We start from the raw sequence: 60948 nt of genomic DNA, 5'->3' as shown, positions 1-60948 counted from the left end.
TTGAATGACTACCTCATCTCTGTACCCCACACACAATTATCTGTAAGGTCCCTAAGTCAAGGAGTGAATTTCAAACAAAGACTCAGCCACAAAGACCAGGGAGGTTTTGTAATGCCTCGCAAAGGGCACCTATTGGTGGATGGGTAAAACATTTAAAAGCCACTATTTATTGTTGAACTCAGAGGGTTTTGTCTGGCTAATAGCCTACATACAGTGAGGGAAACAAGTATTTGATCCCCTGCTGATTTTGTACGTTTGCCCACTGACAAAGAAATGATCAGTCTATAATTTTAATTTTAGTTTTATTCGAACAGTGAGAGACAGAATAACAACAACAAAAATCCAGAAAAACGCATGTCAAAAATGTTATGAATTGATTTGCATTTTAATGAGGGAAATAAGTATTTGACCCCCTCTCAATCAGAAAGATTTCTGGCTCCCAGGTTTCTTTTATACAGGTAACGAGCTGAGATTAGGAGCACACTCTTAAAGAGAGTGTTCCTAATCTCAGCTTGTTACCTGTATAAAATACACCTGTCCACAGAAGCAATCAATCAATCAGATTCCAAACTCTCCACCATTGCCAAGACCAAAGAGCTCTCCAAGGATGTCAGGAACAAGATTGTAGACCTACACAAGGCTGGAATGGGCTACAAGACCATCGCCAAGCAGCTTGGTGAGAAGGTGACAACAGTTGGTGCGATTATTCGCAAATGGAAGAAACACAAAAGTACTGTCTATCTCCCTCGGCCTGGGGCTCCATGCAAGATCTCACCTCGTGGAGTTGCAATGATCATGAGAACGGTGAGGAATCAGCCCAGAACTACACGGGAGGATCTTGTCAATGATCTCAAGGCAGCTGGGACCATAGTCACCAAGAAAACAATTGGTAACACACTACGCCGTGAAGGACTGAAATCCTGCAGCGCCCGCAATGTCCCCCTGCTCAAGAAAGCACATATACAGGCCGTCTGAAGTTTGCCAATGAACATCTGAATGATTCAGAGGAGAACAGGGTGAAAGTGTTGTGGTCAGATGAGACCAAAATCGAGCTCTTTGGCATCAACTCAACTCGCCGTGTTTGGAGGAGGAGGAATGCTGCCTATGACCCCAAGAACACCATCCCCACCGTCAAACATGGAGGTGGAAACATTATGCTATGGGGATATTTTTCTGCTAAGGGGACAGGACAACTTCACCGCATCAAAGGGACGATTGACGGGGCCATGTACCGTCAAATCTTGGATGAGAACCTCCTTCCCTCAGCCAGGGCATTGAAAATGGGTAGTGGATGGGTATTCCAGCATGACAATGACCCAAAACACACGGCCAAGGCAACAAAGGAGTGGCTCAAGAAGAAGCACATTAAGGTCCTGGAGTGGCCTAGCAAGTCTCCAGACCTTAATCCCATAGAAAATCTGTGGAGGGAGCTGAAGGTTCGAGTTGCCAAACGTCAGCTTCGAAACCTTAATGACTTGGAGAAGATCTGCAAAGAGGAGTGGAACAAAATCCCTCCTGAGATGTGTGCAAACCTGGTGGCCAACTACAACAAACGTCTGACCACTGTGATTGCCAACAAGGGTTTTGCCAACATGTACTAAGTCATGTTTTGCAGAGGGGTCAAATACTTATTTCCCTCATTAAAATGCAAATCAATTTATAACATTTTTGACATGCGTTTTTCTGGATTTTTTTGTTGTTATTCTGTCTCTCACTGCTCAAATAAACCTACCACTAAAAATATAGACTGATCATGTCTTTGTCAGTGGGCAAACGTACAAAATCAGCAGGGGATCAAATACTTTTTTCCCTCACTGTAAATGGGCTGCAATATTCAAGGTAAATTAAATCAAATTAAATGCAACTTGAGAGACTCCCATGGTCTCCTGAAGTCCTCCTTACTGCTTCTCTCTCTGTGTCTGTGAATCTCTTTTTCTCTTTCTTTCTCTTAGATAAAAATCTCTGTCTGTGCTTGTTTCTCTCTTTTTTCTATATAGAGGCCTATAGTAGCTACAGTATGCGTCGCCTATCATTTTTGTGTGCAAATGTTTTCACCACGGCCTGTAGGTTGCGGGCCCGACTGTTTTCTATACTGAATATTGCCAATAGTCCGGGTAGCCATTTGGTTAGCTGTTCAGGAGTCTTATGGCTTGGGGGTAGAAGCTGTTAAGAAGCCTTTTGGACCTAAACTTGGCGCTCCGGTACGGCTTGCTGTGCGGTAGCAGAGAGAACAGTCTATGACTAGGGTGGCTGGAGCTGGTATAGAGGTCCTGGATGGCAGGAAGCTTGGCTCCAGTGATTTACTGGGCCGTACGCACTACACTCTGTAGTGCCTTGCGGTCTGAGGCCGAGCAGTTGCCATACCAGGCAGTGATGCAACCAGTCAGGATGCTCTCGATGGTGCAGCTGTAGAACTTTGTGAGGATCTGAGGACCCATGCCAAATCTTTTCAGTCTCCTGAGGGGGAGTAGGCATTGTCGTGCCCTCTTCACAACTGTCTTGGTGTGTTTGGACCATGACAGTTCGTTGGGGATGTGGAGAGCAAGGAATTTGAAGCTCTCAACCTGCTCCACTACAGCCCCGTCGATGAGAATGGGGGCGTGCTCAGCCCTCCTTTTCCTCTAGTCCACGATCATCTCCTTTGTCTTGATCACGTTGACGGAGAGGTTGTTATCCTGGCACCACACTGCCACGTCTCTGATCTCCTCCCTATAGGCTGTCTCATCATTGTCGGTGACACTGTTTTGTCGTCAGCAAACTTAATGATGGTGTTGGAGTCGTGCTTGGCCATGCATTCATGGGTGAACAGGGAGTACAGGAGGGGACTGCGTACGCATGCCTGAGGGGCCCCTGTGTTGAGGATCAGCGTGGCAGATGTGTTGTTACCTACCCTTACCACCTGGGGTGGCCCGTCAGGAAGACCAGGATCCAGTTGCAGAGGGAGGTGTTTATTCCCAGGGTCCTTAGCTTAGTGATGAGCTTTAAGGGAACTATGGTGTTGAACGCTGAGCTGTCGTCAATTAATAGCATTCTCACGTAGGTGTTCCTTTTGTCCAGGTGGGAAAGGGCAGTGTGGAGTGCAATAGAGATTGCGTCATCTGTAGATCTCTTGGGCGGTATGCAAATTGGAGTGGGTCTAGGGTTTCTGGGATAATGGTGTTGATGTGAGCCATGAACAGCCTTTCAAAGCACTTCATGGCAACAAACGTGAGTGCTACGTGTCGGTAGTCATTTAGGAAGGTTACCTTGGTGTTCTTGGCCACAGGGACTATGGTGGTCGGCTTGAAACATGTTGGTATTACAGAATCGGTCAGGGACAGGTTGAAAATGTCAGTGAAGACACTTGCCAGTTGGCCAGCGCATGCTCGGAGTATACGTCCTGGTAATCCGTCTGGCCCTGTGGCCTTGTAAATGTTGACCTGTTTAAAGGTCTTACTCACATCGGCTACGGAGAGTGTGATCACACAGTCGTCCGGAACAGCTGGTGCTCTCATGCATGCTTCAGTGTTGCTTGCCTCGAAGCGCGCACAGAAGTCATTTAGCTCGTCTGGTAGGCTCGTGTCACTGGGCAGCGGGATTTCTTATAAGCGTCCGGGATAGAGTCCCGCTTCTTGAAAGCGACAGCTCTACCCTTTAGGTCAGTGCGGATGTTGCATGTAATCCATGGCTTCTGGTTGGGGTACGTACGGTCACTGTGGGGACGACGTCATCGATGCACTTATTGATGAAGACAGTGCCTGATGTGGTGTTCTCCTCAATGCCATCGGAAGAATCCCGGAACATATTCCAGTCTGTGCTAGCAAAACAGTCCTGTAGCTTAGCATCTGCGTCATCTGACCACTTCTTTATTGACTGAGTCACTGGTGCTTCCTGCTTTAGTTTTTGCTTGTAAGCAGGAATCAGGAGGATAGAGTTATGGTCAGATTTGCCAAATGGAGGGTGAGAGAGAGCTTTGGACACGTCTCTGTGTGTGGAGTAAAGGTGGTCTAGAGTTTTTTTTCCTCTGGTTGCACATGTAACATGCTGGTAGAAATTAGGTAAAACAGGTTTAAGTTTCCCTGCATTAAAGTCCCCGGCCACTAGGGTGAGCATTTTCTTGTTTGCTTATGGCCTTATACAGCTCGTTGAGTGCGGTCTTAGTGCCAGCATCGGTTTGTGGTGGTAAATAGACAGCTACGAAAAATATAGATGAAAACTCTCTTGGTAAATAGTGTGGTCTACAGCTCATCATGAGATACTCTACCTCAGGTGAGCAAAATCTAGAGAGTTCATTAATATTAGATTTTGTGCACCAGCTGTTATTGACAAATAGACACAGACCGCCACCCCTTATCTTACCGGAGGCAGCTGTTCGATCTTGCCGATGCACGGAAAACCCAGCCAGCTGTATGTTATCCATGTCGTCGTTCAGCCACGACTCTGTGAAACATAAGCTATTTCAGTTTTTAGTGTCCCGTTGGTAGGATAGTTTCGATCAGAGCTCATCCAGTTTATTATCCAATGATTGCACGTTGGCTAATAGGACTGATGGTAGAGGCGGGTTACCCACTCACCGTCGGATTCTTACAAGGCACCCCGACCTACGACCCCTATATCTCCATCTCTTCTTCATGTGAATGACGGGGATTTGGGCCTTGTCTGGTGTCTGAAGTAAATCCTTCACATCCGACTCGTTAAAGAAAATATCTTCGTCCAGTACGAGGTGAGTAATCGCTGTTCTGATATCCAGAAGCTATTTTCAGTCATAAGAGAAGGTGGAGAAACATTATGTACAAAATAAGTTACCAATAACGTGAAATAACACACACACAATAACACAATTGGTTAGGAGCCCGTAAAACGGCAGCCATCTCCTCCGGCGCCATTATCTACGAACAAAATCAAAACGCTTTTTTTCTTCAAGCCCTCAAGACCTCTTTCCGTCACGTGTTGAGGCCGGCAATTAAGGAGAATGAGAGGCTCAATTAAAGATGTTGCAGAACTGCTGTATTTGAAGCGCCATAGCCCAATCTCCCTGATGTTGCTACGGCAATCAATCTGTTTTTACCATACCTGTAACTGTTGCTTCTGCGGAGAGATCGTTTTCTAAACAAAAATCCATGAAGAACTACCTATGAAGCATTAGGATCTTGTTCTGATATGCACTTTTGAACATCTGAGTAAGCTCCACACATTGCACTGGTGCCGTCGTAGCCTTGACCACAACATTTGTTCAACGATATCCCCTTACTTTCAATCAGTTTAATTTGTTATTTTTCAAGAAGTTGGGGACACAACAAAGTTGAGGACAGAACAGTTTATTTGACACAAGACTGAATCCATAAAAATAAATAAAGTCGCACACGCTAATTATGCTCCCAAACATTTAATGGGTATAGCAACCAACGTTTCGGCATGCAGTGCCTTCTGCGTGGTTGCTATAGTGGTTGCTATTAGTGTGCGACTTTCTTTTTATAGTTTACTCTCCATTAGTCAGCACCTCTACAAAACATTTTTGGGTGTGCGTCAACTTATGCCATTTACAAGACTGAATCCAAAACATTACACTGTTGACTTTATACAGTGCATTCCGAAAGTATTCAGACCCCTTGAATTGTCCACATTTTGTTAAATTACAGCCTTATTCTAAAATTGATTAAATCATGTTTTCCCCTCATCAATCTACACACAATACCCCATATTGACAAAGCAAAAACTGGTTTTAAAATGTATACAAAATAAATACAAATGAAATATCAAATTTACATAAGTATTTAGACCCTTTACTCAGTACTTTGTTGAAGCACCTTAGGCAGCGATTACAGCCTAGTCTTCTTGGGTATGATGCTACAAGCTTGGCACACCTATATTTGGGGAGTTTCTCCCATTCTTCTCTGCAGATCCTCTCAAGCTCTGTCAGGTTGGATGGGGAGCATCGCTGCACAGTTATTTTCAGGTCTCTCCAGAGTTGTTCAGTCGGGTTCAAGTCTGGGCTCTGGCTGGGCCACTCAAGGACATTCATAGACTTGTCCCAAAGCCACTCCTGCGTTGTCTTGGCTGTGTGCTTAGGGATGTTGTCCTGTTGGAAGGTAAACCTTCGCCCCAGCCTGTGGTGCTGAGCGCTCTGGAGCAGGTTTTCATCAAGAATCTCTCTATACATTGCTCCGTTCCTCTTTTCCTCTGTCCTGACTAGTCTCCCAGTCCCTGCAGCTGAAAAACATCCCCACAGCATGATGCTGCCACCACCATGCTTCACCGTAGGGATGGTGCCAGGTTTCCTCCAGACGTGACACTTGGCATTCAGGCCAAAGAGTTCAGTCTTGGTTTCATGAGACCAGAGAATCTTGTTTCTCATGGTCTGAGAGTCCTTTAGGTGCCTTTTGGCAAACTCAAAGCGGGCTGTCATGTGCCTTTTACTGAGGAGTGGCTTCCGTCTGGCCACTCTACCATAAAGGCCTGATTGGTGGAGTGCTGCAGAGATGGTTGTCCTTCTGGAAGGTTCTCCCATCTCCACAGAGGAACTCTGGAGCTCTGTCAGATTGACCATCGGGTTCTTGGTCACCTCCTTAACCAACACCCTTCTCCCCCGATTGCTCAGTTTGGCCGGGCGGCTAGCTCTAGGAAGAGTCTTGTTGGTTAGAAACTTCTTCCATTTAAGAATGATGGAGGCCACTGTGTTCTTGGAGACCTTCAATGCTGCAGACATTTGTTGGTACCCTTCCCCAGATCTGTGCCTCGACACAATCCTGTCTCGGAGCTCTACGGACAATTCCTTCGACCTCATGGCTTGGTTTTTGCGCTGACATGCACTGTCAACTGTGGGACCTTATATAGACAGGTGTGTGCCTTTCCAAATCATGTCCAATCAATAGAATTTACCACAGGTGGACTCCAATCACGCAGATAGAAACATCTCAAGGATGATCAATGGAAACAGGATACACCTGAGCTCAATTTCGAGTGAATACTTATGTAAATAAGTTATTTATGTTTTTTATTTTGTATACATTTGCAAAAAAATCTAAAAACCTGTTTTTGCTTCGTCATTATGGGGTATTGTGTGTACATTGATGAGGGAAAACAATAGTTTCCGAATGCACTGTATGTATTTTACATTTACTGTACTTTTCGCCGCATTTGTTGTTAACGAAATCTGAAAATACTCTAGGTGCAACATAAGACAAAAAAATGACAAGGGTTTGAGTGAGAGGAGTAACTGGTGTATCCAAGTGGCCAAACACCTCTCCAAAGTGTTCAGTTTCTAAGTAATTTCAATGCACTTTTATGACTCAAAGAAAAGTCTTCAACTGTAAGGTGCTTTTTTGAGCTCTCCTATGTGTGCCGTTGGAACATAACCCTGCATCCCCGGCATCCCCGGCATCACATAATTACTGTTTGTTTATGCAATCTTAAAACGGCCCATTATAAATCGCGATCTGGGTCAGGTGGGCATCATTTGAAAGATTGTTCTATTGCCAACATGACTAGCTAAGTAATAAAATACGATCTGTAAATTGTAAAGTATTTTGTCTGTAATATATTTTTTCATTTAATGTCGGACCCCAGTAAGACTAGCTGTCGCCATTGGCGTCGGCTAATGGGGATCCTAATAAATCAAATCAAAAAATCTATATCTTACAGTGCTAGGTTTTCACAAGGCAATTCAGAGAAACAGATCGTAATTTTTGGTGCGCATAGAAAGGAGTCATGAGTGCATTCAGGTGCGTGTTCCGCACAAATTTTCTTAACATTAGACAAACATAGGCTAATTCTGTTCAGAACAACCCAGGGTATGACACATGTCATCTTGTAACTGTACATCAAACATAGTGATCATAAACATTGACACTGTATATGACATGAGTTTTATGATATGGAAATGTTAAGTGCATATTTGGACTCATGGGTGTTTGGTTTGCTTGTATGACATTAAATTATTTATTATAATCTCATCTTTAAAAATACACGAGTCCTCTTAAATAACAGCATTTCCCTCACTCAGACACATTTTTTTGTGCAAAAATTGCCCAATTAGTGGGTGGGATGGGGGCAACTTCTTGTCGTTGTCACGATCGTCGGATACAGAGGACCAATGCGCAGCGTTATTTGCGAACATGCTTTTATTTATGATTACACGAACAAAATCAAGACGTGACGTCCAAAGGTGCAAAACACAAACCTACACAGGAACAAGATCCCACAAACACTGTGGGAAAACCACCTGACTAAATATGGTTCCCAATCAGAGACAACCAGCAACAGCTGATACTCGTTGCCTCTGATTGAGAACCACTCTGGCCAACATAGATATACAAAAACTAGACTAGATACAACGAGCACAAAACATAAACTCTACACACCCTGGCTCAACTTAAAAGAGTCCCTAGAGCCAGGGCGTGACAGTCGTGTGCGATGCTCAAGTTCAGACGGGCTGTCAGTCAAAACCCATACAGTGTTTCGAAGCGCAGAGCATGAGCTCTGATGTCATTTATAGCAATATAGTTACTAGCTACTGTGGTCCAATTTAGGCACTTGCCCAAATCTGCAATTTTCCACCCGTATACGGCTACGAGTGTAAAGGACTACCACTCTTCAAGCTCTTAAACCAGTTATAACTTTCTCTTCTCTGCACCAATCAGAACTTCTCTTCTCCAGTTCTACAACCAATCATAGCTCACCTTCCCAGCTCTGCAGTGGTCTGAAGCGAACCTCACTCACACACAGAACATCCATGCCATCCACCTACACCTAGAGACAGGAAGGTCAATATACCAGAGAGACTGTACACTCACTGACTCTATGTGTGTGTGTGTCCTACCTTGATTCCAGGAATATAGTCTCCTCTCTTGAAGTACTCAGCGCTAGCAGAGGACTTCTCTACAGACGTCTCCATGCCTAACTTGTTCTCACAGATGAAGATACACGGCAGCTTCCACAGGGTCGCCATGTAGAAAGACTCCAAGATCTGGCCCTGATTGGATAAGAGGAGGAAAGGGAAAGTCAGTTGTACAACTGAATGCATTCAACTGAAATGTGTCTTCCACATTTAACCCAACCCCTCTGAATCAGAGAGGTGCGGAGGGCTGCCTTAATCTACATCCACGTCGACGATGATGACTTTAATATAACCGTTAGATAGACAGAAGAAGTCTCACCTGGTTGACTTCTCCATCTCTGTACAGGATCACAGATACCTGGTTGTTGGCCTTGTGGTTAGAGTGTCAGCCCTGCGTCTGGAAGGTTGGGGGTTCGATCCCCGGTTGAGTCATACCAAAGACAAAAAAAATGGGATGTAATTCCTCAGCTTGGCACTCATAGGCTCCTGCCCCTATTGGCTGTTCTGGCTCGGACAAGGCTTACTTGTTCAAAGATTATTTACTGACTGGCTAGGGTGTGTGTGACCGTGTGTTACACTATATATACAAAAGTATGTGGACACCCCTTCAAAATAGTGGATTTGGCTTTTTCAGCCACACCCGTTGCTGACAGGTGTATAAAATCGAGCACACAGCCATGCAATCTCCATAGACAAACACTGGCAGTAGAATGGCCTTACTGAAGATCTCAGTGACTTTCAACGTGGCACAGTCATAGGATGCCACCCTTTCCAACAAGTCAGTTTGTAAAGTTTCTGCCCTGCTAGAGCTTCCCCGGTCAACTGTAAGTGCTGTTATTGTGAAGTGGAAACGTCCACAAATTGATAGTACCAATCCCAGATTTTAAAATAGCTTTACACATCATCATAACCACCTACACAAATTCTGTAAACCCGTGTTTTATTGTGACTCTGTAAATGAGTCACAATAGTTGGATAGTCTGCTGACAATTTCTTCACACAAAAGGGGTGTGTTTCGGCACGGCACAGCTTCAGTGATCTGTGCCCAACTTTAGTACGATAACATGCTGCTGAGTGAGGGATGTAACCATTATCACTATACGCACATATCAAAGCACTGTCAGAATACCTTAGTATTTCATAAGTTTAACTTGTAGCGAATATAAAATACAGTCTAATTAGCTACAACTTCATCTAATTAGCTACAGTTGAAACCGGTTTATAAGTTATAGCGTACATCAGCTGACTAACTGGAACTGGCTAGCAACTACTACAGCATCCTGGCATTTGTTATGCTAGCTTGAAAGCTTGTGACTTGAACTCTTCGGGAATGTTCAATGTCAATAGCAATTAGATAGCTAGTTTCTAACATAACAGCTTCCTAGTTATCTGTAGCTATCCGATTATGTTTAAAATTGGGTAGGTAGTGTGTTATTGAACATGTTGAGAATTACCGACATTGTCTAAATCTATTCTGATTGCAGCTTTCTTCTTCGTTGGTAAAAAGACATGTAATTAAAAGAAACGGCCAAGGACCAATGGCGAGCATCAATGGGTGTAACTTGACATCAAGAAATGCCCATTTCAGAAAACGCCCCGAATTGCGGTCTGCAATTACACTCTTCTCGTTTATTGCCCTGTGAGTGTGATTAGTCTCTTTCACCACAAGGTGGCTCGTGTGTAATAAATGGTGTCATAAAAACACTCCCTTAATACCCCGTATGTTATTGTTGTAGGCCAGCTAGTTACAGCGCTTCGTCGCCCGTCAGATTCTGCCGCACCGAGGGATTTTAATCCACTCTGATTCCCCTCAATTAATACTCTGTTCGCCTGTTTACGAGACACTTTGGTTTTATATATTTTACAATGATTAGAAAGTAGATAGTTAGGTCATTAGTTCTGAATTTTAGAGTCATCACTTTGGCGGGACAGGAGCAGCTAACAATAGTCATTCTACACTAACGGTAGCTAGCTAGCTAACGTTAGCTAGTCAACCTAGCTAATATATTTTTTGGTAGATCAAGACGTCGATTGATATCACGGCTGTCATGGAAGACAAATCTTTTACGAAGGAATTAGACCAATGGATCGAACAACTAAATGAGTGCAAACAACTTACTGAGAATCAAGTCAGGAGTCTCTGTGAGAAGGTAACTAAACCCAATTTGTTAGATTAGAGCTGAAATTATTGTTCGAGATTAGTTGGCTAGTTTAACGTTAGCTAACAATAGATAGCTAGCATAGCCAACTAACAGTAGTAGCCAGCTAGCTAGCTTCAAAGCATTCTTGGTAACGATTTAGCTAGCTAACTCGCGTTAGCTAGGTTAGCGTGATTTGGGCCTAACCATTCAGCTAGCCAAACTGAAGCCTACATAGAATGACTAAACGATCCAGATGATTAACACCAAGATGACTAACGACAGCTAACGTACTTATTCAAGACGCCCTTCAAACCAATCAATATTTCTGGCTGCGCAAAGCTAATGTTAGCTATCTGATGAAACGATTTCACTGGTAGGACAGGGCTTTTTGTTAATGATCTAGCTAAATGTACATATTGTCATTTTTTTTCAGGCCAAGGAAATCCTCACCAAGGAATCAAATGTGCAAAAAGTGCGATGTCCAGTCACAGTTTGCGGGGATGTTCATGGGCAGTTCCATGACCTCATGGAACTCTTCAAGATTGGGGGGAAATCTCCTGACACCAACTACCTGTTCATGGGGGATTACGTGGATAGAGGCTACTACTCAGTGGAAACAGTCACTCTTCTCGTCACATTAAAGGTATGCTTTTCACAAAAACTTGCTAACTCACTTTGGTCCACCAAGTTATTATTATGATAATAATGCAATGTTGCTCAAGTAGCTAAGACCTGCATACGATGACAGATGACTTTTGGTGAAATGTTACAGGTCCGGTACCAAGAACGAATCACAATTCTGCGAGGAAACCACGAAAGCAGGCAAATCACACAGGTGTATGGCTTCTATGACGAGTGCTTGAGGAAATACGGCAATGCCAACGTGTGGAAATCCTTCACAGACCTGTTTGACTATCTCCCACTAACTGCACTTGTAGATGAACAGGTATTTTTGGTTTGATTTTCCCTGTTAAACCTGTATTGTATTTGTTCAGTTTCAACAACTCTATATTTGAAAAGTCAATGTTTAATGGAAGTGAGTATGTTCTATTTAAATCCTCCACACTAACTGCTAATTTCTAATCCAAACTGTACTTATATATTGCCAGATCTTCTGCCTACATGGAGGCCTCTCTCCTTCAATAGACACTCTTGATCACATACGGGCTCTGGACCGCTTGCAGGAGGTCCCACACGAGGTAGATATATCCTGTTGCACAGAGAGCATAGGTGTCATTCTAAATGTTAGGCAGAGAGTCTTTCATGTAGCATCAACACTAACTGTGTTCCTTTTTATTTTAGGGTCCAATGTGTGACCTTCTGTGGTCAGACCCAGATGACCGCGGTGGCTGGGGCATCTCCCCAAGAGGTGCTGGCTACACCTTTGGTCAAGACATCTCTGAAACCTTCAACCATGCCAACGGGCTCACCCTTGTGTCCCGTGCCCACCAGTTGGTTATGGAGGTAAAATGTAGTTTGTTCATCTGCTTTTAATTTTTTTAAATCAAAGTTGTATAATACTGAGTCAGTATTCACAATTTCCCCACCTTGGGGGGAAAACACAGGAGTTCTCAGACTGCCAGCAAAAAAGCACCCATTTATATGTTGCTTATGAGTGCATTTTGCACTACTTTGGGATTATGATTGGTTTGTAAGGCTCCTATGAATGTCCTGCGTAATGTTTGTCATCGCAAATCAACTGCATTATACTTCAACCAGAAAGGTTATTTTGCTACAGTCTGCCAATAAGCTTTAGCATTCTAGCTAACAACTGCTGCATTCAAAATAGGTATTTTGCAACGATGACAACCAAATATTATCTTAGCGACCATTCAAGCAATAATCAAAACATTGTAAGCGTATGACAACCCAAAAAAGTATTTGTTTAGAAGTAATGAATCTGCACATATAGGCTAAATTTAATGGGCGCAGATGGCGAACGGCCTTTGTTTTCCCCACGGTGGCCATTGTACTTGTTTATGACGTGAATAGCGACTTGAAAGTATTGCTTTGTCATTGTTATTACCAGGGATGTTTGGAGACCTCCACATCGTTAGGATTGGATATTATACGAGGGTGCAAACAATACCTTACACGACTGGCTTTCTTAATTGTTTTTCTTCAGGGATACAACTGGGGCCATGACAAAAACGTTGTCACCATTTTCAGTGCACCAAACTACTGCTATCGCTGTGGCAACCAGGCAGCCATCATGGAGCTGGATGATACTCTCAAATATTCTTTGTAAGTATGAGAATTTCTAGTGACTTTCCTACTGTTCAAATTGGGTAGATCAGTCATCCAATGTGTCTGGTTTTCTGTTGCTCAACCCTTCTGGGCAATCATCTGACCGTACATTTTCCTCAATCCCCTTCAGCCTACAGTTCGACCCGGCTCCTCGGCGCGGAGAGCCTCATGTGACTAGACGCACCCCTGACTACTTCTTGTAAATGTTTGAAGCCATCCTTCAAGTACTCCACATCTAGATTTGAATATACTGTACAAGAGGGGTTTAATAAATGCATTCTACGGAATATAATGGTATAGGAGACCTACAAAATAAGAGAGCAAGATCCCCTCTGCAGTTTAGAAAATGCTGTCATAATGCTGTGCTGATAAACATTTACAATACATGTTTAAAAAATGTAGTTTGTTTGTTTTAATACATGTTTAAAGTGAATGAAATATGAAAGTACCAACATGGACCAAAATGTGCCATAAAATCTTTTAAGACATGTAAAACTTGACATTTTTTAGAACTGCAGTAGAATACTATTTGACCGACGTAGCTACAGATTGTACGCAAGATGATGTGATATAACCAAATATATTTTTGTTGTCCATTATAGGAAGCCCCATACAAACCGACGCCATAGACTTTTCAACTAACCTGTTCTTTCTACACTTTATTCATTCTCGGTTCGGTGCAAAAAAATGTGTTTATATGAATGTCCGTTTCCAGTTGGTTCTACAAAAACCAGCAAACGCAAAGATATTAAATTCATGTTTTGTACCACGTGAAATGGTTCCTCACCATCTTAACTGCCGCATATCTAGCATTTCCCAGCACCTTTGCAGGAACTAGTTGTTTCTACAGTGTGACCAAAACAAAGCTCTACACACATGCAAGAGGCATCTCACTTGACATAAAATATGAATTTAATATCTTTCTGAATTTTCTATAGTTTTTGTAGAACCACCTGCAACTGGAAACAGACTTTTTAAGAATTTTTTTTAGCCTAATCGAGAACGAAGAAAGTATCGTGAAGAACAGGTTAGTTGAAAAATCTATGGGCCGGTTTGTATTGGGATTTACCGTAATGGACACATTATCTGTACACCAGATAATGTGACATCTGTAGCTACTCAAAATGACTATGGTATTAAGACATTTTTATTTGCTAGATTATAAATTAGATTCCTAAAAGTAATTAAACAGTCATTTAGCTTCTTAGGCCAAGTGGCATTCAAAAAGATGACTTGCGCTGCTGAACATCTCCGCAACCTTATAATTTGAATAAAGATAATGAACACACGATTTAACGGTCCTCGTTATTATTGACAGTTATCACTGTGGTCAGCTTTACAGTTGACTGTTTCAGTCAGTAATGAGGCTGGAATAAGGGTACTTGAGGGCTTTTTACACTACTGAGCCACACTGAGCTGGGGTAAGTTTCCCAAATGATGAAAAGGACAATGTGAAATGAAAATATTGCCTGATTCACACTGAGGCTGACAAACTACTGTGCTGGCCCTATGTTGTTAACTATCAGGTCACCACACTGCTTTTTGGCCATACCCCTTTCTTCATTTGGCGCAATCGAGGATTGTAGGATTTGGCTTTGCTATACGCTTGATTATAATTACCAATCAAGTGCCTCTGGCAAAAGTGGAAATAGAAAAGCCACTAGCAAGCCCTGAGCACAGTTGTGGGAAAATGTCATATCAGACTAGCCCAGCTTGGTTTGGCACAGTTTGCAGGTTTTTGCACCCGCCTGTGGTTCCGGCGGGTCTGATTAGCAGAATACACTATACATATTCATAGAAGCAGTTGTCTTATATTAGGTCTGGAACAAATTAACGCAGTAGGGCTCTCCAGGAGGAGGATTTGATTATGGATTTCTCAGTCAAGTCACTAGCTGGAGGCTGAGCCCCTAGACACTGATCAAATCAAATTTTATTTGTCACGTGCCGAATACAACAGGTGTAGACCTTACCGTGAAATGCTTACTTATAAGCCCTTAACCAACAATGCAGTTTTAAGAGAAATGTGTTAAATAAAAAATACATCATAAAAAAAAGTATTAAAGAGCAGCAGTAAAATAATGGTAGCAAGGCTATATACAAGGGGTACCCGTACAGAGTCAATGTGCGGGGGCACCGGTTAGTCGATGTAATATGTACATGTAGGTAGAGTTGAATAGTGACGATGAATAGATAATAAACAGAGTAGAAGCAGCGTAAAGAGGGTGGGGGGGAACAATGCAAATAGTCTGGGTAGCCATTTGATTAGCTGTTCAGGAGTCTTATGGCTGTTAAAAAGCCTTTTGGACCTAGACTTGGAGCTCCGGTACCGCTTGCCGTGCGGTAGCAGAGAGAACAGTCTATGACTAGGGTGGCTGGAGTCTTTGACAATTTTTAGGGCCTTCCTCTGACACCGCCTGGTACAGTGAGGGAAAAAAAGTATTTGATCCCCTGCTGCTTTTGTACGTTTGCCCACTGACAAAGACATGATCAGTCTATAATTTTAATGGTAGGTTTATTTGAACAGTGAGAAACAGAATAACAACAAAAAAATCCAGAAAAACGCATGTCAAAAATTTTATAAATTGATTTGCATTTTAATGAGGGAAATAAGTATTTGACCCCTCTGCAAAATATGACTTAGTACTTGGTGGCAAAACCCTTGTTGGCAATCACAGAGGTCAGACGTTTCTTGTAGTTGGCCACCAGGTTTGCACACATCTCAGGAGGGATTTAGTCCCACTCCTCTTTGCAGATCTTCTCCAAGTCATTAAGGTTTCGAGCCTGACGTTTGGCAACTCGAACCTTCAGCTCCCTCCACAGATTTTCTATGGGATTACGGTCTGGAGACTGGCTAGGCCACTCCAGGACCTTAATGTGCTTCTTCTTGAGCCACTCCTTTGTTGCCTTGGCTGTGTGTTTTGGGTCATTATCATGCTAGAATACCAATCCACGACCCATTTTCAATGCCCTGGCTGAGGAAGAAGGTTCTCACCCAAGATTTGACGGTACATGGCCCCGTCCATCGTCCCTTTGATGTGGTGAAGTTGTCCTGTCCCCTTAGCAGAAAAACACCCCCAAAGCATAATGTTTCCACCTCCATGTTTGACGGTGGGGATGGTGTTCTTGGGGTCATAGGCAGCATTCCTCCTCCTCCAAACACGGCGAGTTGAGTTGATGCCAAAGAGCTCCATTTTGGTCTCATCTGACCACAACACTTTCATCCAGTTCTCCTCTGAATCATTCAGATGTTCATTGGCAAACTTCAGATGGCCCTGTATATGTGCTTTCTTGAGCAGGGGGACCTTGCGGGCGCTGCAGGATTTCAGTCCTTCACGGCATAGTGTGTTACCAATTGTTTTCTTGGTGACTATGGTCCCAGCTGCCTTGAGATCATTGACAAGATCCTCCCGTGTAGTTCTGGGATGATTCCTCACCGTTCTCATGATCATTGCAACTCCACGAGGTGAGATCTTGCATGGAGCCCCAGGCCGAGGGAGATTGACAGTTATTTTGTGTTTCTTCCATTTGCAAATAATCGCACCAACTGTTGTCACCTTCTCACCAAGCTGCTTGGCGATGGTCTTGTAGCCCATTCCAGCCTTGTGTAGGTCTACAATATTGTCCCTGACATCCTTGGAGAGCTCTTTGGTCTTGGCCATGGTGGAGAGTTTGGAATCTGATTGATTGATTGCTTCTTTGGACAGGTGTCTTTTATACAGGTACCAAACTGAGATTAGGAGCATTCCCTTTAAGAGTGTGCTCCTAATCTCAGCTCGTTACATGTATAAAAGACACCTGGGAGCCAGAAATCTTTCTAATTGAGAGGGGGTCAAATACTTATTTCCCTCATTAAAATGCAAATCAATTTATAACATTTTTGACATGCGTTTTTCTGGATTTTTTTGTTGTTATTCTGTCTCTCACTGTTCAAATAAACCTACCATTTACTGGGCCGTACGCACTACCCTCTGTAGTGCCTTGCGGTCGGAGGCCGAGCAGTTGCCATACCAGGCGGTGATGCAACCAGTCAGGATGCTCTCGGTGGTGCAGCTGTAGAACTTTTTGAGGATCTGAGGACCCATGCCAAATCTTTTCAGTCTCCTGAGGGGGAATAGGCTTTGTTGTGCCCTCTTCACGACTGTCTTGGTGTGTTTGGACCATGATAGTTTGTTGGTGATGTGGACACCAAAGAACTTGAAGATCTCAACCTGTTCCACTACAGCCCCGTCGATGAGAATGGGGGTGTGCTAGGTCCTCTTTTTCCTGTAGTCCACAATCATCTCCTTTGTCTTGATCACGTTGAGGGAGAGGTTGTTATCCTGGCACCACACGGCCAGGTCACTGACCTCCTCTCTATAGGCTGTCTCATCGTTGTCGGATCCTCAGACCCCTTGTGAGACCATATGCTGGTGCGGTTAGCCCTGGGTTCCTCCTAATGCAAGACAATGCTAGACCTCATGTGGCTGGAGTGTGTCAGCAGTTCCTGCAAGAGGAAGGCATTGATGCTATGGACTGGCCCGCCTGTTCCCCAGACCTGAATCCAATTGAGCACATCTGGGACATCATGTCTCGCTCCATCCACCAACGCCACGTTGCACCACAGACTGTCCAGGAGTTTGCGGATGCTTTAGTCCAGGTCTGGGAGGAGATCCCTCAGGAGACCATCCGCCACCTCATCAGGAGCATGCCCAGGCGTTGTAGGGAGGTCATACAGGCACGTGGAGGCCACACACACTACTGAGCCTCATTTTGACTTGTTTTAAGGACATTACATCAAAGTTGGATCAGCCTGTAGTGTGGTTTTCCACTTTAATTTTGAGTGTGACTCCAAATCCAGACCTCCATGGGTTGATAAATTAGATTTCCATTGATCATTTTTGTGTGATTTTGTTGTCAGCACATTCAACTATGTAAAGAAAAAAGTATTTAATAAGATTATTTCATTCATTCAGATCTAGGATGTGTTATTTTAGTGTTCCCTTTATTTTTTTGAGCAGTGTATATTTGATATTCTTCAAATAGCCACCTTTTACCTTGATGACAGCTTTGCACACTCTTGGCATTCTCCCAACCAGCTTCACCTGGAATGCTTTTCAACAGTCTTGAAGAAGTTCCCACATATGCTGAGCACTTGTTGGCTGCTTTTCCTTCACTCTGCGGTCCGACTCATCCCAAACCATCTCAATTTGGTTGAGGTCGGGGGATTGTGGAGGCCAGGTCATCTGATGCAGCACTCCATCGCTCTCCTTCTTGGTCAAATAGCCCTTACACAGCCTGGAGGTGCGTTTTGGGTCATTGTCCTGTAGAAAAACAAATGATAGTCCCATTAAGCGCAAACCAGATGGGATCGCTGCAGAATGCTGTGGTAGCCATGCTGGTTAAGTGTGTATTGAATTCTAAATAAATCAGACAGTGTCACCAGCAAAGCACCCCCACACCATAACACCACCTCCTCCATACTTTATGCTGGGAAATACACATGCAGAGATCATTTGTTCACCCGCACCGCATCTCACAAAGACACGGCGGTTGGAACCAAAAATTCCAGACCAAAGGACAAATTTCCAGCGGTCTAATGTCCATTGCTCGTGTTTCTTGGCCCAAGCAAGTCTCTTCTTATTATTGGTGTCCTTTAGTAATGGTTTCATTGCATCTATTCGACCATGAAGGCCTGATTCACACAGTCTCCTCTGAACAGTTGATGTTGAGATGTGTCTGTTACTTGAACTCTGAAGCATTTATTTGGGCTGCAATTTCTGAGGCAGTTAACAAATGAACTTATCCTCTGCAGCAGAGGTAACTCTGGGTCTTCCATTCCTGTGGTGGTTCTCATGAGAGCCAGTTTCATCATAGCGCTTGATGGTTTTTGTGACTGCAGATATTGGTGTAAACATATTTTGGGTTAACACAAGTAACTATGAGTAAGGGCAAACGTAATGATAAGCTTGCAAGCTGAGTTTGAATAAGACATCTGATTACCACTTTTTTATTTAGAAAGATTGTTTTTATTATAGCTAATAAATAACAAAATCATTGATGTATCACAAAATAAAATAAATGTATGTCTCTCGTCTGCCCCGGCAAGCCAATCGGCATCTGATTGGTCGAGTAGGTGGGCCTTCTGACTTTGGCTGTTTTAACTAGTGATGACCACATTATTTACTTTTGCTTGTATAAACAAGGCTCGCGAGACCGTGGCGTGAACTGGATCCACATGCCTACAGCCTTTTATTTTTATTTTAACTCTTTGGCTACTGACTGATTTTGCGACTCCAGTTGGATATTCAACCAAAACTACCGGTTAGTATCGAATATTGATAACCCGAATGTTTGTACCCCATAAAGTAGCGGAATGCATAGTAAGCTAGCAGTTAAGCCAACGTTGTTGCACTTAGAAAGCTTCAGCTAGCTTGCCAAACTTCTAACGTTAAATTGCTATCTAGCTAGCCATTTAACCAAAACAAAGAGAGTAAAGAGTGCTTGTTAGCTAACTTATTTTCTGAAATTACAATAAATTAACTTGAAATTGAATGTATTGCCCCGTGAGTGACAGCTAAATAACATGGGTTTCACTGCTAGATAGCTGAATGCAGATGCCTACTAGCTTGCTTGCTAACAACATTGCGTACCGGTACATCGTTTTTTGAGCTGTAAAAGAACGATTGAGTAGTAGGGCTTGAACCAGCGACCCCTGATGTTATGGGGCAAGCGCACATTTTATGCCATAAAGGTCCAGGGCCCGGTTTCCCAAAAGCATCTTAAGGCTACGTTCATCGTTAGAACTTTCATAGGAGCATCGTTAAACGGGCATTGCGTTCATCCACCTCTGGCCTGCTGGCTCCCCTTCCTCTGCGGAAGCATAGTTCCCGCTCAGCCCAGTCAAAGCTATTCGCTGCTCTGGCACCCCAATGGTGGAACAAGCTCCCTCACGACGCCAGGACAGCGGAGTCACTCACCACCTTCCGGAGACATTTGAAACCCCACCTCTTTAAGGAATACCTGGGATAGGATAAAGTAATCCTTCTACCCATAATTATAATTGTGACAGTGACTACAAATCAAGTTTCCCGTTTCGTTGCGTAACAAGCGAATTATATAAAGACTCTTCAAATGAAAACCGAGCTGACCTTATTCAAATATAAATGCAGTATAGGGGGGCACTTTTCTGTTACTGGTATTACTGGTAGGAAAGTTCAGAGATCAAATAAAATTGTATTGGTCGCAGGCGCCGAATACAACGGGTGTCGACCTAACCGTGAAATGCTTACTTACGAGCCGAGTTAGAGGACTCTATGGATAAAAACCCGTTTTGACATAGACATTGCCATTGAGGGCTTCAACAGAGAGGAAGAGGCGAAGCGACTGTTTACTCCGCCCAACATCTGTCCACAAAAATAAGACCATGAAGTGAGGAAGTTAAGAGACTGTAGAATTTGGTCAACAATTGTTTTTTATTTGCTACGTGAGGCTTATTTGAATAGAAGTTTAGTAATGGTTAGGTTGTTACGAATGCATTAATATAAGTGGACCACGTAGCATTTTGGCAACTTTGAAGAAAAAAGATTTGTGCCTGTTATCATTGCCTAGAATGTTTCCACCTGATCTCGCCTCCTCCCGCCTGCCTTCCATCTTTGAGGACATGTATTTCCATTGTTAGAGCGGTCACTCGACTATCTTGTCAATCTAATAGATCATCTTTGGCTTCCACCATTTTAAAGTAGTCAATTGGGTGGGACTTCGTATGGGTTAAGGAAGGATCACATGATTCCATCCTGGTCATCAGGAGAGATCAGCCAATTAATTATACTCGTAAGCAAACACTAAGTGGTAGTATGCAGCTTTTCAGAGCCAACTCATAGAAGTAGTAGAAGAAGAAAATTGACCACTTCAAATCGGTGATTGCCTCTGGCACTGCCCGTGCACTCACAGATGCCATAATGGGACATGTATAAAGATGCTATCTATCATTCTCTATGGGAAAATCCTAGGAAATGTTATTTAATTGACACAAGCTGTCTCCAATCAGTGTCTGGTTGTGTTTGGTGGGAGGATCACCTAAAGGCCCGCACAGACCCCTTACAAAAAAAGATTGCAGTCAGAGTGCAGTATGTTGCAAATACTGCGTCCAAAATAACCTCTTTTTTTTACTGCAGTAATTTTGCATTGTAACTGCAGTTACAGTGCAGTATAACTGCAGTACATTGCAGTTGTTCTGCAATTACTGCATCCAAAATACCACATTCGACTTGTAAGGGACAGCTTTTTTTGTAAGTGACTGTACGATTTTAGCCGTCTTATGCCACGATTTTGCCATCCCAGACAAAATGTTTGCGTCGTGGGAAAATTCTTAGGTCGTAAACGATTGTCGGACATTTTGGCTCGTTCAGTGTGACCGGGTCTAGGTCTGCGGATTAAGTAGCACTACGTGCGGTTTTAGGCTCCGACAAAGTTATGTCAGTGTCAGAAATGGAGCCTTTATCGTGTAGTGTGTCTGGTGTTACGAGCCGATCCCGGTGACTGACCAATAGGAACACGGCCGACAATGACACCATGCATTTGTTTATTCAAAATTCGACAATAGAATTCACACATCATATAATGAAAACAAGTAATGGGCTATGTCTAGTTACAAATAACATAACATGAACACACCTCGAATGTCAACATCGCAACGCTTGCATTGAGCAATGCCAGTGATTATGTGGAGGCGCCTATCACATTCGAGCTATGGGGCGTATATTACGTGTTAGTTCCATGTTGTGATGTGCCTCTTCAATTCGAGAGTTGCGCTTTTCATTACGAGGAGTGCACGGTCACAGAGGTAGGAGGAGCAGTGTCTGTCAATCATCAACATAGCAACCGCTTGTTGTTCTTTCGACGCCATTCTTGATACGCGCAGTTGACGTAGCCTAAATCGGCTGACGTAGCCTCGCAAGGTAGTCGCAGGAATGTGACGACATAACTGAAGCAAATCGTACAATCTGGCCAGGTTGATGTCAAGCTTTTAATTTGGTCACATCGTACAGTGTGACATATATAATAATCATAAAAGACTGAATTCGACATAGTGTGGAAGGCCTGAAGCCAGCGGAGGCATAGCACTGCGAGTCTTAATCGCAAAAAGTATGTTATTTGGCAGGGCATACTATTTGTAGATCAGTGATTATACACCTCACTTTGCTCAAGTTGATCCTCTCCAACGGACTCGGAAGTTGTAGCAAAAATGGGTCAATTAGAAATGCTACGCCTAAACTGTCTTAGGCGATCCCCCCACCAAACACACACGCACAATCAGACATTGATTCACTGTTAGTTAAATAACATTTCTACCTGCAGCAAACCTAGTGGATCATACTGGAAAATAACAGTAAAAGCAAAGTACCCGAAAAAAAACTACCCAAAAGCATGGCCCTAATTATTAGGAGGCACCCGTAGTGTGATTACATGTAGGGAGGTAGGTCTTTGCGGGAATGATTTCTTCATCACCTGCAGCTTTTCATACCGCACCCGCTAGACATCTGTCCGACTCGCACCCGCTAGACATCTGTCCGACTCGCACCCGCTAGACATCTGTCCGACTCGCACCCGCTAGACATCTGTCCGACTCGCACCCGCTAGACATCTGTCCGACTCGCAACCCGCTAGACATCTGTCCGACTCGCACCCGCTAGACATCTGTCCGACTCGCACCCGCTAGACATCTGTCCGACTCGCACCCGCTAGACATCTGTCCGACTCGCACCCGCTAGACATCTGTCCGACTCGCACCCGCTAGACATCTGTCCGACTTCGCAACCCGCTAGACATCTGTCCGACTCGCACTCCGCTAGACATCTGTCCGACTCGCACCCGCTAAACATCTGTCCGACTCGCACCCGCTAGACATCTGTCCGACTCGCACCCGCTAGACATCTGTCCGACTCGCAACCCGCTAGACATCTGTCCGACTCGCACCCGCTAGACATCTGTCCGACTCGCACCCGCTAGACATCTGTCCGACTCGCACCCGCTAGACATCTGTCCGACTCGCACCCGCTACCGCAAGAACTACAGTAGAAATAGTCCATGCCGATCTGTCATTGCTTGTCCATATGTATATATTCTTAAATTCCATTCCTTACTAGATTTGTGTGTATTGGGTATATGTTGTGAAATTGTTAGATATTACTTGTTAGATATTACTGCACTGTCGGAGCTAGAAGCACAAACATTTCGCTACACACGCAATAACATCTGCTAAACACGTGTATGTGACAAATACAATTTGATTTGATTTGGTCCCAAACCCAACTGCAGTCCCACAATGTTATTTTATTCGTATGTGATGCAGCTCACTCCCCAGCCATGGTCCCAGCAATTTCGTGCCCTATAGGCAATATCAAATGCGCAAACATAGCTTAAGAAATAGGTTAAATGACCAGATATTCTCACATGGCCCATTTTATATTAGGTTATCTGTATTACTGGGCTATATCAGCCAATATGCTAGATGTAGTTTGAAGAGAGTAGAGTTGGAGATACTTGCTCTTGAGCTATTTTTATAGCCTACCTTTTAGTAGTGGGAAGATTTTCAGACTGAGAAATATGGGTGATTAATATTTATGTAGTAAACTATAGCCTAATCATATTTACACTGAACAAAAATATAAACACAACATGTAAAGTGTTGGTCCCATGTTTCATGAGCTGAAATAAAAGATCCCAGAAACTTTCCATAAGCACAAAAAGCTTAATTCTCTCAATTTTTGTGCACAAATTTGTTTATATCCCTGTTAGTTAGCATTTCTCCTTTGTCAAGATAATCCATCCACCTGACAGAAGTGGAATATCAAGTAGCTGATTAAACAGCATGATCATTACACAGGTGCACCTTGTGCTGAGGACAATAAAAGGCCACTCTAAAATGTGCAGTTTTGTCACAAAACACAATGCCACAGATGTCTCAAGTTGAGGGAGCGTGCAATTGTCATGCTAACTCCAGGAATGTCCACCAGAGCTGTTGCCAGATAATTTAATTTTAATTTCTTTACCATAAGCAGTCTCCAACGTCGTTTTAGAGAATTTGTAGCCACGCCAGCTCAGGACCTCCACATCCGGCTTCTTCACCTGCGGGATCGTCTGAGACCTTCCACCCAGACAGCTGATGAAACTATGGGTTTTCCCAACTGAATAATTTCTGCACAAACTGTCAGAAACCATCTCAGGGAAGCTCATTTGCGTGCTCGTTGTCCTCACCAGGGTCTTGACCTGACTGCAGTTTGGCTTCTTAACCGACTTCAGTGGGCAAATGCTCACCTTCGATGGCCACTGGAGAAGTGCTATCTTCACGGATTAATCCTGGTTTCAACTGTACCGGGCAAATAGTGTGTATGGTGTCCTGTGGGTGAGCGGTTTTCTGATGTCAACGTTGTGAACAGAGTGCCCCATGGTGGCGGTGGGGTTATTGTATGGGCAGACATAAGCTACAGACAACGAACACAATTGCATTTTATCGATGGCAATTTGAATGCACAGAGATACTGTGACGAGATCCTGAGGCCCATTGTCGTGCCATTCATCTGCCGCCATCACCTCATGTTTCAGCATGATAATGGACGGCCCCATGTCGCAAGGATCTGTACACAATTCCTGGAAGCTGAAAATGGCCCAGTTCTTCCATGGCCTGCATACTCACCAGACATATCACCCTTTAAACGTGTTTGGGATGCTCTGAATCAACGTGTACGACAGCACGTTCCAGTTCCCTCCAATACCCAGCAACTTTGCACAGCCATTTGAAGAGGACTTGGACAACATTCCACAGGCCACAATCAACAGCCTGATCGAAGGAGATCGCGCTGCATGAGGCAAATGGTGGTCACACCAGATACTGACTGTTTTCTGATCCAAGCTCCTACATGTTTAAGGTTTTTGAGACCAACAGATGCATATCTTTATTCCCAGTCATGTGAAATCCATAGATTAGGGCCTAATACATTTATTTCTGTTGACTGATTTCCTTATATGAACTGTAACTCAGTAAAGTCTTCGAAATTCTTGCATTTTATATTTTTGTGATGTATAGGAAGTACATTTCCTTGGAAAGATAACTGCCCCGTGCTTTTCCGCCCATGCATAGGCTATAGCCTACTCTATTTAATTGAGACCACACATGCACCTAATCTAGCAGGTATGGCTACTGAACTTAATAGCCTAACCTATGCGTGCGTTGTGCCTTTTCAATGATGATTACATGTTTTCAAATCAAATAAATGTTTATTTGTCACATGTGCCAAATGCTTACTTACAAGACCTTAACCAATAATGCAGTTTTTAAGAAAATAAGAATTCAGAAAATATTTACTAAATAAACTCAAGTAAAAAAAGTAACACAATAACGAGGCTATATACAGGGGGGTAACAGTACAGAGTCAATGTGCGGGGGTACAGGTTAGTTGAGGTAATTAAGGTTATATGTACTGTACATTTAGATAGGGGTAAAGTGACTATGCATAGATAATAAACAGAGAGTAGCAGCAGCGTAAAAGAGGGGTGGGGGTCAATGCAAATAGTCTGGGTAGCCATTTGATTAATTGTTCAGCAGTCTTATGGCTTTGGGGTAGAAGCTGTTAAGGAGCCTTACACCTGAGCTAAACGTTTGGAAATTACAAGTTCACTTTCTCATACATAGCCTAAAACGCATATCAAGTGCGCTGTTTAGCTCACATCTGAAGGCTGGGGGGCATTTGGGGCGTATTCTACTGCGGATCGCTAAAATATCCTAATGATTATGATCACACTTCCTCAATTCAAATATGGCAGCACTATACCAAAGATGGTTTGGTAAGGTTTAGAAACTTGTGAACCAAGCTCAATTTATCAGTGTAGCCTGTTATCGCCTGGAGTTGTTGAAATATCTTCACGCCTAGAAAAAAAAACGCCAGGCCTCCGTCATAACTGTCAATTTATTTAAAAAATGATCCTGTCCGAATCGGCCTCAGGAATAACGGACATTCAGGGGTAATAATTACATAACCAACGTTCTCTAGTAACACTAGTCCCATGCTAATAGGGCTTTAGGCTAACGCATAGAAAGCAGAAGGACGATAGTTTCCAAATAATCTGTGGGACAACAAAAATATTTTCATCCCAAATTCGTCTGTCTGACCGCCCACAGCATGAAAAATGCCGACCATGCCACAATGATTTCAGTCGGGATCCGCAGGTCCCGCGGGAATGCAGCCCTCTACAGGGAGGCCACAATATTTCTGCTCTCAAGAAGCATCCAGCACAGATATATTATATTATATTATATTATATTATATTCTAATAAAGGTTTGAAAGCTGGGTCAAAGTTAGAAACAAATAAGAATACGCACTTTGTGGGGAAGGGTAGAGCAGAAGGAATATAGAACTGCTGCCTCCAATTATGATATTGAGAAGAAACAGCCATGGCCATGCTTTAAACCAGGTGTGTCAAACTCACTATACTTTAAAATGACTAAAACGAAATTGAAACCGTGTAGAAATAATGGACCTACATTTATGTCCAGCTCACTAAAACGCACAGAAATTAAAGCTAGATGGTCAGGGATTATTGAAAATTCCAAAAATGATCATTGACAGGGAGGAAATACACTGCTCAAAAAAATAAAGGGAACACTTAAACAACACAATGTAACTCCAAGTCAATCACACTTCTGTGAAATCAAACTGTCCACTTAGGAAGCAACACTGATTGACAATAAATTTCACATGCTGTTGTGCAAATGGAATAGACAACAGGTGGAAATTATAGGCAATTAGCAAGACACCCCCAATAAAGGAGTGGTTCTGCAGGTGGTGACCACAGACCACTTCTCAGTTCCTATGCTTCCTGGCTAACGTTTTGGTCACTTTTGAATGCTGGCGATGCTTTCACTCTAGTGGTAGCATGAGACGGAGTCTACAACCCACACAAGTGGCTCAGGTAGTGCAGCTCATCCAGGATGGCACATCAATGCGAGCTGTGGCAAGAAGGTTTGCTGTGTCTGTCAGCGTAGTGTCCAGAGCATGGAGGCAATACCAGGAGACAGGCCAGTACATCAGGAGACGTGGAGGAGGCCGTAGGAGGGCAACAACCCAGCAGCAGGACTGCTACCTCCGCCTTTGTGCAAGGAGGAGCAGGAGGAGCACTGCCAGAGCCCTGCAAAATGACCTCCAGCAGGCCACAAATGTGCATGTGTCTGCTCAAACGGTCAGAAACAGACTCCATGAGGGTGGTATGAGGGCCCGACGTCCACAGGTGGGGGTTGTGCTTACCGTGCAGGACGTTTGGCATTTGCCAGAGAACACCAAGATTGGCAAATTCGCCACTGGCGCCCTGTGCTCTTCACAGATGAAAGCAAGTTCACACTGAGCACGTGACAGACGTGACAGAGTCTGGAGACGCCGTGGAGAACGTTCTGCTGCCTGCAACATCCTCCAGCATGACCGGTTTGGCGGTGGGTCAGTCATGGTGTGGGGTGGCATTTCTTTGGGGGGCCGCACAGCCCTCCATGTGCTCGCCAGAGGTAGCCTGACTGCCATTAGGTACCGAGATGAGATCCTCAGACCCCTTGTGAGACCATATGCTGGTGCGGTTGGCCCTGGGTTCCTCCTAATGCAAGACAATGCTAGACCTCATGTGGCTGGAGTGTGTCAGCAGTTCCTGCAAGAGGAAGGCATTGATGCTATGGACTGGCCCCCCCGTTCCCCAGACCTGAATCCAATTGAGCACATCTGGGACATCATGTCTCGCTCCATCCACCAACGCCACGTTGCACCACAGACTGTCCAGGAGTTGGCGGATGCTTTATTCCAGGTCTGGGAGTAGATCCCTCAGGAGACCATCCGCCACCTCATCAGGAGCATGCCCAGGCGTTGTAGGGAGGTCATACAGGCACGTGGAGGCCACACACACTACTGAGCCTCATTTTGACTTGTTTTAAGGACATTACATCAAAGTTGGATCAGCCTGTAGTGTGGTTTTCCACTTTAATTTTGAGGGTGACTCTAAATCCAGACATCCATGGGTTGATACATTTGATTTCCATTGATAATTTTTGTGTGATTTTGTTGTCAGCACATTCAACTATGTAAAGAAAAAAGTATTTAATAAGATTATTTCATTCATTCAGATCTAGGATGTGTTGTTTAAGTGTTCCCTTTATTTTTTTGAGCAGTGTATAATAAATTGTCAGTACGGCCCTCTGGACCTCGTTGAAGACCAAATGCGGCCGGTACAAAACGAGTTTGACACCCCTGCTTTAAACCATAGCCTAGCTGGCTCAACATCAATAGCATAGCTACCTTAATTACCTTGTTTCTGTGGTTAACCATTGTGCACATACTTCACTCCGACTGTTAACTAGGATATGTCACCGGCATCTAGGGCTGGGCGGTATACCATATTTTACTATATACCCGTATGAATGCACATACTGGTTTGGACTGTAACGGTATTTCAATGTTTGGTTTGTTAAACGTGATATGCAACTCCGGTGCATGTAATGTCAATTTATTTATAGTTTACTTGGGTCATCCTTCTCCCTCTCCTCCTGCTTGCTGCATGCAGCTTCCCAAGCCCTGCCCCCTGTCACTCCAGAGCAGTTGTTTGAGCACTGAGTCATGAGCACTTTCTTGCCGTTCACTCTGCAGTCTGCATGGTCAGATGCAACAAGATGTTGGTGACAACGATGCTGCTTTCCACAAGCGATCTATAAATACACAATTAGTTTGTATCACATTGTCTGCAAACTACTGTCTGCTAGTTTCTTCTCTTAGCAAGTTGTGGCTAAAATAAATTGTATTAGCCGCTAATCGCTAGTTAGTACATTTAGCAATCCAGCTTGCCAGCTAAGTTGGAGCAAGCGTAGCTAACTAATACAGCCTAGTGCTGGTGTAGGCCTAAATAAGCATGTTGTTTGTGCAACGTTAGTTAGCTACATGAGGTAAGAAAACAACATGTAATGTAACATCTAATTAGGGTCCCCTGGAAACAGTGACCAACGCTTATTCGAAATCACTGATAATGTACAATGCATTTGGAAAGTATTCAGACCACTTCCCTTTTTCCACATTGTGTTACGTTACAGCCTTATTCTAAAATGGATTAAATATTTGTTTTCCTCATCAATCTACACACAATACCCCATAATGACAAAGCAAAAACAGGTTTTAGAAATATTTGCACATTTTTATATAAATAAATAAATAAAAAAGATGCCTTATTTACATACAGTACCAGTCAAAGGTTTGGGCACACCTACTCATTCCAGGGATTTTCTTTTCTTTTTTACTATTTTCTACATTGTAGAATAATAGTGAACACATCAAAACTATGAAATAACACATATGGAATCATGTAGTAAGTGTTAAACAAATCAAAATATATTTTATATTTGAGATTCTTCAAAGTAGCCACCCTTTGCCTTGATGACAGCTTTGCACACTCTTGGCATTCTCTCAACCAGCTTCACCTGGAATGCTTTCCAACAGTCTTGAAGGAGTTCCCACAGATGCTGAGCACTTGTTGGCTGCTTTTCCTTCACTCGGCGGTCCAAGTCATCCCAAACCATCTCAATTGGGTTGAGGTCGGGTAATTGTGGAGGCCAGGTCATCTGATGCAGCACTCCATCACTCTCCTTCTTGGTCAAATTTGTCTAACACTTTTTTTTGGTTACTACATGATTCCATATGTGTTCTTTCATAGTTTTGATGTCTTCACTATCATTCTACAATAAAGAAAAACCCTTGAATGAGTAGGTGTGTCCACACTTTTGACTGGTACTGTACGCATTCAGACCCTTTGCTATGAGACTCGAAATTGAGCTCAGGTGTATCCTGTTTCTATTGGTCATCCTTAAGATGTTTCTACAACTAGATTGGAGTCCACCTGTGGTAAATTAAATTGATTGGACATGATTTGGAAAGGCACACACCTGTCTATATAAGGTCCCACAGTTGACAGTGCATGTCAGAGCAAAAACCAAGCCATGAGGTCGAAGGAATTGTCCGTAGAGCTCAGAGACCGGATTGTGTCGAGCCACAGATCTAGGGGAAGGGTACAAAAAAATGTCTGCAACATTGAAATTCCCCAAGAACACAGTGGCCTCCATCATTCTTAAATGGAAGAAGTTTGGAACCACCAAGACTCTTCCTAGAGCTGGCCGCCCGGCCAAACTGAGCAATCGTGGGAGAAGGGCCTTGGTCAGGGAGGTGACCAAGAATCCGATGGTCACTCTGATAGAGCTCCAGAGCTCCTCTGTGGAGATGGGAGAACCTTCCAGAAGGACAACCATCTCTGCAGCACTCCACCAATCAGGCCTTTATGGTAGAGTGGCCAGACGGAAGCCACACTTCAGTAAAAGGCAAATGACAGCCCGCTTGGAATTTGCCAAAAAACACTAATGACTCTCAGACCATGAGAAACAAGATTCTCTGGTCTGATGAAACCAAGATTAAACTATTTTTGGCCTGAATGCCAAGCGTCATGTCTGGAGGAAACCTGTCACCATCCCTACGGTGAAGTATGGTGGTGGCAGCATCATGCTGTGGGGATGTTTTTCAGCGGCAGAGACTGAGAGACTAGTCAGGCTCAAGGGAAAGATGAACGGAGCAAAGTACAGAGAGATCTTTGATGAAAACCTGCTCCAGAGCGCTCAGGACCTCAGACTGGTTCACCTTCCAACAGGACAACGACTCTAAGCACACGGCCAATACAATGCAGGAGTGGCTTTGGGACAAGTCTCTGAATGTCCTTGAGTGGCCCAGCCAGAGCCCGGACTTGAACCCGATCGAACATCTCTGGAGAGACCTGAAAATAGCAGTGCAGCAACTCCCCATCCAACCAGACAGAGCTTGAGAGGATCTCCCCAAATACAGGAATGGGAGAAACTCTCCAAATACAGGTGTGCCAAGCTTGTAGCATCATACCCAGACTCAAGACTGTAATCGCTGCCAAAGGTTCTTCAACAAAGTACTGAGTAAAGGGTCTGAATACTTATGTAAATGTGATATTTTAGTTTTGTCTTTTTAATAAATAAATAAATTTAAAAAACAGATGTTTTTGCTTTGTCATTATGGGGTATTGTGTGCAGATGATGGGAAAAAACGATTTAGTCCATTTTAGAATAAGGCTGTAACAAAATGTGGAAAAAGTCAAGGGGTCTGAATACTTTCCGAATGCACTGTGTTGCCACCCTAGGTTCATTAACTACTTAGACCTTTTTGTTATATAAAACACCAAACACTGTCATACCGTAAAACATTTGAAAAATAGTATATTATGATATTTTGGCAATATCGCCCAGCCCTATCAGCGTCTGTGTGTTACATTACAATAATGTAAAAACAGGTGTTGATGACAGATCCTAGTCTAGGCTTCGAAACAGTATTATTCAAAAAAACACCAGGAGATTGTTACACCAAATTGTTACAAAGAGCACATTTTGATATACAGTCATTCAATACTGATTTAACAACATGTCTTCTCTTATAATCTTCTGTAGGACTGTGATATGGACTTGTGAGGAATGGGAAGGCAACCTTATGGACGTCTTGTTGCATTACAAAAGCACCGATGGCGGCTTGAAAATCTTAGTGGACAGAACAGAAAAGGCCTTGGAGGACTTCCCCTGTCGTGTGTTGCCTAGATTTACACCTTGGTTCCCACCTGAAAGTGACAAATTGCTGCCAATTAGACCCTTAAAGTCACCTCCGATAGTTTCTCGGAAAGATCTGGAAAATATCCAATCACTTCTGCAGTCTGCTGAGCCATTACTAACCTCCCATCCCTGTGCCGAAAGCCTTCAGAACCTGGCTCTAACCAGTTTGGGAAGATCCACCTTGCATGTACAGGCATGCTCTGAGATTGGAACGTCAGCACAGCATAAAGATACTCTCCTTAGTGAGAGGGAAGTGAAAAGATCATGGAGTGTTTTTTCACAGAGAGGTTTATATATTCAGAACACTCAAACATTCTCCAAACAATTCCACAAGGTTGTTTGGAGGCACAGACTTCACATGCGCCAGAGAGCAAAATGGGTTATTGACAAACTGAACTTTGTCACTGGAGACATAGAACAAATATGGAGAGGACTGAACCGGGCCATCAGGAACTCCAAGCTTCCAACTTGCAATGCCAACATTCATAGGGATCTGACACAAATCTGGGTGTTCTGCGATGTATTATACTGTGAATATGTTGGAAATTATTTAAAGGAAGAATTTCAAGTCACTGGACAGATCACTTTATTTGTTCATAGACTTGGAAACATTTTCACTTTATAGAAATTAGTGATTGTCAGAATTTGATCCGTGTGTCACTGTCATCTATTTTGTTTACTGTAGGCAGGTTTCCATTGACCCAGGTGTATTTGACAAAAGCAATGGTGCAACAAAATAATTGTTGCGACGTGTAATGGAAACGACAGATATAGGATACATTTTATAACGATCAACAACATTTTTATCCATTTGACGGGTGGATTTTTCTTCTGTCGAACTTTCGTTATTGTGACAAATGATGCTGGAAACTGGGTTTTTAAAATAAATTATGAATCATTTTGAAGGTACGCGGGGAACGTGATGTCACCGCATAACTATAAAGCTCCACTCCACAAATGAATTCTTAATTCCTACGTCTTGCTAAATAAAAATTATCTTTGCAGAACTTGGATTGTCCTGACTTTCAAGAATGCCTGAATTGCTTCACTTTGCTTTTCTGGTTGGCTGGCAAGTTTCACCATCCAATTATTTCAGATCTACAGGAGTGCAAGTTTCACCATGGCACAGACCGTGGCAATACGTTGGCACATGATAATTATTAGAATATGGCAAATATTAGTCAATTATTGCATTCTATCCATGCGGGCTACCTGAGACATGAAACAGATAGGTGGGAGGGCATAAAGTCTGTCAACAATTTATTAATGCTCAATTTGCCTAAATGGGTAATGGAAACTCTTCAACCACTACATTTGTATTCGACTTTAACCACGTTTCCATCCAACCATTTCATGCGGATGAATTACCTGACGCATGAAAAAAGGCATGACTGGGCTGATGGACATTTTAAATAACATTTTATAAATGCCAACAGACAATTTGTTTGTTTAACATGGTGGGATCTTTTTGTGTCGGTCAAATTTATAATGCGAGAAATGGTGGTGGAAACGCCTTTTATGCGCAAATATTCATATAATAACCATCATATAGAAGTAAACTTGGAGTCACACGATGATATGTTGTGTGGTCCTCCCACTAAGACTCGGGGAAAGCATGCAGTTTATTAGGCTACAGATGAAATACGTTATGATGAACTTCACAGGGTGGTAAAAGTGCAAGTTGATGAGCTTGCTGCTCCTTTCCAATAAATATCGAGGGTCTTATTCTGGTGACATGATGATCGATGCTTGGCTGCCGTTTAACAAATGCAAATAATATCGCTCTTATCCATAATAATCTCAATGTAGGTAGCCTACGCGCACTGTACCTGCGAGCTGTTGGCTAGAGCGCATGTGTCAAGACCAGAGTGGGCACATTTGCTAGATCACCAACAGTTTGTCTGACAAAACCATCAGTAGAGTTGAAAATGCGATGGAAACCCATTTAACTTTTATTTTTCATTCTGTACATGAGAATTTAACGGCAAAAGTAATTTTTGTGCATTATGTCTTCACGCACTGCCTTTTATCCGCAAAAAGTCAATTTGATGGAAACATCTCTGGTGGGAATATGCTCATTTTTTAAATGCAGATTTGAGAATAGTCGCATCAAAATCTGTCGCAAATTAGATGGGAACCTAGCTACAGTAGGTTTTTGTGAAAAGGTGTTACTTCATCGACACATACTTTTGTGTATATAGTGTATGTAGACACCCCTTCAAATTAGTGGATTTGGCTACCTGTTGCTGACAGGTGTGTAAAATCAAGCACACAGCCATGCTATTATTATTATTATTATTATTATTATTATTATTATTATATTATGCAATCTACATAGACAAACATTGGCAGTAGAATGGCTTTACTGAAGGGCTCAGTGACTTTTCAACGTGGCACCGTCATAGGATGCCACCTTTCCAACAAGTCAGTTGTTACATTTCTGCCCTGCTAGAGCTGCCCCGGTCAACTGTAAGTGCGGTTATTGTGAAGTGGAAACGTCTAGGAGCAACAACGGCTCAGCCGCGAAGTGGTAGGACACACAAGCTCACAGAACGGGACCACTGAGTGCTGAAGGGCATAGCACATAAAAATAGTCTGTCCTCAGTTGCAACACTCACTATCGAGTTCCAAACTGACTCTGGAAGTAACGTCAGCACATGAACTGTTCGTCGGGAGCTTTATGAAATGGGTTTCCATGGCCGAGCAGCCGCACACAAACCTAAGATCACCATGCGCAATGCCAATCGTCAGCTGGAGTGGTGTAAAGCTCGCCGGCATTGGACTCTGGAGCAGTGGAAACACGTTCTCTGGAGTGATGAATCACGCAGCATGATCTGGCAGTCCGACGGACGAATCTGGGTTTGGCGGATGCCAGGAAAACGCTACCTACCCAAATGCATAGTGCCAACTGTAAAGTTTGGTTTAGGAGGAGCAATTGTCTGGGGCTGTTTTTCATGGTTCGGGCTAGGCCCCTTAGTTCCAGTGAAGGGAAATCTTAACGCTACAGCATACAATGACATTCTAGACGATTCTATGCTTCCGACTTTGTGGCAACAGTTTGGGGAAGGCCCTTTCCTGTTTCAGCATGACAATGCCCCCGTGCACAAAGCGAGGTCCATACAGAAATGGTTTGTCGAGATCGGTGTGGAAGAACTTGACTGGCCTGCACAGAGCCCTGACCTCAACCACATTGAACACCAGTGGGATGAATTGGAACGCTGAGTGCAAGTCAGGTCTAATCGCCCAACATCAGTGCCCAACCTCACTAATGCTCTTGTGGCTGAATGGAAGCAAGTCCCCACAGCAATGTTACAACATCTAGTGGAAAGCCTTCTCAGAAGAGTGGAGGCTGTTATAGCAGCAAAGGGCTGTCCAACTCCATATTAATGTCCATGATTTTGGAATGAGATGTTCGACGAGCAGGTGTCCACATACTTTTGGTCATGTAGTGTAGTTTATTTTAGATCAGCTTTAGTATTGCATATTGTGGCTTCAATCAATGTAATTATCTCCATAATTTCCAATACAGTTTTTGTAAATATATACACTACCAGTCAAAAGTTTGGACACACCTACTCATTCCAGGGTTTTTCTTTCTTTTTTAATATTTTCTACATTGTAGAATAATAGTGAAAACATCAAAACTATGAAATAACACATATGGAATCATGTAGTAACCAAAAAAGTGTTAAAGAAATCAAAATATATTTTATATTTGAGATTCTTCAAAGTAGCCACCCTTTGCCTTGATGACAGCTTTGCACACACTTGGCATTCTCTCAATTAGCTTCATGAGGAATGCTTTTCCAACAGACTTGAAGGAGTTCCCACATATGCTGAGCACTTGATGGCTGCTTTTCCTTCACTCTGCGGCATTCTTCTTGGCATTCTCTCAACCAGATTCATGAGGTAGTCACCTGGAATGCATTTCAATTAACAGGTGTGCTTTGTTAAAAGTTAATTTGTAGGGGGTTAAAGACCAAGTCCATATTATGGCAAGAACAGCTCAAATAATCAAAGAGAAACGACAGTCCATCATTACTTTAAGACATGAAGGTCAGTCAATCTGGAAAATGTGAAGAACTTTGAAAGTTTCTTCAAGTGCAGTCGCAAAAACCATCAAGCGCTATGATGAAACTGGCTTTCATGAGGACCGGCACAGGAAAGGAAGACCCAGAGTTACCTCTGCTGCAGAGGATAAGTTCAGTAGAGTTAACTGCACCTCAGATTGCATCACAAATAAATGCTTCACAGAGTTCAAGTAACAGACACATCTCAACATCAACTGTTCAGATGAGACTGCGTGAATCAGGCATCCATGGTCGAATTGCTGCAAAGAAACCACTAATAAAGGACACCAATAAGAAGAAGAGACTTGCTTGGGCTAAGAAACACGAGCAATGGACATTAGACCGCTGGAAATCTGTCCTTTGGTCTGATGAGTCCAAATTTGAGATTTTTGCTTCCAACCGCTGTGTCTTTGCGAGACGCAGAGTAGGTGAACGGATGATCTCTGCATGTGTGGGTCCCACCGTGAAGCATGTAAGAGGGGGTGTGATGGTGTGGGGGTGCTTTGCTGGTGACACTGTCTGTGATTTATTTAGAATTCAATACACACTTAACCAGCATGGCTACCACAGCATTCTGCAGCAATACACCATCCCATCTGGTTTGCGCTTAGTGGGACTATCATTTGTTTTTCAACAGGACAATGACCCAACACACCTCCAGGCTGTGTAAGGGCTATTTGACCAAGAAGGAGAGTGATGGAGTGCTGCATCAGATGACCTGGCCACCACAATCACCTGACCTCAACCTAATTGAGATGGTTTGGGATGAGTGGGACCGCAGAGTGAAGGAAAAGCAGCCATCAAGTGCTCAGCATATGTGGGAACTCCTTCAAGACTTTTTGGAAAAGCATTCCTCATGAAGCTGATTGAGAGAATGCCAAGTGTGTGCAAAGCTAATGAATCAGCTATTGTTTTCTCAAAGGACAAAAGCATGCAAACGTTTAAAAACAATATACTAAACTAGCTACATTTGTTTTTATCACTTTATACATTTACTTTGGGATTCCACCATGTAAACGTCGTTTGCCTGATGGCGCGCGATTGGAGAAGGATAGCCTCACTTCATACAAGCGCATTTTTTGTCCACTTTCTCTCTCCTTTGGCCTTTTTCAAAAGGAGGCCAAAGAGGACGCAGGAGTTGAGAAAAGCCAATTGAGAAAAGGCCTAAGACGTGGGGCGAGCCATAGAGCTAGATAGAGGATAAAACAGATGATGCAATCTCTAATGCAATCTCTATTGCACTCCACACTGCCCTTTCCCACCTGGACAAGAGGAACACCTACGTGAGAATGCTATTCATTGACTACAGCTCAGCATTCAACACCATAGTGCCCTCTAAGCTCATCACTAAGCTAAGGATCCTGGGACTAAACACCTCCCTCTGCAACTGGATCCTGGACTTCCTGACGGGCCGCCCCCAGGTGGTAAGGGTAGGTAACAACACATCTGCCACACTGATCCTCAACACGGGGCCCCTCAGGGGTGCGTGCTCAGTCCCCTCCTGTACTCTCTGTTCACCCATGACTGCATGGCCAGGCACGACTCCAACACCATCATTAAGTTTGCCGACGACACAACAGTGGTAGGCCTGATCACCGACAACGATGAGACAGCCTATAGGGAGGAGGTCAGAGATCTGGCCGTGTGGTGCCAGGACAACAACCTCTCCCTCAACGTGACCAAGACAAAGGAGATGATTGTGGACTACAGGAAAAAAAAGAGGACTGAGCACGCCCCATTCTCATCGACGGGGCTGTAGTGGAACAGGTTGAGAGCTTCAAGTTCCTTGGTGTCCACATCACCAACGAACTATCATGGTCCAAACACACCAAGACAGTCGTGAAGAGGGCACGACAAAGCCTATTCCCCCTCAGGAGACTAAAAAGATTTGGCATGGATCCTCAGATCCTCAAAAAATTCTACAGCTGCACCATCGAGAGCATCCTGACTGGTTGCATCACCGCCTGGTATGGCAACTGCTTGGCCTCCGACCGCAAGGCACTACAGAGGGTAGTGCGTACGGCCCAGTACATCACTGGGGCAAAGCTTCCTGCCATCCAGGACCTCTATACCAGGCGGTGTCAGAGGAAGGCCCTCAAAATTGTCAAAGACTCCAGCCACCCTAGTCATAGACTGTTCTCTCTGCTACCGCACGGCAAGCGGTACCGGAGTGCCAAGTCTAGGTCCAAAAGACTTCTCAACAGCTTCTACCCCCAAGCCATAAGACTCCTGAACAGCTAATCATGGCTACCCGGACTATTTGCACTGCCCCCCACCCCATCCTTTTTTACGCTGCTGCTACTCTGTTAAGTATTTATGCATAGTCACTTTAACTCTACCCACATGTACATATTACCTCAACTACCTCAACTAGCCGGTGCCCCCGCACATTGACTCTGCAACGGTACCCCCCTGTATATATAGCCTCCCTACTGTCACTTTATTTTACTTCTGCTCTTTTTTTTCTCAACACTTTTTTTGTTGTTGTTTTATTTTACTTTTTTTGTTTAAAATAAATGCACTGTTGGTTAAGGGCTGTAAGTAAGCATTTCACTGTAATGTCTGCACCTGTTGTATTCGGCGCATGTGACCAATAAAATTTGATTTGATTTGATTTGACATTGCCATTGATGGGGTTGTCACAAAGTCAAAGGCTATATCGTTAAGATTCATGAATACAAAGATTTGCTTTTTGGTCTTCATTTAACGTTAGGGATAGGCATAAGGTTAGCAATGTGGTTAGGTATAAAATCAGATTTTAAGAAGAGAAATTGTAGAAATAAGTGGGCTGTGGTAACTAGTGACGACCCATTGAGGGCTTCCACCATTTTAAAGTAGTCAACTGGGTGGGACTTCCTATGGGTTACGGAAGGATCACATGATTCCATCCGGGTCATCAGGTGGGCTCAGCCCATAAAGAATGATAGAGGCCTCTGGTGGCCAAAAGGCTGTTTTACTATGGGCAGCGCCATTGAGGGCTTCCAACATGCTTCCGCCATTTTAAAGTAGACAACTAGGTGGGGATTTCTATGGGTTGTAGCCTCTGGAGCTGCCCATGCTGTCACATAAGCTATTATGGCACAGATATAAAGATGAATCCTCTATCTCTATGGTTCAGCCAATTAATTACACTCATGAGCAAACATTCCATAATTGTACATGGCAGTAAATCGCCAACCTTGGCTTTATACCTGTTCAAACAACACACTCCAGTTGGCAGCGTGCTCCCACCCATTCAGGACATCTACTCGAAACGGTGCCTTCCTAAGGCGGCTGAAGAAATTCAGCATGCCACCCAGAGTCCTCTCCAAATACTACCGCTGCCCATCAAAGGCGTCCTGACCGCCCTCCAGCAGGTGGTGAAGACGGCCCAGTACATCACTGGAAACGCGCTTCCACCCATCCAGGACATCTACTCAAAACCGTTCCTGAGGATGGCACGCAGCATTATCAAGGACCCCACACACCCCAGCTATGAGCTCTTCTCTCCCTTACCGTCGGGGCAGACCGTATCGAAGCATGAGGTCTGATACCAACCGGCTCAGAGACAGTTTCTATCTACAAGCCATCAGACTGCTGAACACTTGAACTGGACTGACCACCTGCTCTGATTCTCCACACCTTAGCACACATGCAGTCACTCATGTACACACCCACACAGACATATACTCACACACATATACATTCATGCTCAGTTGTGTAAAGTACTTAAGTAAAAATACTTGAAAGTACTACTTAAGTAGTTTTTTGGTTTATCTGTACTTTACTATTTAAATTTGACAACTTTTATTTCTATTTCGCTACATTCTTAAAGAAAATAATGTACTTTTTACTCCATACATTTTCCCTGACACCCAAAAGTACTCGTTGCATTTTGAATGCTTAGCAATTCACGCATTTATCAAGAGAACATCCCTGGTTATCCCTACTGCCTCTGATCTGACAGACTCAATAAACACACATGCTTCATTTGGAAATTATGTCTTAGTGTTGGAGTGTGCCCCTGGCTATCTGTAAATAAACAAAAAACGAGAAAATGGTGGTGTCTGGTTTGCTTATGTCGTGAAAATTCTTACACAGGGACACTCAAAGTCAATCTTAAAAGAATCAATCTTAAAAGAATCATGATTTAGCTTATTCATCATTCATAATTAATGTTTGCTTCATTCATGTGACGACCAATACTGGGTCACGCATGTGACAGACCAATACCTCATGAGGCTTCTTCTCTCTAAGCTGAGACCTTGAAACTGAGTTCTGGGCATACTGCCAAATTGCAGATACTGATAGTGAGGATTCGTTCAATCAGTCACTTGCATGAACACAGAAATTGGTTTATAGAAAAGCACAAACAGAACACAGAAATTGGTTAATAGAAAAGCACAAACATAATACTTTCCATCACACTTAATATAAGGAATTTTTAATGATTAATACTTTTACTTTTGACACTTAAGTATATTTAAAACAAAATATTTTTTGACTTTTACTTAAGTAGTATTTTACTGGGTGACTTTCACTTTAACTTGAGTCATTTTCTATTATTTTTATTACACACACATCACAACTGCTGCTACCAGAATCTCATTATACTGCTCAGTTTATACACTATCCCCCCTTCCCCCCCTTCCCAATACATGTGTAAATATTGGACTATAAATTGTGCCTTCCTGTATTATACTTATGCTAAAATGTTTATTCTACTGAGCCACTGACTTTGTTTGTATTCTTATATTTTATTACTTCTTCTTGTTGCATTGTCGAGACGGAACCTGCAAGTAAACATTTCATTGGACGATGTATACCATGCGTATCTCATACATATGACTAATGAAACTTGAAACAGTATGCACCCTTTCAGTTTGTTTGCCAACTCATAGAAGTAGTAGAAGAAAATTGACCACTTAAATGGAGATTGCCTCAATGGCGCTGCCCGTGTGCTCACAGTTCATTATACCTCAGTGTCACAGACACCATAATGGAACATACTGTATATAGAGATGATATCTTTATCATTCTCTATGGGGCGAGCAGACTCAACAACCTCTGCATCATTCAAGACAGTTGTTTTGTGTGAAGGTAGTAAAGTTCACTTAGCCATTGTTATGTAAATGCCAGCTGAAAAGTAAACTGGGCTTGGCCCCAACTCAGGGTAGGTCTGCCGGAGCCATGGCCCAGTGAGACACGGGTCCTACTCCAAGTCTGAGCCTTTGGGTAGGCAAGACAAACGTATTTTCACAATTTCACTAATATCATCAAAACCAATAATTCATAGCACGTTTCTGGGCTCATTCGGTAGTTTTTACATAATTAATTAGATTCATGTTGAAAAAGAATGTTAAAAGAATCATTTACATTTCTTAAACATATGTTGAAAATTATACTGTTGCTGCTTCCTGTTGTCATTAATTTTTTATTTTTAGCCCGGTGTCAAAACACTGGTTTTAAATGTCCAAATTCATATGTATATGTAACATATGTAACATATCAATATGTTTAAGTAGGTTGTGATATTTTGAAGACCCCTCCAAAAAATTTACTCTCTACACCTCACACAATTAGTACCTTATAAACTGCACACACACCAATATTTGCCAAGCGTCGACTCGAAGCTGGAATTTATTAGCTTGTTCTACTATAACGAATAGCGCACGCAAATTAATCACTCACATCGATATTGCATGGAAATCAATGGAACTGGGACAATTCGCTGCCACTACATGTGTAATTTGTGCTCTTCTAAAAGATAACCCACAACAAACTTGGACACTACATATACCCATTGATAGATGAGACATGTAGTAGCCATTTATCAACTCATCTCCTTGTGGAACAATGTTTACAGTAGATGCCCAATGCGAAAAAGGAAACACAACACTTTTTCAACTAACCCTCTCCCCACAGGTAGTTTTAAATAGTGACGGGTTGGCTCTCATTTGAGTGATAGCTTGACTGTATTTGTTTGTGGCCAGCTACTTTTATAGTGAGACTGCCCCCATTTTTCCTTGCCATTTGAGTTTGAAAATTACAAAGCGTTCTAAATCCTGCTAACCAATCTGGTAAAAATTATGTTTAATTTCACTCAATTGTATGAGGTGAGATTGTGTAAAGTAGTGTCCACATTAGGGAAATTAGCGCATTATAAAATGTTATATGGCAAAATAATTCAACATGTCAATTTTGGATGATATTATATGTTGCCCACTCACAAACTATTGCAACAATTACAGTATTTCTCACTCATTTAACCATTTAGAGAGTTTAAAAAATGCATGTTTGTGTGACACTTTTGATATTATGGATTTTCGCGGATTGTCTATGTGATTAAAATGTGGGTCAAAGGGAAATAAAAGTTTTATTCAAGTTTTTTGGGGGCGAAGGACACTGTCTATCGATGTCCTAGCTAGCTAGCTAGCTACTGGTAGCCCCTGCCTGTGTACCAGAGTCCTAGCTAGCTAGCACACAGTGTCCTTCGCTCCCGCCTGCCGAAAACCTGCCCTTGCCATCGTTAACTGAACTGCGGGAAAGCAGTACCCGGCAGGCGGGGGCGAAGGACACTGTCTACCGGGATCCTAGCTAGCTACCGGTGTCGTCCCTGCCTCCCGCCTGCTCTGTACCGGACTCCTAGCTAGCACACAGTGTCCTTCGCTCCCACCTGCCGAACGCCTGCCCTCGCCATGGTTAACAGAACTGCGAGAAAGCAGTGCCTGACAGGCTAGCTTAAAAATTGACCAATACTAGAAGTATGACAAGGGGTTCCTGCAGATGCACGAATGCCCACATGTAGGAACGTCCCAAATTACGGGCTGCAATTACACCCTTCTACTTTTGGTTAAAACACTGGGGTAAACCCAATGGGTAAATCCTTAGTGTAAATGCACCATTGGTGTGGTTTAGAGCCCTGAACGGGCATGAATTTTAAGCCCATATCCATGCCCGTGAGATTCAGGCCCTAACCTACCCAGGCTCTATTGCTTCTGCCAAATGTAATGCTCGAAACCCGAAATCAAAAATGACTTCCTCCCTTAGTAAATCCATTAGCTGCTCCTGTTTGTCTGTCACTCGCTCCCTGGTGCAGGCAGATCGCTTTGCAGGCACTCTGCTCATGGCAGCTCTGAGTCAGTGAGTATCCATAGCAATGGCTCCGCTTGGGCTGCTCTGCTCAATGAGGAGACAAGTTTCAAGTTGTATAAGTCGTATGTACGGGATACGCATGGTATACATTGTCTAACGAAATGCTTACTTGCAGGTTCCTTCTCGACAATGCAACAACAATAAGAAATAGTCAAATTAAGAATACGAACATAAAGTAAATGGCAGTAGAATAGAATAAACATTTTAGCAGAAGTATAATACAGGAAGGCACTATTTATAGTACAATATTTACACGTGTATTGGGGAAGGGGGCGATGGAGGGTAGTGCAGCAGTTGTGATGTGTACTAAGGTTTGGAGAATCAGAGCAGGTGGTCAGTCCAGTTCAAGTGTTCAGCAGTCTAATTTACATTTACATCATTTAGCAGACACTCTTATCCAGAGCGACTTACAAATTGGTGCATTCAATTTATGATAGCCAGTGGGACAACCACCTTTTTTTTATGGGGGGTGGGGGAAGAAGGATTACTTTATACTATTCCAGCTATTCCTTAATGTCTAATGTCTTGAAGATACCAACAGGGTCAGATACAGTTTCTATCAGACATGCTCTGATACTGTCTACCCCGACGGTATGGGAGAGAAGAGCTCGTGGCTGGGGTGTGTGGGGTCCTTGATAATGCTGCGTGCCATCCTCAGGAACGGTTTTGAGTAGATGTCCTGGATGGGTGGAAGCGCGTTTCCAGTGATGTACTGGGCCGTCTTCACCACCTGCTGGAGGGCGGTCAGGACGCCTTTGATGGGCAGCAGTAGTATTTGGAGAGGACTCTGGGTGGCATGCTGAATTTCTTCAGCCGCCTTAGGAAGTAGAGATGCTGTTGCGCCCAGAGTCCTCTCCAGAGTGGTGGTGTTGTTGGTCCATGACAAGACCTCATGAGAGAGCAGTGAGCTGTTAGCTTTTTTTCGTCACTCTAAACTCCAACAAACCTCAAGGAACATGATTATTTTCTGTGAAATAATCTCTCCTGTCTTATATTTGACGAGGTTGAAGCACTTCTGACACCATCTTATGATCATAGTCAGATATGACTGCGCTGCGCAGCAGAGCACAAGCAAATGGCTAAGCTTCAAAATGTTAGTGATCAATTTAGTGATACCCAAGCCCTACCAAGGGCAGTTAACCTTAACCCCAAACCCCTAGACTAGCTAACGTTAGCCAGCTAGCTAACATTAGCCACCTTGCTAGAATTCGTAACATATCTTACGTTTAACAAATTCGTAACCTAGTTTACATTGCAAATTTGTAACATGTTGTCCGTTCGCAACTTTGTAACATATTGTACGTTTTTCAAATTCGTAACATGTAATACGAATTGTAATTTGTAACATATGATACAAAATGGGTGATGGATATCCACAAATTAATACATAACATAAGAAACATAACATATCATACTAAATGGAGTGTTTCGGATTTACGTACAGAGTAATACGAAATGCTTTGAGTCCAGGTTGATGTCTGTCTGGGCATTGTTGTAATTGCTCATGAATATTATTTGAAAAACAGATTTGAAAGCTAACAAAATAGCACTAAAATATCAACCAAAAAACAGCATGGTGTGCATTTGTGTTTGTGTGTGTGTGGGGGGGCGGGGAGAGAAAGATCATAGACCATAGCTTCTTTGTTCTTGGTATGGGACAGTACTGGCCCTGTCCTGTCATTAGTGCTTGGCCTGTGGTGCTCTGCTGAGAGATGAGCCTTCATCAACTATCCCCACAAACAACAAATATCCCAACAAATGTCCCTGGTTAAAATACTTATAAACTTTGAAGGAAAAACTATGGTGTAGGTTCTGCTTTAGAACAGAAGGCTCTGGATCTTCTTAATAGGGTCATAACCTGGCGATGCTTATGATCTTCACAAGGGATATCACTTTTAACTAATTCATTACCATTGATTTTTAAGTTACAACTCTTAATTTACAGAATATGGCCTCTGACTTGAGTGCGATTGTCGCATAAGGCAATAAGCATAATGACCATGTTGATGTCGATTCCCACGGGGGGCCAGTATAAAAAAATATGTATTCACTAACTGTAAGTCGCTCTGGATAAGAGCGTCTGCTAAATGACAAATGTAAATGTAAATGTAAATGTGAGCAGTGGCCATACAGTGGGGAGAACAAGTATTTGATACACTGCCGATTTTGCAGGTATTCCTACTTTCAAAGCATGTAGAGGTATGTAATTGTTATCATAGGTACACTTCAACTGTGAGAGACGGAATTTAAAACAAAAATCCAGAAAATCACATTGTATGATTTTTAAGTAATTAATTTGCATTTTATTGCATGACATAAGTATTTGATACATCAGAAAAGCAGAACTTAATATTTGGTACAGAAACCTTTGTTTGCAATTACAGAGATCATAAGTTTCCTGTAGGTCTTGACCAGGTTTGCACACACTGCAGCAGGGATTTTGGCCCACTCCTCCATACAGACCTTCTCCAGATCCTTCAGGTTTCGGGGCTGTCGCTGGGCAATACGGACTTTCAGCTCCCTCCAAAGATTTTCTATTGGGTTAAGGTCTGGAGACTGGCTAGGCCACTCCAGGACCTTGAGATGCTTCTTACGGAGCCACTCCTTAGTTGCCCTGGTTGTGTGTTTCGGGTCGTTGTCATGCTGGAAGACCCAGCCACGACCCATCTTCAATGCTCTTACTGAGGGAAGGAGGTTGTTGGCCAAGATCTCGCGATACATGGCCCCATCCATCCTCCCCTCAATACGGTGCAGTCGTCCTGTCACTTTGCAGAAAAGCATCCCCAAAGAATGATGTTTCCACCTCCATGCTTCACGGTTGGGATGGTGTTCTTGGGGTTGTACTCATCCTTCTTCTTCCTCCAAACACGGCGAGTGGAGTTTAGACCAAAAAGCTCTATTTTTGTCTCATCAGACCACATGACCTTCTCCCATTCCTCATCTGGATCATCCAGATGGTCATTGGCAAACTTCAGACGGGCCTGGATATGCGCTGGCTTGAGCAGGGGGACCTTGCGTGCGCTGCAGGATTTTAATCCATGACGGCGTAGTGTGTTACTAATGGTTTTCTTTGAGACTGTGGTCCCAGCTCTCTTCAGGTCATTGACCAGGTCCTGCCGTGTAGTTCTGGGCTGATCCCTCACCTTCCTCATGATCATTGATGCCCCACGAGGTGAGATCTTGCATGGAGCCCCAGACCGAGGGTGATTGACCGTCATCTTGAACTTCTTCCATTTTCTAATAATTGCGCCAACAGTTGTTGCCTTCTCACCAAGCTGCTTGCCTATTGTCCTGTAGCCCATCCCAGCCTTGTGCAGGTCTACAATTTTATCCCTGATGTCCTTACACAGCTCTCTGGTCTTGGCCATTGTGGAGAGGTTGGAGTCTGTTTGATTGAGTGTGTGGACAGGTGTCTTTTATACAGGTAACGAGTTCAAACAGGTGCAGTTAATACAGGTAATGAGTGGAGAACAGGAGGGCTTCTTAAAGAAAAACTAACAGGTCTGTGAGAGCCAGAATTCTTACTGGTTGGTAGGTGATCAAATAATTATGTCATGCAATAAAATACAAATTAATTACTTAAAAATCATACAGTGATTTTCTGGATTTTTGTTTTAAATTCCGTCTCTCACAGTTGAAGTGTACCTATGATAACAATTACATACCTCTACATGCTTTGTGAGTAGGAAAACCTGCAAAATCGGCAGTGTATCAAATACTTGTTCTCCCCACTGTATATCTCCATAAAAACGCAGTGGATTAACCCAAGCTAACCATTCATTATATGATGTGTGTGTGCATGTACGTGCATCTGCGTGTCGTGTGTGTGTGTGTGGGGGAGAGATACAGAGAAGCGCGCTAGACATTTATCAAGCTGAAGTGATGGATTGTCCAATAAGCAGAATCCCAGCAGCTCAACAAGGACAATAGAGCACAGCCATTAAGTACAGCATGATATATTCATAGAGTGAGTTCTCCACCCTGACAGCATAGAATACAAATTCTTTATTGAATACAAACTCAATGCAGGACACCATGGGCTTAGTTCCACCAGTAGCCTATAGACCTGTTTGTTTTACCATAGAGACAAGATAATCAAACTAATGCATTTATAGACTTCCGTAACTGGCTTTATTGCTGGATGAGATAACCCTGTTGCCATGCTCGCCAGAGTGATAGAATGCCATGACAATGGGCTACGTTGGTGAGCCTGGAGAAATTGTGGTATGGGTCAGCTAGTGTGCTTCCTGGGTTAATCAGAGACAGTTCCAAATCTCTCTGCTAATAACATCTAATTTTCATATTTCCCCTCCCCACTCAAACCACTCCCAGACAGTCCTAGCAAAATTCCTTTGTGAAAAACATTATGGGGGGGGGCTAAAAAGCATCCCCCATTTTTTTTTGACTGTTACAATAAGGTACTTAATTGTAACTGAGAAATGAATTGATATTGATATAGAAACTGCATTGGGCCTTTAACAAAATGGCCATTTCTTGTTTCTGGAGTACTCTTCGTCAGTCATCTTCACGCACCTTTGGTGGTACCACCTGGTGCACTTGTCACGCTGTATCGGTTTTTGAAAGAATATATGGGATAATATTTTAAATCATATTATGATCAGTGACACTTATAAATAATAATAATAATATAATATGCCATTTAGCAGACGCTTTTATCCAAAGCGACTTACAGTCATGTGTGCATACATTTTTACGTATGGGTGGTCCCGGAGATCGAACCCACTACCCTGGCGTTACAAGCGCCATGCTCTACCAATTGAGCTACAGAGGACCACTTATACAGTAACACGTAAGCTACACACTTCACACTAGTGAAACACACTTATTTACACAAACATTCTAAACAATTGAACTGTGTTTCAAATTTCAATTTCTTTGCATCACCGTTCTCAAGTAAAGAAATGCTTTAGAACTACACACAGCAGTACTCCACTGCTCCTCTTTTGTGTTTGGAGCACACTTCTTGGATATCTCATCAAGCACACCAACACATGCATTTCACTATCCTTAAGTAAGGTATCTCTCTATAAGAGTCATTCATTATATTTGTTGCTTTCCTAACTGTATGTCATGACATCAACATAATATAAACACTTGTGTAGCCACTTACCCAATCAAACATATTTTTGCCCTCCTCCAGGTTCTCTATCCCACAGTGGGAGCAGAACGAGATTGCTGAATGTTTCCTTAATAGCCCCCCTTTATCTTAATTTGATTTATGTTTCATAGTGTAATTCATTATCAGGGACTGTCAGTCCTTTCATCTAGAGCTATGTTTAAGAGTTTGGTTACATTTCCCCATCCCCATCATTCACCATTAGACATTTGTCTCATGAAGGTTGTGAGACCGAAACTTTTGTATACTGTCACAAGTTACGCACCTCAGCAGCACCTCTTCTCTTTGTTGTTTGACCACTAAACCCCTCACTCAACATCACACCAGAAAAAAATAGTGGCCACCTATTTGACTGCAAACGAATAGCAGATTGTGCCTTTAAGTGGTAGGTCATTAGTAATTCAATAGAGGTTAATAGTGACAATTATTTTTACTGTCTTTTCATAAATGTAATTTGCATTATCAATTTACTATCTCAAACATGTTATAAAAAATATACCTGTCTGCAATTACTTATTTTTTATTGACATTAGAATTTGTAAAAAATAAAATAAAATAAAAAGCTGTGGATTTTTGTCGATCTTCCCCCGATTCAGAATATATCATTTTCATAGTCATGCAGGCTTTGTGTAAGAGCTATGGAAGATTGAAAGCAAACAAAAATACAATATACAATGAAATGTCTATTTTTTAAAAACAGGTTGTGGATTTTTGTCCATCCTCCCCTGATTCAGAATATCTTCATAGTCATGGCACGTTTGGTTTAATAGCTATTGATTAGAGAACCGAATATCCACCGAATATCCAAAATAAAACCAATTTTACCTCGGTCATAAACCCTGACTTTGTGGCTGCGTTAACTAGTGACGACCGGCTAACTAGCTGCACTGCTGTTTGCTACAAGCGGGCACTGCACCCGGATGTATTTTCGAGATATCGTTTGGAGACCGCGTCTATCCTTCACTTCCCAATGAAATCTGATCTCTTTGGTTTTTCTGAAGATTTTCTCAGAGTAAAATAACATTAAGGTAGGTATTCAACTAACGTAAACTAGCTACAGTAGCCATCTGCCAAATCTGATCTGAGGCAGTGGACGTTCCACATTTTCACGGGCCTGTGTTCATGCTATCTAGCCTGCTAGGTAATAATGTTATATACTAGCTAGCTACATAACGAATGGCATGGCTTCTTTAATCTAAATGTTTTTATGGTTTGTATTTTTAAACTACTTTTAAGTTTGTCATTTGGATGGTGTGTGCACCCGGATTTGTGGATGTGTTTTAATAGTCTAGACGTAGCTACACGGCTAGCTAGCTACTTTCCTTCTCCCCCATCTCCAGCTAGCTAGAATATATCAGTTGGTGTATAGCTAGTATAGTATGTCCAAGCTAGCTAGCTAGCTAGCTAGCTATGTCACGAACAAAGACAACTTGCTTTATCCAATGTGGAATTTCTATAGCTTCAAGTATACAGTAACTTTAGCTAGTTATTAACGTTTCTTATTGAAATACAGTCACTGTTTTGTTGGAGATTGAAGTAATTGAAAACGTTTGTTTAAATAATTTGTTGGTTTACTAGCTATCTAACGTTAGCTGCCACAGTATTTTAATTTTGATTTCTGAATATTCATTTTGTCTCCATCCAGGACAGATGCTTTCATGGGACTACAGATGCCGATGCCTTTGATGGGATTGTATTGCATGAAGCATAATGAGGGTGTATTGAAAAACAGGACAGAACCTTAACAATTGGAGGTGCTGAATCTGCATACTTTTTGGGGGAAGAAGATCTGCATAAGATGGAGATGGGGGAAACATGCATTTTTAGAAAGAATATAGTAGATTATGTTTTTTAACCTCAGGCCAAATCTTATTTTTCTTGAATTGTGTATTGGGGATACAGATATCATATATCAAGATGAGTTCAGAAGGATACCAGTACAGAGCACTGTATGACTATAAAAAGGAGAGGGAGGAGGACATTGATTTGCATGTAGACGATATACTGGTGGTGAGCAAAGGTGCTCTGCTGGCCCTAGGCTGTCCTAATGGGGCTGAAGAAAAACCAGATGAGATTGGGTGGCTGCCAGGATTCAATGAGACAACTCATGAAAAAGGTGACTTCCCTGGGACTTACGTTGAATTTGTTGGAAGAAAAAGAATTTCACCACCAACACCAAAACCAAGGCCACCTAGACCTCTTCCTTCCACATCAGATCTAACCAGGACAGATTTGGAATCAGACGGTGAGTAGCTTGAGATGGACATCAGGTTACATTGCTGATGATATTTTTGTATCTTGTAATGCCTACCAATTGATTTTTAAGGACTGTCACCAATGTTTATGGCACTGTTGATTATAAATGTTATTGTGCATAGACATTTCAGTCTGTAGTTTTAGTGTTTCAGCTCTTCCTTGGCACGCTGTTTCATCAGTAAGAGTTGGTTACAACCAGCATTAAGCACTGAGCTGCAGATCACGCAAGCCAAGGAAGGAAGAGCAGCTGTGCTGAATACGGATCTGTGAAAACGCTGATGTGGTGGTTAGAGTGCATCATAAGCTTTTACAAAGGAAGCTTAAGAGGCAAAACAGGAAATGCTTGTGTGTAACTGTGATCTGATACTAATCATTTACTGTACGGCAGGCCTATACCTACAACAGTGCCGTGACTCCGCAAGGACAAATGAATATCTGTGCATGCTTGTTAGTAGTGCGATGCAACCATTGCAGTGTGTGATATTGAGGTAAATACTGTTCATTTTCATTGAATGCCTATAAGGTGAGCAAGGTGGGTGTTTGTTAGCAGGTAACAATCAACTGTCCGCTAGCAGTTTAGAATGTTTCAGTTACGTCATCTTTCTGTTGTGCAGGCTTCATGTTGCCAGATCTGCCAGAACAGTTTGCTCCTCCAGAGGCTGCATCACCCATCCTGGTCAAGCTTCTGGAGGCAATAGAACGCAAAGGTAAGAAGAGACCGTGGCCTGGTGCATGGGAGTAGTTAACGATGATGAATGTGTTGCTATTACATTGAACTGGTTAATCAAATCTGCCCTCTGATCCTATTTTCTGTCCTGCAGGTTTGGAATGTCCAACCCTTTATAGAACTTTCACAGCAGCTTGTGTGCTGGATATGAGACAGTTCACTGACAGTGGTGAGTGGTAGATTGTGCCTACTTCTCCCATTTTTAATAGCTTTTGAGGAATAGCATTTTTTCTTAACCAAGTGATTGTTGTCACTGTCATTTTTGTTGCATTCATCTCTACCATCTACTATGTTTATTGATGCATTTACAGATTTGGAGCCTTTGGACCTACAGTTGCTATGTGATGGCCTTTGGAGATACCTGCAGGATTTGCCTAATCCAGTTGTTCCCACCTCTCTCCAAAGTGAGATGATTCATGCAGCACAAGGTAAGACCTAATAGCTATGAAACTAATAGATGAATGCCTCAAACCAAACTTATCCTCAAGTAGTGGCCCACGGACCAAATCCGGCCCGCATGCCGATTTGATGTGGCCCACCATCCAAATAAAGTGAAAATATGTTGTGGTATGTTTTCCAGGGCAATGTTGTGCAGTACATTTTAATAGTGGTTGTCATATTGATTTAATCTTTACCTTGTGTGACTGTTTCCTCTTTTCATGCTCACAGAGGTAAAGGATCCAGAGGACTGTGCCCAGTTGTTGCGCAGGATAGCCAGCTCACCTACCCATCCACCCCAATACTGCCTCACGCTCTACTGCCTCATCAAACACTTCTGCCGGATTTCTCAGAACACCAGCAAAAACCAACTCTGTGTCAGAGACTTGGCTGAAATCTTCAGCCCTGTGCTTTTCAGGCTTCAACCAGCAAGGTCAGTATACAATTACAATTGAAATACTTTATTTATCCCACAAGGGGCAATTATGCTGACAGGAGTGCTTTTATGTATGAGGACAACATGTCATAGACACAGTAACACTCACAGTAACTGTAGAATGTGAACAGATTATTTTTTGTGTTTGTTTAAATACACATACTCATTTTATTTTATTTAACCATTATTTTATCAGGGAGTCATACTGAGACCAAGGTCTCTTTTACAGATGAGCCTTGAATTACAGAAAATAACACATCAAAATATAAATACAAAATGCAAGCAGAAAAAATGAAAACCACGGTCATAAACAACAAACTCATTCATCAGTAATAAGGTCCTCAATCATCTTTCTGAATTGCCCTAGAGGCACGAGAACATCACATTTTAAGAACATTTTGAAGATTGTTCCACAAATAAGGGGCAATAAAAATAAAAGCTTATTTACCTAACTCTGTAGAGACAAAAGCAATTTCCAGAGTTAACCATCCCTGAGACCGGGTGTGGTAACTTGTATGTCTGAAGTTTAGTAATGATGTTAGGTACAGTGGGACTTTTTGTAAAAGGGCTTTATAAATGAAAACATAGCAATGTATCAACCTATGTGACATCAGAGGGCCAACCAACTTTCTGGTAGAGAATGCAGTGATGAGTACTAAAATTGTCGCCTGTAATAAAGCGCAGTGTGCTATGATAAACTGCATCTAACGGCTTTAATGAAGTGGCAGCTGCGCTCATATAGATGATGTCGCCATAGTCTAGGACCGAAAGGAACGTCGATTTAATAATCTGCGTTCTACAATTTAGCGAGAGGCAGGACCTATTTCTATAGAAGAAGCCCATTTTTATTCTCAGCTTCTCAACTAACTCATCAATATACTTTTTAAGACAGATTTTCATCTATCCAGATGCCCAGATATTTGTAAACAGGGACACAATCATTATGGACACCATCTAAAGTACATATGCTTAAATCATCAGACTTATTTTTATGCGCTCTAGAAAACAACATACACTTAGTTTTACCTGCTTTCAGTTCTAATTTCAGGTCAAAGTTTTTTCTGTAATACAAAGAAGGAAGACTGTAGTTCAGATAGCGCCTGGTCAACCGTGGGGGCAATGGCATACACATTAGTATCATTGGCATACAAGTGCAGGTTACAATTTCTTACAGACAAGTCGATATTGTTAATGTAAACAGTAAAAACTACAGGACCCAGAATCTGCGGGACATCTTTGGTAATATCCAGGAAACCGGATTTAACACAATCAGTAGATTCTATCTGTCAAGTAATTTTTAAACCAGTTACATGCAGCCTGGTCTAGACGAATGAGGAAAGCCTCTGAATTAGCAGTGAGTGATCAACCGTATCGAAATCCTTTGACAGGTAAATGAACTAGGGATGCAGCAGATAATAAATGTAACCATTTCCTGTCTCTCAGCTGTGAGGCCAGCCTGGATTCCCTTATCAAGATTCTAGAGATCTTGGTCAACAGTGAATTGAGTGAAACCCAGGCTGCTCCAGGTAATACAAGTCATATTTTTTAATGTTTCATATTTGGAATTGAATGTTATTTTCGTGTCTGCTGAACTAATTCCTGACTATAGATCTAGAACATAAGAGACACCTCTTGCATATGCCATAGCTGGTTACTTTTTCATTTAGTTATTACTAAATAGTATCAGTATACGTTCTAGTGCTGGATTAAACTATCAAATACACAAACTGTTTTCTGAGATGCTCATGCGTATTTAGTATAATATATGTTAAAAAAAAAAATGTGTGAGAATTTAAGGAGACTGATCGTACCGTGTGTGTGTGAGAGAACGAGAGCGGGAGACCATACAGTATTGTAGCTATTTGGTATAGATGTAGTCTACTAAGGCTCACTAATGTACACTGCTCAAAAAAATAAAGGGAACACTAAAATAACACATCCTAGATCTGAATGAATGAAATAATCTTATTAAATACTTTTTTCTTTACATAGTTGAATGTGCTGACAACAAAATCACACAAAAATTATCAATGGAAATCAAATATATCAACCCATGGAGGTCTGGATTTGGAGTCACCCTCAAAATTAAAGTGGAAAAACACACTACAGGCTGATCCAACTTTGATGTAATGTCCTTAAAACAAGTCAAAATGAGGCTCAGTAGTGTGTGTGGCCTCCACGTGCCTGTATGACCTCCCTACAACGCCTGGGCATGCTCCTGATGAGGTGGCGGATGGTCTCCTGAGGGATCTCCTCCCAGACCTGGACTAAAGCATCCGCCAACTCCTGGACAGTCTGTGGTGCAACGTGGCGTTGGGGGATGGAGCGAGACATGATGTCCCAGATGTGCTCAATTGGATTCAGGTCTGGGGATCGGGCGGGCCAGTCCATAGCATCAATGCCTTCCTCTTGCAGGAACTGCTGACACACTCCAGCCACATGAGGTCTAGCATTGTCTTGCATTAGGAGGAACCCAGGGCCAACCGCACCAGCATATGGTCTCACAAGGGGTCTGAGGATCTCATCTCGGTACCTAATGGCAGTCAGGCTACCTCTGGCGAGCACATGGAGGGCTGTGCGGCCCCCCAAAGAAATGCCACCCCACACCATGACTGACCCACCGCCAAACCGGTCATGCTGGAGGATGTTGCAGGCAGCAGAACGTTCTCCACGGCGTTTCCAATCTCTGTCACGTCTGTCACATGTGCTCAGTGTGAACCTGCTTTCATCTGTGAAGAGCACAGGGCGCCAGTGGCGAATTTGCCAATCTTGGTGTTCTCTGGCAAATGCCAAACGTCCTGCACGGTGTTGGGCTGTAAGCACAACCCCCACCTGTGGATGTCGGGCCCTCATACCACCCTCATGGAGTCTGTTTCTGACCGTTTGAGCAGACACATGCACATTTGTGGCCTGCTGGAGGTCATTTTGCAGGGCTCTGGGAGTGCTCCTCCTGCTCCTCCTTGCACAAAGGCGGAGGTAGCAGTCCTGCTGCTGGGTTGTTGCCCTCCTATGGCCTCCTCCACATCTCCTGATGTACTGGCCTGTCTCCTGGTAGCGCCTCCATGCTCTGGACACTACGCTGACAGACACAGAAAACCTTCTTGCCACAGCTCACATTGATGTGCCATCCTGGATGAGCTGCACTACCTGAGCCACTTGTGTGGGTTGTAGACTCCGTCTCATGCTACCACTAGAGTGAAAGCACCGCCAGCATTCAAAAGTGACCAAAACATCAGCCAGGAAGCATAGGAACTGAGAAGTAGTCTGTGGTCACCACCTGCAAAACCAGTCCTTTATTGGGGGTGTCTTGCTAATTGCCTATAATTTCCACCTGTTGTCTATTCCATTTGTCAATCAGTGTTGCTTCCTAAGTGGACAGTTTGATTTCACAGAAGTGTGATTGACTTGGAGTTACATTGTGTTGTTTAAGTGTTCCCTTTATTTTTTTGAGCAGTGTATTTTAGTCTGGCACCCCAGGCTACAAGAGCATGGCTCACTGATGATAGTGACTGATGACTAATTATCGTTTTATAGAAGCATCTTGGTACTGAGAAGGATTCAGTTACCGGAGTTCACTTTGTAAATGGGAGTGAGCCAACAACTGAAAGGTTGCTGGTATCATAATCTCTGATGCAATCTAGTGCCTTTGTGCCCTTGAGTTAGGCCCTTAACCTGCTCCAGTGGAGCTGCTCTGTAGCTGACCCTGTGCTACTTCCAGCCTCTCAGGTGTGCATTTAATGTCTGGGGGGTTGGGGATTTGGAAGAACAGACAGCAAAAGACACATTTATGTTTCGATGCACATTTTAAGTTGTTGGACTGGTATTCTCGAGGAGTATAACTAAGCAGAGGTGGGACCAAGGCACTATTATTCAAGTCACAAGGTCCGAGTCTCAAGTCGAGTCCCAAGTAGAACGGGTCAAGTCAATAAAAAATACATATATATATATATATATATGCATGCATACAGTACCAGTCAAAAGTTTGGACACACCTACTCATTCAAGGGTTTTTCTTTATTTTTACTATTTTCTACATTGTAGAATAATAGTGAAGACATCAAAACTATGAAATGAAAAACACATATGGAATCATGTAGTAACCAAAAAAGTGTTAAATCCAAATATATTTTATATTTGAGATTCTTCAATGTAGCCACCCTTTGCCTTGATGACAGCTTTGCACACTCTTTGCATTCTCTCAACCAACTTCATGAGGTAGTCACCTGGAATGCATTTCAATTAACAGGTGTGCCTTGTTAATTTGTGGAATTTCTTAATGCGTTTGAGCCAATCAGTTGTGTTGTGACAAGGTAGGGGTGGTATACAGAAGATAGCCCTATTTGGTAAAAGACCAAGTCCATATTATGGCAAGAACAGCTCAAAAAAACAAAGAGAAACGACAGTCCATCATTACTTTGACATGAAGGTCAGTCAAGCCGTGCTCAATATATGTGGGAACTCCTTCAAGACTGTTGGAAAAGCATTTTTGGGTGACTTCCTCATGAAGCTGGTTGAGAGAATGCCAAGATCAGGCCTTTATGGTAGAGTGACCAGACGAAAACCACTCCTCAGTAAAAGGCACATGACAGCCCGCTTGGAGTTTGCCAAAAGGCACCTAAAGGACTCAGACCATGAGAAACAAGATTCTCTGGTCTGATGAAACCAAGATTGAATTCTTTGGGCTGAATGCCAAGTGTCACATCTGGTGGAAACCTGGCACCATCCCTACGATGAAGCATGGTGGTGGCAGCATCATTCTGTTGGGATGTTTTTCAGCGGCAAGGACTGGGAGACCAGTCTGGGTCGAGGGAAAGATGAACAGAGCAAATTACAGAGAGATCCTTGATGAAAACCTGCTCCAGAGCACTCAGACTGGGGTGAAGGTTCAACAGGACAACAACCCTAAGGACACAGCCAAGACAACGCAGGATTGGCTTCGGGACAAGTCTCAATGTCCATGAGTGGCCCAGCCAGAGCACGGACTTGAACCCGATCGAACATCTCTGGAGAGACCTGAAAATAGCTGTGCAGAGACGCTCCCCATCCAACCTGACAGAGCCTGAGAGGATCTGCAGAGAAGAATGGGAGAACCTACCCAAGCACAGGTGTGCCAAGCCTGTAGCGTCATACCCAAGAAGACTCAAGGCTATAATCGCTGCCAAAGGTGCTTCAACAAAGTACTGAGTAAAGGGTCTGACGTAAATATGATATTTCAGTTTATTTTTTATAAATTAGCAACATTTGCAAACATTTCTAAAAGCCAGTTTTTGCTTCTTCATTATAGGGTATTGTTTGTAGATTGATGAGGGGGAATAAACTATTTAATCAATTTTAGAATAATGCTGTAACGTAACAAAATATGGAAAGAGTCAAGGGGTCTGAATACTTTCCGAATGCACTGTAAATGTGCCTATTTGGGGATCTGATAGTATTTCTGATTGGCTTAACGCACCACCACTAATGACCTGTGGAGCTTCTCAAAGTAATGTTTTCTTCACCTCAAACAGCAAGCAAACAGTCTGTTTTTACATCCATTGAGAATTACAAAAGTTCCTTGACGTATTTGAAAAATCTTTCCAGCTCTCTCCCTTTCGATAACCACTCAGCGTGAAAGGGAAAAATATAATACTTTGATCCAGTGGAAATGTCATAAAATAGGCTTCTTATCAGTGCTTGACTTGGACTGAAGTAGGTTACGGTACTCATTTTGGGTGCTGGTACTGTTTACATTTACATTTTAGTCATTTAGCAGACGCTCTTATCCAGAGCGACTTACAGTTAGTGAATACATATTTTTTTATACTGGCCCCCCGTGGGAATTGAACCCACAACCCTGGCGTTGCAAACGCCATGCTCTATCAACTACATCCCTGCCGGCCATTCCCTCCCCTACCCTGGACGACGCTGGGCCAATTGTGCGCCACCCATGAGTCTCCCGGTCGCGGCCGGCTGCGACAGAGCCTAGATTCGAACCAGGATCTCTAGTGGCACAGTTAGCACTGTGATGCAGTGCCTTAGACCACTGCGCCACTCAGGAGGACTATATTATATTTAGGTGCAGGAGCTCCAGAGTACTTTTTGAGCCAATACTCTATAAGAGGAACAGGAGCTCAAGCAGTAGAAAATCTGTCCAGATAATTTCATGTTATTAGTCTCAAGTCAGTCGAGTCCCGAGTTTTGAGGTTCCAAGTCAAGTCTGAAGTTATTTTATGATGAATTTGTGACAAAGCTACTTGTGTAACTCGGTTGTGTAGTTCGCAGGATGAAAAATGCTTGTCTTACAATATGTTAAGGGTGAACAGTGCATTGCTGTTTTTATAAACATTAGCTTTCAAATGATTTCCAAGACTTCGACACAAAAAAATGGGGCGAACAAAGATCTTCCTGATTTGTTAATACAGCTTTGCCACGCCTGCATGTAGGCTATAAGATCGAGATGAAGAATCAGGAGGAGGAATGTCTTGTATCTGATCTGGACTCTGGGACAGCGCTTTTCTTTTACATAGATATGGAGCCACCAGGTAACACTGCAGTCCTGGGGCACAATATTACACAGCGTCAAGGTTCACTTCTCAGGAGCAACAGTGGCAATTACCGGTAGTCCGAATTTATCAGCTGCTGTTGATATTTCTTGATTATTTGACTAACATGTTCAGCTATATTGATGCATCTATTTGTTTTTAGTGGTTTGCATGTTTTCTTTGGCATCCTCCTACATTATTTTGTATTGAGATGTTACCATTAGGCTATGTGACGTATTTCTACATGGATGTGCATTGTCATGATTAGGCTGTTACATTGAAAGCGCGGCAGAGCAGATGAACTGCAGCAAATCACTGCTATTACACAGGAATGGTTATGGTGTACAGAGGTGTACTCCTTTCTGGATTTAATATATCTTTGCATTTATGTCTCATTTTCTCGTTTTTTTAAAATTTAGTCTGTCATCATAATATTTGTATATTGTTTTGTTAAAACGTGGCCAAATAACACATTTCCACTATTTCTCATCTTTTTTTTTCTGGTCATTATGTGAAAAGGTGTAGCTACTTAACTGTTAATGCAGTAGTTGGCACAAATAAACTAAACAATAGCCTACATGTAGGTATTTGTTTTGAGCCATTGCACTGCTATTGTCATGACACATGTTGCCATTTTTTATGAGGAATATAAGCCAGTTTCTGGTAGCTGATGACTATCCTCCTCACTCACCTAATCAAGTCAACTTACATTTCACAAGTTCACAAGGTAAGTTATGCACCGTGAGACTGCAAATTGACAGCTTCATTCTCTCTTCTTGCCACAGCTTTGCCCCCCAAACCACCAAAGCCCACTACCCCAGTTCCAAACAATGGGTTCAACAACAACATGGCCTTGCAAGACGGGGAGTGGTACTGGGGAGACATCTCAAGGCAAGCCATTATGATCTTAATGATAATTAATTAATGGTTTTAGTGTCTTGTGATGAAAATCTGTTGGTTTCCAGTTTGACAATGAGTCCTATTGGATTTGTAGCATAACCCTACGTTTTCTTGTAGGGAGGAGGTGAATGAGAAGCTGAGAGACACTGCTGATGGTACGTTTCTGGTCCGAGATGCATCCACCAAAATGCACGGAGACTACACTCTGACTCTGAGGTACGTTGTGAATCGCATGGCTGCTAAATGAATATTGAACTCTTAATATCCTGCTATGTCTAATGCAGGGTTTCCGTTAGCCGGTAATAGCCGGCTTTTGGCCGATTTTTAAATAAAATAATTGAAAGGCCGATTTAAATAAAATTGCCGCCATCCAATTGTCCCATTGCAAAATAATGCTTTTTAGCCTATTCATTGATGGAAATACATTTGACCGGTCAGGTTAGTTTGCATAATTTAGTGGAATTAAATTGGCAGCATATACAGATACAGAGTTTGAGCAGAAAATGTGTCTGCACTAGAGCTGCTGCTACAGCTCAAACAGCTTGTACCTTCCTGCTGGAGTGAAACGTGATTTTTATAAGCCCAGTCAATGCACATCCATTTTAAATGCAGTCGCATGTTAAAAATAGTTTTGATGGCCACGATTAAAAATAGCTATTTTTATTTCTCAACTGGACATTGAAGCGCGCTTCCCATTTGCCATTCAAGTGCACAGGCAAGGGTATGCAGGCTTCAGCGTGTCACACCACTTTGCAATGAGCTGGAGGCATTTTAAAAACATTAACTTCATTGTTTGAAACCTGATTGTTTATACTTCATATTATGAGGCATGTCTTACCTTGCTTCGAAGTAGCGTAGCCAAAATCCCACCATAGAAACGTGGAGGCAATTATTTTATAAAGACTTCCAAATGCCATTGAAACCAGTAGCCTATTTCTCTCATGTTCAAATGGTTTTCAAGTAAACGTTATTTAATTGTCCGTTAGCCAAAGGCACAATCCTAGTCATATTAGAAGCCTAGTTGTTGCGTCATTAGATCTTCCCTCTTTCTAAATTTCGAATGGATATTTTAATCTCTGCCGCTCTTATGTGCGGTGTGCTTTTGACAACGGTGTTTTCCCGCTAATTGCATTATGGAACAAGCATTCGTGAGCTTATAATGTGAAGAAATAATAGCATCAGCTTGATTTTTGCTTTTTAACGGTTTTTTTATGTAGCTAAACTGGTTGTATACATTTGGGATCCCACAACTCTGAGTCTGTTTGGAATAGGCTAATTCTTTCTCACACAGAACTGCAAACGGACCAATAGAATAGGTAAACTTTTCTACTATGGGGAATAGTAAATTGACATACACTAGTGGTTTTGCTGTTTATAACTTGTCTTGTTGTAAATGTGGACAGTTATTCTAACGTCTTCAAAGTGTGCATCAGAATTCGTTAAGAAGGACATTGCATCCTC

At 42.7% G+C, this 60948-nt stretch overlaps 3 protein-coding genes across 4 annotated transcripts in view; all 3 read left to right on the top strand.

Annotated features, from left to right (window-relative positions):
* The first annotated feature begins 10531 nt into the window (after positions 1–10531).
* LOC121584611 (serine/threonine-protein phosphatase 2A catalytic subunit beta isoform) lies at positions 10532–14494 on the top strand. Its single transcript, XM_041900598.2, has 7 exons — positions 10532–10965; positions 11390–11599; positions 11729–11902; positions 12066–12155; positions 12259–12420; positions 13082–13200; positions 13334–14494. Exons 1-7 carry the CDS (start codon positions 10864–10866, stop codon positions 13404–13406), a joined length of 930 nt encoding a protein of 309 aa, XP_041756532.1. The 5' UTR covers positions 10532–10863; the 3' UTR covers positions 13407–14494.
* Positions 14495–19285: 4791 nt separating this feature from the next.
* Positions 19286–32875, top strand: zgc:101664 (uncharacterized protein LOC450064 homolog). Its single transcript, XM_041899921.1, has 2 exons — positions 19286–19503; positions 31713–32875. Exon 2 carries the CDS (start codon positions 31753–31755, stop codon positions 32491–32493), a length of 741 nt encoding a protein of 246 aa, XP_041755855.1. The 5' UTR covers positions 19286–19503; positions 31713–31752; the 3' UTR covers positions 32494–32875.
* A 16184-nt stretch (positions 32876–49059) lies between these two features.
* The window catches only part of LOC121584610 (phosphatidylinositol 3-kinase regulatory subunit alpha), a 14865-nt gene continuing 2976 nt past the window's right edge, over positions 49060–60948 (top strand). The window contains exons 1-9 of one of the 2 annotated variants that reach the window (XM_041900596.1): positions 49060–49237; positions 49860–50454; positions 51080–51172; positions 51287–51361; positions 51504–51620; positions 51862–52063; positions 53510–53592; positions 59373–59478; positions 59605–59703. In XM_041900596.1, coding sequence (XP_041756530.1) covers positions 50127–50454; positions 51080–51172; positions 51287–51361; positions 51504–51620; positions 51862–52063; positions 53510–53592; positions 59373–59478; positions 59605–59703 — 1103 coding nt within the window. In that variant the 5' untranslated portion in view covers positions 49060–49237; positions 49860–50126. Of the gene's footprint in view, positions 49238–49854; positions 50455–51079; positions 51173–51286; positions 51362–51503; positions 51621–51861; positions 52064–53509; positions 53593–59372; positions 59479–59604; positions 59704–60948 lie in introns of both variants that reach the window. The other variant, XM_041900595.1, reaches the window with a different exon arrangement.

Source organism: Coregonus clupeaformis, unplaced genomic scaffold (assembly GCF_020615455.1).
Source record: "Coregonus clupeaformis isolate EN_2021a unplaced genomic scaffold, ASM2061545v1 scaf0098, whole genome shotgun sequence".
Taxonomy (NCBI): domain Eukaryota; kingdom Metazoa; phylum Chordata; class Actinopteri; order Salmoniformes; family Salmonidae; genus Coregonus; species Coregonus clupeaformis.
The sequence above is the reverse complement of the archived record's forward strand: the minus strand, read 5'-3'. Positions and strand labels throughout refer to the sequence as shown.

Excerpts from the sequence above, each read along its gene's own strand:
- LOC121584611 (XM_041900598.2), top strand. The coding sequence starts at position 10,864 with ATGGAAGACAAATCTTTTACGAAGGAATTAGACCAATGGATCGAACAA. Across the intron at positions 10,966-11,389 it reads TCAGGAGTCTCTGTGAGAAG|GCCAAGGAAATCCTCACCAA; the intron begins GTAACTAAACCC and ends ATTTTTTTTCAG. Across the intron at positions 12,156-12,258 it reads TGCAGGAGGTCCCACACGAG|GGTCCAATGTGTGACCTTCT; the intron begins GTAGATATATCC and ends TTTTTATTTTAG.
- zgc:101664 (XM_041899921.1), top strand. The coding sequence starts at position 31,753 with ATGGACGTCTTGTTGCATTACAAAAGCACCGATGGCGGCTTGAAAATC.